Source organism: Spinacia oleracea, chromosome 4, assembly GCF_020520425.1.
Source record: "Spinacia oleracea cultivar Varoflay chromosome 4, BTI_SOV_V1, whole genome shotgun sequence".
NCBI lineage: Eukaryota > Viridiplantae > Streptophyta > Magnoliopsida > Caryophyllales > Amaranthaceae > Spinacia > Spinacia oleracea.
This window is the reverse complement of record NC_079490.1, coordinates 110,031,642-110,103,730: the sequence shown is the minus strand read 5'-3', so window position 1 is coordinate 110,103,730 and position 72,089 is coordinate 110,031,642. Positions and strand designations below refer to the sequence as shown.

The window sequence follows — 72,089 nt, the reverse complement described above, 5'->3', positions numbered from 1 at the left end:
CCAGTTCTCCATGATCACTGGTCTCCCGTTTTCTGAGAGGGAGTGTTTTTCGACTCCGACCTAAGATGGAATTCGGAGGGTGTCAGGGACTGGATCCGCCTTGAGATAGCACCTCTGCTTCCGTGGAGTTGATTATGACTGGGCTTCGTATGTAAGGCATGACAATGAAGCAGAGGGTTCGGCTATTCCTTCTAGCTCTTGTAGGTCAAGTAGTTGCCCCTGGTAGGAATAGCCACGTGCTAGTGGGCTTTTGAAGTCTCTAAGCGACTTGAGGGATGTTTCAGGCCTCAACTGGGGTGGCTTGGCATATGGCCACCTCTTGTATGAGATGAAGAATGCTTCCCGGACTCCCCAGGATATCTCGGCGAGCGTAGCTGCCTTGTGGAAGGTGTTGGAGGTATTTGAGACTCCTTGTATTTTTTATTTTGTACTAGCATGTTTTAATGTATAATCTTGTATGCATGAGACTGACTGATGTCTTGCTTTCTTTTGAAGATTAGGGCGTATGAGCATTTTTCGGGCTTGGCGCCAAATTGCCCCAGGGTTGCGGCTTATCCGTTTGCTGCCTCTTGGGAAGGAGCGGTGCGCAAGAGTGTGACTTTAGCGACCTTTTGAAAGGCTTTGCGGGTTTTGCCTTCTAGAGAGGTGCATTTTGTATTGTGTGGGATCTTATCCCCTTTGTACTTTGTATATTGACAGAGCAATCTGTCTTGTAGGTGGTTTGGTGCCCTTTTGCTGCTGTGCCCACACCTGCTTCGGCCATGCGAGCCTATTACTTGTCCGGACGGCAGGTGCTGTTCCCGGGGATTTATCGCCCCATGTGGTACCTGGGTGAGCGGGTGACTCCTCAGCATAGTGCAGGAGGCAGGTTTGTCCCTTTGGATCCTCCGGAGTCCATGTTGGCGAAGACTGTTGATGTAGCTCGGATCTATGCGGAGCCAGGTGGCGAGTCCATTTACCTCCCGTGGGAGAATTTTGTAGATAAAAGGAAACGCTATGAATACCTCTTGTTGAGACTTGCTCCACCTGTTCGCTTTGTGCCGCCAGTAAGTTTTTGGATTTTGTATTCTTGTATTCTTGCATTCTTGTATTTTTGTATTCTTGAATTTTGTGTAACTGGGTCTTTGTATGTTTTGCTTGTAGGACGAGGAGATCGACCCGGAGGATGTTCCTTATGCTAACAGGGTTCTTAGCTATGTGTACTCAGATGGGGAGCATGTGGAGGTTACTGTTCCGATGGCCTCTCCTCCAGATCGGAAGGCGACCGATGCCCTTCCAGAGTACTATGCAGATATATGTGCCTTTATATTTTCTTGAAAGTATTCTTACAACAATCATCATTCAAATCTTCAAAAAGCTTTAACTTTATGCAAGTTCAAGGATGTGTGTAAAAGTGCAAACCCTTTTCCAAACTAGAACATATGAACATCCAAATTTCTATGTTCAATATACAAGTTATATATTCAATATTTAATGATGTACGTTTAAAAGGGATCAACTTTTCTTTAAACTAGAATCAATCTCAAGTCATGAAGCTTATTAAAGATGATAATTTTAGCGTAAAAAGTTATAATCTTTAACCTGGGATAGCCTAGGCGTTTTTGTAGAATTCGAATACCTGCTTCGGCATGGATAACCTAGGCATTGGTGTAGAACTTGAATACCTGATTTGGCACGGATAGCCTAGGCGTTGGTGTAGAATTTGAATACTTGCTTTGGCACGGATAGCCTAGGTGTTGGTGTAGAACTTTTAATATTCTTTTGAAATGGAGGTCCCTGGCTAATCTTGCATTGCCACTGGCGATTTTTAGACTCTTAATTTTTGTGCGGGCTAGTATAAGATAGCCCCCGGGCTTGGATGTTGATTTTTTGTGTTTTGAATGTTTAAGTTTTCCACGTCACACTCGGAGGAAACTTTACGAACGTTCGACCATTCGAGTGGCTATGGAGGACGCTTCGGACAATGAAGCGGCTGAGGCGGATCTACTGCCTGCTGGTATGGTACCGAGGGGAAGACCCGTTTTTGAGGGGGACGGTTGGTAGTCCTCAGACCTTGTATTCCACCCAGAGTTTCACTTGTCTAAGCGGCCACGCGCTGGCTTGGTATGCCTTGTACTGTGCTTTGGACTTGCTATTTGAACTTGTATAGGTTTGTATGGATCCACCCTTTTTGTAGACTGATAGGGAAGGGATGGGAACTTTTTGGTGTCTGAAGGAGCTTTGGACCATTTCTCCGACCATTCTTAACGTCGAGGAGACTCGGGCGATATGGGAGGAGCTTTGGACCAGTTCTCCATGATCACTGGTCTCCCGTTTTCTGAGAGGGAGTGTTTTTCGACTCCGACCTAAGATGGAATTCGGAGGGTGTCAGGGACTGGATCCGCCTTGAGATAGCACCTCTGCTTCCGTGGAGTTGATTATGACTGGGCTTCGTATGCAAGGCATGACAATGAAGCAGAGGGTTCGGCTATTCCTTCTAGCTCTTGTAGGTCAAGTAGTTGCCCCTGGTAGGAATAGCCACGTGCTAGTGGGCTTTTGAAGTCTCTAAGCGACTTGAGGGATGTTTCAGGCCTCAACTGGGGTGGCTTGGCATATGGCCACCTCTTGTATGAGATGAAGAATGCTTCCCGGACTCCCCAGGATATCTCGGCGAGCGTAGCTGCCTTGTGGAAGGTGTTGGAGGTATTTGAGACTCCTTGTATTTTTTATTTTGTACTAGCATGTTTTAATGTATAATCTTGTATGCATGAGACTGACTGATGTCTTGCTTTCTTTTGAAGATTAGGGCGTATGAGCATTTTTCGGGCTTGGCGCCAAATTGCCCCAGGGTTGCGGCTTATCCGTTTGCTGCCTCTTGGGAAGGAGCGGTGCGCAAGAGTGTGACTTTAGCGACCTTTTGAAAGGCTTTGCGGGTTTTGCCTTCTAGAGAGGTGCATTTTGTATTGTGTGGGATCTTATCCCCTTTGTACTTTGTATATTGACAGAGCAATCTGTCTTGTAGGTGGTTTGGTGCCCTTTTGCTGCTGTGCCCACACCTGCTTCGGCCATGCGAGCCTATTACTTGTCCGGACGGCAGGTGCTGTTCCCGGGGATTTATCGCCCCATGTGGTACCTGGGTGAGCGGGTGACTCCTCAGCATAGTGCAGGAGGCAGGTTTGTCCCTTTGGATCCTCCGGAGTCCATGTTGGCGAAGACTGTTGATGTAGCTCGGATCTATGCGGAGCCAGGTGGCGAGTCCATTTACCTCCCGTGGGAGAATTTTGTAGATAAAAGGAAACGCTATGAATACCTCTTGTTGAGACTTGCTCCACCTGTTCGCTTTGTGCCGCCAGTAAGTTTTTGGATTTTGTATTCTTGTATTCTTGCATTCTTGTATTTTTGTATTCTTGAATTTTGTGTAACTGGGTCTTTGTATGTTTTGCTTGTAGGACGAGGAGATCGACCCGGAGGATGTTCCTTATGCTAACAGGGTTCTTAGCTATGTGTACTCAGATGGGGAGCATGTGGAGGTTACTGTTCCGATGGCCTCTCCTCCAGATCGGAAGGCGACCGATGCCCTTCCAGAGTACTATGCAGATATATGTGCCTTTATATTTTCTTGAAAGTATTCTTACAACAATCATCATTCAAATCTTCAAAAAGCTTTAACTTTATGCAAGTTCAAGGATGTGTGTAAAAGTGCAAACCCTTTTCCAAACTAGAACATATGAACATCCAAATTTCTATGTTCAATATACAAGTTATATATTCAATATTTAATGATGTACGTTTAAAAGGGATCAACTTTTCTTTAAACTAGAATCAATCTCAAGTCATGAAGCTTATTAAAGATGATAATTTTAGCGTAAAAAGTTATAATCTTTAACCTGGGATAGCCTAGGCGTTTTTGTAGAATTCGAATACCTTCTTCGGCATGGATAACCTAGGCATTGGTGTAGAACTTGAATACCTGATTTGGCACGGATAGCCTAGGCGTTGGTGTAGAATTTGAATACTTGCTTTGGCACGGATAGCCTAGGTGTTGGTGTAGAACTTTTAATATTCTTTTGAAATGGAGGTCCCTGGCTAATCTTGCATTGCCACTGGCGATTTTTAGACTCTTAATTTTTGTGCGGGCTAGTATAAGATAGCCCCCGGGCTTGGATGTTGATTTTTTGTGTTTTGAATGTTTAAGTTTTCCACGTCACACTCGGAGGAAACTTTACGAACGTTCGACCATTCGAGTGGCTATGGAGGACGCTTCGGACAATGAAGCGGCTGAGGCGGATCTACTGCCTGCTGGTATGGTACCGAGGGGAAGACCCGTTTTTGAGGGGGACGGTTGGTAGTCCTCAGACCTTGTATTCCACCCAGAGTTTCACTTGTCTAAGCGGCCACGCGCTGGCTTGGTATGCCTTGTACTGTGCTTTGGACTTGCTATTTGAACTTGTATAGGTTTGTATGGATCCACCCTTTTTGTAGACTGATAGGGAAGGGATGGGAACTTTTTGGTGTCTGAAGGAGCTTTGGACCATTTCTCCGACCATTCTTAACGTCGAGGAGACTCGGGCGATATGGGAGGAGCTTTGGACCAGTTCTCCATGATCACTGGTCTCCCGTTTTCTGAGAGGGAGTGTTTTTCGACTCCGACCTAAGATGGAATTCGGAGGGTGTCAGGGACTGGATCCGCCTTGAGATAGCACCTCTGCTTCCGTGGAGTTGATTATGACTGGGCTTCGTATGCAAGGCATGACAATGAAGCAGAGGGTTCGGCTATTCCTTCTAGCTCTTGTAGGTCAAGTAGTTGCCCCTGGTAGGAATAGCCACGTGCTAGTGGGCTTTTGAAGTCTCTAAGCGACTTGAGGGATGTTTCAGGCCTCAACTGGGGTGGCTTGGCATATGGCCACCTCTTGTATGAGATGAAGAATGCTTCCCGGACTCCCCAGGATATCTCGGCGAGCGTAGCTGCCTTGTGGAAGGTGTTGGAGGTATTTGAGACTCCTTGTATTTTTTATTTTGTACTAGCATGTTTTAATGTATAATCTTGTATGCATGAGACTGACTGATGTCTTGCTTTCTTTTGAAGATTAGGGCGTATGAGCATTTTTCGGGCTTGGCGCCAAATTGCCCCAGGGTTGCGGCTTATCCGTTTGCTGCCTCTTGGGAAGGAGCGGTGCGCAAGAGTGTGACTTTAGCGACCTTTTGCAAGGCTTTGCGGGTTTTGCCTTCTAGAGAGGTGCATTTTGTATTGTGTGGGATCTTATCCCCTTTGTACTTTGTATATTGACAGAGCAATCTGTCTTGTAGGTGGTTTGGTGCCCTTTTGCTGCTGTGCCCACACCTGCTTCGGCCATGCGAGCCTATTACTTGTCCGGACGGCAGGTGCTGTTCCCGGGGATTTATCGCCCCATGTGGTACCTGGGTGAGCGGGTGACTCCTCAGCATAGTGCAGGAGGCAGGTTTGTCCCTTTGGATCCTCCGGAGTCCATGTTGGCGAAGACTGTTGATGTAGCTCGGATCTATGCGGAGCCAGGTGGCGAGTCCATTTACCTCCCGTGGGAGAATTTTGTAGATAAAAGGAAACGCTATGAATACCTCTTGTTGAGACTTGCTCCACCTGTTCGCTTTGTGCCGCCAGTAAGTTTTTGGATTTTGTATTCTTGTATTCTTGCATTCTTGAATTTTTGTATTCTTGAATTTTGTGTAACTGGGTCTTTGTATGTTTTGCTTGTAGGACGAGGAGATCGACCCGGAGGATGTTCCTTATGCTAACAGGGTTCTTAGCTATGTGTACTCAGATGGGGAGCATGTGGAGGTTACTGTTCCGATGGCCTCTCCTCCAGATCGGAAGGCGACCGATGCCCTTCCAGAGTACTATGCAGATATATGTGCCTTTATATTTTCTTGAAAGTATTCTTACAACAATCATCATTCAAATCTTCAAAAAGCTTTAACTTTATGCAAGTTCAAGGATGTGTGTAAAAGTGCAAACCCTTTTCCAAACTAGAACATATGAACATCCAAATTTCTATGTTCAATATACAAGTTATATATTCAATATTTAATGATGTACGTTTAAAAGGGATCAACTTTTCTTTAAACTAGAATCAATCTCAAGTCATGAAGCTTATTAAAGATGATAATTTTAGCGTAAAAAGTTATAATCTTTAACCTGGGATAGCCTAGGCGTTTTTGTAGAATTCGAATACCTGCTTCGGCATGGATAACCTAGGCATTGGTGTAGAACTTGAATACCTGATTTGGCACGGATAGCCTAGGCGTTGGTGTAGAATTTGAATACTTGCTTTGGCACGGATAGCCTAGGTGTTGGTGTAGAACTTTTAATATTCTTTTGAAATGGAGGTCCCTGGCTAATCTTGCATTGCCACTGGCGATTTTTAGACTCTTAATTTTTGTGCGGGCTAGTATAAGATAGCCCCCGGGCTTGGATGTTGATTTTTTGTGTTTTGAATGTTTAAGTTTGCCACGTCACACTCGGAGGAAACTTTACGAACGTTCGACCATTCGAGTGGCTATGGAGGACGCTTCGGACAATGAAGCGGCTCAGGCGGATCTACTGCCTGCTGGTATGGTACCGAGGGGAAGACCCGTTTTTGAGGGGGACGGTTGGTAGTCCTCAGACCTTGTATTCCACCCAGAGTTTCACTTGTCTAAGCGGCCACGCGCTGGCTTGGTATGCCTTGTACTGTGCTTTGGACTTGCTATTTGAACTTGTATAGGTTTGTATGGATCCACCCTTTTTGTAGACTGATAGGGAAGGGATGGGAACTTTTTGGTGTCTGAAGGAGCTTTGGACCATTTCTCCGACCATTCTTAACGTCGAGGAGACTCGGGCGATATGGGAGGAGCTTTGGACCAGTTCTCCATGATCACTGGTCTCCCGTTTTCTGAGAGGGAGTGTTTTTCGACTCCGACCTAAGATGGAATTCGGAGGGTGTCAGGGACTGGATCCGCCTTGAGATAGCACCTCTGCTTCCGTGGAGTTGATTATGACTGGGCTTCGTATGCAAGGCATGACAATGAAGCAGAGGGTTCGGCTATTCCTTCTAGCTCTTGTAGGTCAAGTAGTTGCCCCTGGTAGGAATAGCCACGTGCTAGTGGGCTTTTGAAGTCTCTAAGCGACTTGAGGGATGTTTCAGGCCTCAACTGGGGTGGCTTGGCATATGGCCACCTCTTGTATGAGATGAAGAATGCTTCCCGGACTCCCCAGGATATCTCGGCGAGCGTAGCTGCCTTGTGGAAGGTGTTGGAGGTATTTGAGACTCCTTGTATTTTTTATTTTGTACTAGCATGTTTTAATGTATAATCTTGTATGCATGAGACTGACTGATGTCTTGCTTTCTTTTGAAGATTAGGGCGTATGAGCATTTTTCGGGCTTGGCGCCAAATTGCCCCAGGGTTGCGGCTTATCCGTTTGCTGCCTCTTGGGAAGGAGCGGTGCGCAAGAGTGTGACTTTAGCGACCTTTTGAAAGGCTTTGCGGGTTTTGCCTTCTAGAGAGGTGCATTTTGTATTGTGTGGGATCCTATCCCCTTTGTACTTTGTATATTGACAGAGCAATCTGTCTTGTAGGTGGTTTGGTGCCCTTTTGCTGCTGTGCCCACACCTGCTTCGGCCATGCGAGCCTATTACTTGTCCGGACGGCAGGTGCTGTTCCCGGGGATTTATCGCCCCATGTGGTACCTGGGTGAGCGGGTGACTCCTCAGCATAGTGCAGGAGGCAGGTTTGTCCCTTTGGATCCTCCGGAGTCCATGTTGGCGAAGACTGTTGATGTAGCTCGGATCTATGCGGAGCCAGGTGGCGAGTCCATTTACCTCCCGTGGGAGAATTTTGTAGATAAAAGGAAACGCTATGAATACCTCTTGTTGAGACTTGCTCCACCTGTTCGCTTTGTGCCGCCAGTAAGTTTTTGGATTTTGTATTCTTGTATTCTTGCATTCTTGTATTTTTGTATTCTTGAATTTTGTGTAACTGGGTCTTTGTATGTTTTGCTTGTAGGACGAGGAGATCGACCCGGAGGATGTTCCTTATGCTAACAGGGTTCTTAGCTATGTGTACTCAGATGGGGAGCATGTGGAGGTTACTGTTCCGATGGCCTCTCCTCCAGATCGGAAGGCGACCGATGCCCTTCCAGAGTACTATGCAGATATATGTGCCTTTATATTTTCTTGAAAGTATTCTTACAACAATCATCATTCAAATCTTCAAAAAGCTTTAACTTTATGCAAGTTCAAGGATGTGTGTAAAAGTGCAAACCCTTTTCCAAACTAGAACATATGAACATCCAAATTTCTATGTTCAATATACAAGTTATATATTCAATATTTAATGATGTACGTTTAAAAGGGATCAACTTTTCTTTAAACTAGAATCAATCTCAAGTCATGAAGCTTATTAAAGATGATAATTTTAGCGTAAAAAGTTATAATCTTTAACCTGGGATAGCCTAGGCGTTTTTGTAGAATTCGAATACCTGCTTCGGCATGGATAACCTAGGCATTGGTGTAGAACTTGAATACCTGATTTGGCACGGATAGCCTAGGCGTTGGTGTAGAATTTGAATACTTGCTTTGGCACGGATAGCCTAGGTGTTGGTGTAGAACTTTTAATATTCTTTTGAAATGGAGGTCCCTGGCTAATCTTGCATTGCCACTGGCGATTTTTAGACTCTTAATTTTTGTGCGGGCTAGTATAAGATAGCCCCCGGGCTTGGATGTTGATTTTTTGTGTTTTGAATGTTTAAGTTTGCCACGTCACACTCGGAGGAAACTTTACGAACGTTCGACCATTCGAGTGGCTATGGAGGACGCTTCGGACAATGAAGCGGCTGAGGCGGATCTACTGCCTGCTGGTATGGTACCGAGGGGAAGACCCGTTTTTGAGGGGGACGGTTGGTAGTCCTCAGACCTTGTATTCCACCCAGAGTTTCACTTGTCTAAGCGGCCACGCGCTGGCTTGGTATGCCTTGTACTGTGCTTTGGACTTGCTATTTGAACTTGTATAGGTTTGTATGGATCCACCCTTTTTGTAGACTGATAGGGAAGGGATGGGAACTTTTTGGTGTCTGAAGGAGCTTTGGACCATTTCTCCGACCATTCTTAACGTCGAGGAGACTCGGGCGATGTGGGAGGAGCTTTGGACCAGTTCTCCATGATCACTGGTCTCCCGTTTTCTGAGAGGGAGTGTTTTTCGACTCCGACCTAAGATGGAATTCGGAGGGTGTCAGGGACTGGATCCGCCTTGAGATAGCACCTCTGCTTCCGTGGAGTTGATTATGACTGGGCTTCGTATGCAAGGCATGACAATGAAGCAGAGGGTTCGGCTATTCCTTCTAGCTCTTGTAGGTCAAGTAGTTGCCCCTGGTAGGAATAGCCACGTGCTAGTGGGCTTTTGAAGTCTCTAAGCGACTTGAGGGATGTTTCAGGCCTCAACTGGGGTGGCTTGGCATATGGCCACCTCTTGTATGAGATGAAGAATGCTTCCCGGACTCCCCAGGATATCTCGGCGAGCGTAGCTGCCTTGTGGAAGGTGTTGGAGGTATTTGAGACTCCTTGTATTTTTTATTTTGTACTAGCATGTTTTAATGTATAATCTTGTATGCATGAGACTGACTGATGTCTTGCTTTCTTTTGAAGATTAGGGCGTATGAGCATTTTTCGGGCTTGGCGCCAAATTGCCCCAGGGTTGCGGCTTATCCGTTTGCTGCCTCTTGGGAAGGAGCGGTGCGCAAGAGTGTGACTTTAGCGACCTTTTGCAAGGCTTTGCGGGTTTTGCCTTCTAGAGAGGTGCATTTTGTATTGTGTGGGATCTTATCCCCTTTGTACTTTGTATATTGACAGAGCAATCTGTCTTGTAGGTGGTTTGGTGCCCTTTTGCTGCTGTGCCCACACCTGCTTCGGCCATGCGAGCCTATTACTTGTCCGGACGGCAGGTGCTGTTCCCGGGGATTTATCGCCCCATGTGGTACCTGGGTGAGCGGGTGACTCCTCAGCATAGTGCAGGAGGCAGGTTTGTCCCTTTGGATCCTCCGGAGTCCATGTTGGCGAAGACTGTTGATGTAGCTCGGATCTATGCGGAGCCAGGTGGCGAGTCCATTTACCTCCCGTGGGAGAATTTTGTAGATAAAAGGAAACGCTATGAATACCTCTTGTTGAGACTTGCTCCACCTGTTCGCTTTGTGCCGCCAGTGAGTTTTTGGATTTTGTATTCTTGTATTCTTGCATTCTTGTATTTTTGTATTCTTGAATTTTGTGTAACTGGGTCTTTGTATGTTTTGCTTGTAGGACGAGGAGATCGACCCGGAGGATGTTCCCTATGCTAACAGGGTTCTTAGCTATGTGTACTCAGATGGGGAGCATGTGGAGGTTACTGTTCCGATGGCCTCTCCTCCAGATCGGAAGGCGATCGATGCCCTTCCAGAGTACTATGCAGATATATGTGCCTTTATATTTTCTTGAAATTGGTTGTAATCTTGTATCTGGAAATTAATTTTTAATTTTGTATGTAGGCGCCTCGGGCAAGAGTGCGTCGTTGGATGCTCTTGATTGACTCTTAGAAGAAGCATTGTGTCAATCTGACCAAGAAGCTTGCTGTCCAGGGAAGAGAAGTGAGTTTATTGATTCTGAGGTGTTTGTACTCTTGAAACTTGTAAATGGATATCTAATGCTTGAACTTTGAATCTTGTATAGGAGCGCCGTCGAGGTCGCAGGGAATCCGAGGACAAGGGTCTTGAGGTTGGTACTTCGAGGGAGAAGATCGGGCAGAGCTTAGGCCCGGGTCCCAGTAATGTCACTTGCCAGAGGCACTCGAATGTTTGTTGGGGAGATAACCCCTGTACTTCTGCTCAGCCTAGCATGCATTCGTACTCTTTTGGGGGTACAGGAGGCCAGATGCCTTTCACGCCTTCCCCTGGTGTCCATTTAGGAGCGAGCAGTTCTCATCCTTTGGGTGCAAAGTCTTGGGCTCAGTGGTATGAGATGGAGGGGTGGCGCCAGGCTCCGGATTTGGAGATGCAGCGTCGGTTTATGATGACCCAACAGTCTTATCAGTTTCCTCCCTATCAGCACGGACCTCAGCGGCCTTCCGTTACCCTTCGTATTTCAGAGCAGGAGCCAGTTACCCCCGGGACAGAGCTAGACCAGGAGTTGGAGCGGTACATGAGCCGAAACAGGAACAAGGAGCCTGTGATTGAGATTGTAGCTGAGGATGACTCGGACTGATCTTGCATAGTAGCGAGTCCTAGCTTTGCCTCGGTTGGGCTTTTGTATGAGGATTTTCGTATGGATATTTGTAGTTTGTTTCTTGTACTTGGATTTGTGTGGTTTGAATTTTGGATTTTGTATGGTTTTTGTATTTGAATCTTGAATTTTGTATTTTGAGTTTGTATGATTGTTTTCTTGCAAGGTTTTAAATTGAATTTCGTATGCGTTGTGTGTGCATTTTGAAATTTGTGTCTATATGTATGCATGCAAAATGAAAAAAAAAATTGCCCATTTTTTTGGATGTATATACCCACTATAAGCCCCCACTTTGACTGAGGTTTTTTTGTCAGAAAAAGCGCAAGTCAAAGTATATTCAACTTTTGCTCATGCACATGATGACTCTAAAAAAAATGTGCCCATTTTTTTGGGTGTATATTCCAACTATAAGCCCCCACTTTGACTGAGGTTTTTTGGTTAGCAAAAGCGCAAGTCAAAGTATATTCATCTTTTGTTCATCCACATGCTGACTTTAAAAAACATTTGCCCATTTTTTCTGGTGTATATACCCACTATAATCCCCCACTTTGACTGAGGTTTTTTTGGTTAGAGAAAGCGGAAGTCAAAGTATATTCAACTTTTGCTCATGCATATGCTGACTCGCCTTAGGACGCCGATCTAGGACTAGAATGCTTTGAATTTTGAACAAATTGACCCGAAATTGACCCGTGCTGTTTCGGACTGCTTGAAATTGCGCAGCTTGCGACTTCTGGAATACTCGGCATAAATCACTGGAGCTGATTTGTTTTTACAATGCCATGAAGAGTGTGTACTTGGAGTCATAAAGCAGACGTTGGGCTATTCCTTCTTGTAGGACCCGCGCCTGACGCAGTCTTGGGCGCCCAACACAGGTGGCCCTTTCGAGTACCTCTATAAGTGCTGGTTTTTGTATAAATAAGGAGCATTCCAGATCATATTCCTTGCACCAATCCTTCTCTGCTCTTCTTCACCTTTACTTCTTCACAAAAAGGAAGCAAATGGGTGTATCTTTTGAAAGTGCCTTGAACTCTTGTCTTGGTTCGCTAGGCAAACTGGAGAAAAAGGAGCTAGATGGCATGCATCTTGGGGTGCTCGTCTCCTTCCGGTTCGTAAAGCTTGACATGTATTTCATTCATGCTACCTTGGAGGTTTGAGATCCGATTCACCACGTTTTCCGCTTTGGTATCAACGAGGTATGTCCCCTCCCTGAAGAGTTTAGTGCTATATTGGGATGGCCCCTTATGATAGAGCCTTGCATGCCTAGTGTTGAGGAACACTTTTTTTTCTGGCTTTCGAGAGGTATTTGGGCCTGAAGCCCCCACTTTTGAGTATTGTTGTATATGGCCGAGGGGTGGATTTGTCCCTCTTTATCGCCTATTTTGCTGGTCCTGATGTCCCCAAGGTCTACCGCTTAAGGGCTTTGAGTTTTTGTATCTTTGCTTGCTTCCTCTTTTCGAAGAAGGGGTTTGGCAATGGAGATGCCTCCCTAATAGAGATTGTTGAGCGGTTTTCTTGTAGTAGGGACCCAATGCCGCTTGCGATTGGCGAGACATTGTTAGGCCTTGATATGCTGAAACCGGACCCCTCTTTTATGCCACCGGGAAGCCCTGTGCTACTCCAAGTAAGGATCTGGGTTTTCTTGTATATTGAAATTTGTACTTGTATTTAGAACTTTGAATTTTGAATTGCTTTCATGTATTTTCCCCAAGGTCTGGCTTATGGAGAGACTCATGTTGCTGGCACCACCAGAGAACATGGCAAGCTATTATAGGAAGGGATTCAACGTGCGGCCATTGATGCATGGCCGGCTTTCATTGGATGAGTGGGGATGTTCGCTTTCGGAGATTGGATCTTGTATCAGGTGGGTAATTCCGTGCTGGGAAATCGCTGCTATGAGATATGCACTTGGCTCTGCTGTTTTAAGGTTTCCTAGCCTTTTAATGTTAGTCTTCTACTCTCCTGCTCGAGTGATGAGACAGTATAACTTAAGGCAAGAGATCCCGGATTGCGCTGAGGAACATCCGAAACCTGTTGTACTGAATGCTGATCGCCTTAAGATTTGGAGGCGGTATTGGGTTGCCAAACCATTCTTGAACATTCGATTCCCACCCGAGCCTGCTACTCTGTCTACGGGGTATATTGTATGGATGGTCCAAGCCAAAGGGACATTTCTCTCACTGGGCCAGTGGGAGCCCGAGGTTCTAGAGCTGACGCCCTGCATCAATTGATTATGAAGAAGGTGATGGGAGTGTGGCCCGTCCGGTGCTTGACCGTTCTCGGTCCAAAGGAGGTTTGTCGTCCTCCCATTTTAGAAGACTAGGAAGTTCCTTCTCCCGCCGCTTGGGCAAGGGGAAGATTGATGAATGATTGTAAGGAAGGGCCAGGGGATAGTACTCAAGGTGCCAAGACTCAAGAGCATAGTCGCCCAACCCCAGATCTATGTAGGATTGATGTGTTTTGAAATTGTATTTCTAGGAAATGTGTTTCTGAGTGTGTTTTGAAATGTGTTTAGGAAGTGTGTTTAGTGGAAGTGAAAAGGCTTTGAACTTTGCTTCACTTGATTCCAACCTTGTAATAGAATTCGCTTCGATAAAGTTATTTGATGGTTATGCTCTGCACAATAATTGAATTTTGAATTTTGATTTTTAGGTTTCCCTTAATTGAGAAAATTTTGAATTTTTTTGTATTAAGGTGGCCGGGCCTCAGAATGAGGTTGCCTACGTGTCCAGTTAAGGAATCAGGCCAATCATAGTTCTAACATACAAAACTTTTTGAATTTGAATTTTGAATTTTGAATTTAGACATAGAACTTCTTGAGCTGATCCAGGTTCGTCAAACAACGGAACTCAGTCTCATCGACATCTGTTAATTCGACTGCTCCCCCGGAAAGGATTTTCTTGAAAATGTATGGCCAGGCCCAGTTGGGTCTAAAATTTCCCCTTGGGTCCATGACGCTCTTGCGAAGGACTTTGGAGACAAGCTCGCCTTCCTTGATGTTTCGGGTTCTGACCCTCTTGTTGAAATGTCCGGCCGCTCGGCGCTGATAGACTTGTACATGGTGAGCGGCTTGAAGTCGGCGCTCGTCGAGCATGACTAGCTCATCATACCTTGATTGTACCCATGCAGCTTCTAGGATTTCGTTTTCGAGGACTATCCTTAGAGAAGGTATTTCCAGCTCAATTGGTTGTACTGCTTCCATTCAATAGACATGAAAATGGAGTTGCACCAGTTGAAGTGCGAATTGAAGTTCTATACCCCCACAATGCAAAGTGCAGCTTCTGGCGTCAGTCTTTGTAATTTGTTATCATTTTCATGATGATGGATTTGACGTTCTTATTGGCTGCTTCGACTTCCCCATTAGATTGCGGGCGGTAAGGCAAAGTACGGTGATGTTGAATTTTGTACTCGGTGAATAGATATTCACACTCTCTTGGAAATGGGTTCCCTGGTTACTAATGAACTCGTGAGGAACTCCGATCTGCATATCACGTTTTCCTGTATGAACTTGGCCATTGGCTTGGAACCCAAACTTTGAATGACCTGGCGTCGACCCACTTTGTGAAATAATCGATTGCAACCAGTATGAACTCATGACCCCCGGTGGCTGTTGGAGTGACTTTACCAATGACGTCGATACCCCAAGCTGAGAATGGCCATGGTGATGATTGAGAATATAGCAAGGATCGGGGAATGTGCTTCAGGTTCGCACACTTTTGACAGATAGGACGTTTCTTGACAAAGAAGTAGCAGCCCGGCTCGAGGGTAGTCTAGTAATACCGAGCTCTAATGACTTTGAGAGCCAACATCTTCCTATTCATGTGAGTACCACAAACCCCGGCATGTACAATGTCCATGACTTTTTTGAAGGAAATAATGCCCTTGTCCCAAGTATGCATTTAATGTTAAAGTCTAATAAATGCGGTTCAGTATTAATTAACAAGTTAATAATTTAGTGAGATCAAGTGAGCTGAATGCCTAGCTAGAGGCCGCTTCAGTTCAAGTGGAATTAATGATATTAATCCACATCTTACTCTTGACTGAACCCGTAGGGTCACACAAATAGTACGTAAACGGATCAAGTATTTAATGGCATTAAATACTCCATCTATGGATATTCAGAACCGACAGATCTTGGTTTCGGTGGGAGCTAAGATCGTCAAAGGCAAGTAAATGAATACTCCGGAAACGATGATATTGCCGGAAACGGAAATATGGATCGTATCGGAAATATAAATATTATCCAAGTCGTAGATGTTGCCGGAAACAGAAACATGGTACGTATCTCAAAATATTATCGGAAATGGAAATATTGGCGAAATCGGAAATATTGCCGGAAACGGAAATATTGTCAGAATCGGAAATATTATCGGAATCGAAAAATAATTCCGGAAACAGAAATATTAAATATTTGTTCGAAACGGAAATTAATTCCGGAATTGGAAATGTTAAATATTGTTCGTATCGGAAATGAATTCCGGAATCGGGAATTTAATCGGAAGCGTATCGTACGAATTAGCATCGGACGAGACTTGCTAGACGAAGGCCCAGCACGAAGCCAGGCCGTCGCCCAGCAAGCCATACGCATCAAAACCACACGCAAAAGCCTCGCCAGGCCCAGCGTAAGGCCTGGCCCAGCTAGGCGTGGCGCGCGCACGGATCAGGTGGGCTGCGAGCATTGGGCCAAGGCGCCGTGCAGTTCGCGTGGGCCGCGAGGCATGTGCGGGGGCTGTGCGGTGCTCGTGCTCGTGCTTGTGTGCGTGCTATACGAATCCTAAAGCTATCGGAATTCGTGCTATGATTAAATCCCTATCCTAGAAGATAGAAATTAATTATTTAAGAGTTCTAAAAGGATTCCAATTAATTAATTAGTATTCTAACAGGATTCGAAATCCTTTTCCATGATTCTATAAATATATGCCTAGGGTCATAAATTTATAAAAAGAGTTTTTAACAAGTATTCATACAATAAAAGCTGTGATTTTTGAGCAGAAAAATTAGTCACATTACTTGCCCATTTAGCCGAAAATAATGATACCTTAGGGGCGATTCTAGTTGGTCAATCTTAAGGCGGATCCGGACGTGCTTTGGACTATCTACGGAGGGACGAAACTTGGAGTCCTAAAGACTTGTTCTTGTTCGGTTCGGGCGCAGCTAGGGAGGGCACGCTACAAAGTGTATGCATCTAATGCTAATTGATTATGTGTAAATAATATGTTTCCTGGCATTAAGGTTTTTCCGCATGATTTATGTTTTTCATATATATCATAACCTAACAGTGGTATCACGAGCCTCTTATTATTTTCATAATCTAAATTGAATAACATGGTTAAATTTTACAAATTTGCAAAGAATTAAAAGGGGTGATTAATTTTCGTAATTTTTAATTAATTGCAAATTGCGTTTATTTAATTATATGTACTTAAGTTTTCGACAGTTTATTCGTTAATCAACCAAATCGAGTGATTTTTGTGTCAATTCCGCATGTAAAAGGCATTCTAAAATTTTGACAAAATTCTAATTTTCGGCCGAACCAAGAATTCCCAAATTCGAAGCCTAACTATGACTTTTCGGAGGTTTTAGTTTTTCGAACGTAAAAGTTTGTAAATTTAAGATGTTAAATTGAATATTTGCGATCCTTGATGTTAAATCTTGAATCTTTGATTGACCTACTGTATATGTTTAACAATTTTGAATGCCAAAGCTTGTTAATTATACAACCTAATTTGTAATTGTAATTAATTTGTTGAAATTCGAATAATTTAGAATTTGATTTGATTTTCATAAGTAATTGACAATTTAATTAGGTATCCATGATTAAAAACCACCATAAAAATTGTTAATTTGTGAAAAATTTTAAATTTTATGACCTAGATTTGAATCCATGTTAATCAGAAATTAATTGATTAATAATTTTTCGATTTTCCGCCATAAAATTATGAAATTAATATGATTTATTAATTTGTCGATAATTTTAAATTAAAAATTTAAAAATTTTATGAAAAACGCTCATAAACGTTGCACGCACAAAGCAAAGGACGCTACGTGTTACCCTTAAGGGGTGTTGTATAGTGCGGGCACGCGACGACGAGCAAGGGAGCTCGTCGCCCGTGCGGTACGAATGCAGCGAGCAACATAGCATGGTGCACGCGCCAGGCAATGGTGCTGGCCGTGTGTGCTATGCGATGGGCGATGAGCGATGGGCGGCGTGTGGGAAGCAATCGTGCTGCGCCACATCGCGCACAGCCTCGCGCCAGCGAGCGCTGGCTCGCGCAGCGAGCGATGCCTCGCGAGGGAGAACTGCTGCGATGTGATGCGGGCGAGCAGGCTGCGCGCAAGCGTGGCTTGGCTTGCTGCGTTTGCGCGTGGCTGCTGCTAGTCGTACCTTGTGCAACGGTCAGTCGAGGGGCGATGCGGCCTCGTGGCTCGATGGGGCTTGGGCGCAAGCCCAAGTGCCTCGTCTTGCGACGATTGACACGTTTTGGTTTTAATTTGAATTTCCAGTTCCGAAATAATTTTAATTAATTTTAAAATTAATAATTTAAATTGTTTTCTCGGATTTTAATTTTGAATATTATAATTATTATAAATTTTTATTTATGCTAATTATTTTACTAAAATTAAACCTTGAATTAATTTAAATTCTTAAATTCAACTGAAAATAAATTAAATGGATTCGATTAAAAAAACTTTTCTTCTCTCTCAAGAAATGCTCTAGGCGCACGTTTAGGGTTTTAAGCTATCGTGCACCCGACCGCCATTAATGGGGGGAAGGAAGAAATCTCACCCTAAAACTCCTCAGGGAGATGCGCAATCTTCAACAGACAAGCAACATGGAACAAATGAAGCTACGAGAGGTGATGGTGTTGGAAACTTCGATCTTACGCAAGGTTCTGGGTTTCCTCCTACCACTGGTTTTCAAGCTGCGGCTTCGATGGAGAATCTTGGTGAGACTACAGCGGCACGTATTAGGAGAGTGGCTCTTTCTCTTGGGCGAACTATTGAGTGGTCCTCACATGGTGGAGACATTGTTGACACTACTGGTATGGATCCTAAATTGCTTCCTCATCCTAGTACTGGCCCTGTTACGAGAGAATTATAGGAGGTGATTGCTGAGTATAGGCGTGCTTCTATGGGTGAACCAGTTAGTAGAAGGTTGGACATGGAGAGGCCGGTGCCGACAACCTCATGGTCTGCAGTGGTTGCAGGGTCTCAACTTGCAGGTAAAGGTGCTCAACTCTCTTTTGTTGCTCCTTTAATTCAGAATGGTAGGAAGGTGGTTCAATTGCAAGCTTCTGAAATTGAGACTATGAATATTAAATGGAACAATGCTATTATACTGTATGTTGTTGGCTATTCCCCCACTATTGCTTCCTTGTTGAAATACATAGCTACAAATTGGAACTATGTGTCTCGACCTAGGATTTTCTTACATGATGATGGATATTTTGTCATCCAATTTCAATCAGTGGAAGATAAGAATGTTGTATTGGCTGATGGACCACACCTTTTCTTTGGAAAACCCATGATTATCAAACCATGGAAGGCTTCTTTTGATTTCTGTGAGGAGATCCTTAGGGTGATTCCCATTTGGGTGAAGTTTCCTAACTTGCCCTTGAACTGCTGGAGTACTGACTCCCTTATCTGGATTGGAAGTAGTCTGGGTGTGCCTCTCTTTGCTGATGCTTGTACCTCTAAACAGGACAGGATTTCTTTTGCTAGATTGTTAATTGAGATGGATGTTACCATCCCTTTACCTGACTGTGTCTGGATTGAAGATGATCTTGGGAAGGTTGTTCAACATAAGGTGTTGTATGACTGGACCCCCACCCTTTTGTAAATCTTGTAACAAAGTGGGTCATGACTGTATTAGGAAACCTTCTAACCAGTCTAAACCAATTGTGAAGACAAAGAAGGTTTGGGTGCCTAAGAAGACTCAGGCTGCTCCTGTTGTTCCTACCAATCATGTCAAGACTCCTAATAACCAAGGCCTTCCACTCCTGATTCTAATGCAGGGTGGAAAGTGGTCACCAGAAAGACAAAGAGTAAGAGTGCTGGGGTTGGGGTTGATAATGCTTTTGCAGTTTTGGAACAGATGTCAGAAAGTGAGGGCTCATCTGATGATGATGAGATCTCTTATGCTGATGATGCTGGGGGTGGGTTTGGTTCTGGTAAGGATCCTCCATGCCCATGAATATTTGCACCTGGAATATTAGAGGGCTCAATGAGCCTCAGAAAGCTGTAGAGATTAGGAGGTTTTGAATAAACAAAGTATCAATGTAGTTGCTTTGCTTGAGACTAGAGTTAGAATTGGCAATAAAGAGAAAGTACAGAAGAGGTTTGGGGCTCACTGGCACTGGTTTTGCTCTTATTCTCACTCTCCTAAAGGGAGAATCTGGATTGGATGGCAATCTACTGATGTTGATCTATAAGTTGTGTCTTCTTCTGAGCAATTTGTTCATTGCTGGGTGGCCACTAAGGACCACAAATTTGAGACTTTCTTCACTGCTGTGTTTGGTCTTCACACAGTTGGTCATAGGCAGTGTTTATGGAATGATTTGGTTTTGTTAAGTCAGAGTTCTCAACTCAAGCCATGGATAGTTGTAGGAGATTTTAATTCTGTTCTTTACTCAGGAGATAGAATTAATGGCAATGCAGTTAGCCATTATGAAACAAAGGATTTCTTGCAGTGTGTAGCTGATTGTGATCTACATGAGCTGCATAGCTCTGGCCGGTTCTTCTCTTGGTCTAGTAAAGGCTCTGATGATCCTAGAGTTTGGAGTAGAATTGATAGGGTATTTGGGAATTTGAAGTGGATGGATTCCTTTCCTGATATTTCCACCAAGTATATGAACCCTTCTATCTCAGATCACTCTCCTATTGTTATCCCCTGTGTAAAGAGTGAGCTTCATGGGGGGAGACCTTTTAGGTTTATGAACTATTTGGCTGACCACACTACCTTTGTTAGTTTGGTAACTGATAGTTGGAACATGGAGGATAGGGGACACCTTATTGAGCAGATATGGTGCAAACTGGTAAGGATTAAAAACAAATTAAAATCCCTACACAAGGAGGAGTTTGCTCATGCTGCTGAGAAGATTGAACACTATAGAGGAGAATTGGATTCTGTGCAAACTCAGCTTAGAGTTTGTGTTTCTTCTCATCTATTAGCTGCTGAGATTGATCTGGTTTGCAAACTTAAAAAATGGCTTGAAATTGAGGAGCAAGCTTTAAAGCAGAAATCTAGAGTGCAATAGCTAAAGGTGGGTGACACAAATCACCACTACTTCTATGCTGCAATGAAGGAGAGACATTCTCTAAATAAGATACATATGCTACTGGATGATGATGGTAAGGAGATTACTGACTCAGCAACTATCAAAGCAAAAATTGGAGTTTTCTACATGAAACTCTTGGGGTCAGCTGTTGTTTCACTCCCTAGCATTGACTTGCCTACTATCAGAAATGGTGTTCTGCTCTCTCCTGAGGCAAGAGCTTCCTTGTGTATGCCTATCACTACAACAGAAATAGATGAGGCAATTGCTGGCATTGATTCCTCTAAGGCACCTGGTATTGATGGTTTCAACTCTTTCTTTTTTAAGAAGACTTGGTCAATTCTGAAAGAAGATATCTATGCTGCGGTTTTTGATTTCTTTAATGCTGGTGGGGTGTTGGGGAAGTTTAATTGCACTTCTGTCACTTTGGTCCCTAAAATCCCTTCTCCCACTTCTGTCTCTCACTTCAGACCTATTGCTTGTTGCACTACTGTATACAAAATAGTGTCTAAAGTTCTCACTGCTAGACTACAGAAAGTAGTTGCTGAGGTTGTTTCTGAATATCAAGCTGGCTTTGTTCCTGGTAGAAGTATTTCAGATAACATTATTGTGGCCACTGAGTTAATTAAAGGATACAATAGAGCTCATATGTCTCCTAGGTGTATGGTTAAAGTTGATCTGAGGAAGGCTTATGACTTAGTGGAATGGCCTTTCCTCTTCATGATTCTGCAGGAGTTGGTTTTCCCTCCATTGTTCATTCACTGGATAAAAGGGTGTGTGACTACTGTTTCTTAATCCATTCTTGTTAATGATAATCCTATGCCACCTTTTGCTGCTAAGAAGGGTCTTAGACAAGGAGATCCACTGTCTTCTTTCCTTTTTGCCATCTGTATGGAATATCTGAGCAGATGTATGAAATCACTAGTGTCAAATCCAGATTTCAACTTTCATCCTAAATGTGAAAAACTGCAGTTGACTCACTTGATGTTTGCTGATGATCTCTTGCTTTTTGCTAGAGGTGATTTGATTTCCTTGCAACTAATCTTTAAATCTTTCACTTGCTTCTCCAAAGCTTCTGGTTTGGAAGCTAACATGGATAAGACAGAAGTGTATTTTTCTGGTGTGCACCCAATGGAACAACATGCAATTATGGAGGCACTTGGGATTACTAAAGGGTCCTTGCCTTTCAGATACCTAGGAGTTCCCTTGTCTAGTTCTAAACTGACTATTGGTAAGTGTAAGCCACTCATTGATAAATTCTATACCAGGGTTACAAGTTGGGTATCAAAGAAGCTCTCCTATGCTGGTAGACTTCAGCTTGTTAAAGTAATTTTGTTTAGCTTGCAAACTTACTGGAGCCAAATTTTCATGTTGCCAAAGAAAGTTGTGAGAGAGATTGAAAGGATTTGCAGAACTTATCTATGGACTGGAGATACTAAAACATCTAAGAAATCCCCAATTGCTTGGGATTCAGTTTGCAAACCTAAAGTAGCTGGTGGTCAAAATGTGAAGAATTTCCATTTATGGAATAAAGCAGCTATTCTGAAACTTCTTTGGGCTCTTGCTTTCAAACTTGATTCCTTATGGGTAAAGTGGGTTAATGCTTACTATGTCAAAGGTAAGGATATATATACTATGCCTATTCCTGCTTCTGCTTCTTGGATGATTAAGAAAATTTGGTCTTCCAGAGATCTTTTGGATACTCATGGTGACTGCAAACAAGTATTTCTTGCTGCTGGAAAGTTCTCAATTAGGAAAATGTATTCAGCTTTGACTGGTAATTTCCCTAAGGTTGCTTGGAGAAGATTGATTTGTAACAACAGGGCTAGCCCTAAGAGCTTGTTCATTCTCTGGTTAGCTGTTCAAAGCAGACTGCCTACCAAAGATAGACTGCAAAATTGGGGTATTACTACTGATGGTTTGTGTCCTCTATGTAACACTGATCTTGAAACTGTGCAGCACTTATTCTTTCAATGCTCTTACTCTCAGCAAGTGTGGCAGCAAGTGTTACAGGTGCTTAAAATTCAGAGACCAAGCTTTGGTTTTGATCAAGAGATTCAGAATGCAATTAGAATGTGTAAGAGATCCTCTGGTACTAGTAAGTTGTTCATTGCTGTGTTTGCAGAAGTGGTGTATGGTCTGTGGATTCAAAGGAACCAAAGAGTCTTTGCTGGCCACTCTCAAGTCCCTGATCAAATTGTTAGAGCAGCTATTTTTAGAGTAGCTTGTAGATGTAAAGAGTCTGATTTGCATATGTTGCTGTATTGATGTCTTTAGCCTAGTTTTCTAGGTTTTGTTTGGCTTGTTGGGCCTTGGTGTTCTGGTGTTTGGTTGTAACTGAGCTTTTTGGCTCTTTCCCCTTTTGGTAATATATTCCCCTATTTGCCAAAAAAAAAATATGGATTCGATTATAATTTTATAAGAGCTTTAAATTTTAATTAAACTTGTATGTTTCCGGTTAGACTAGAAATACATCTTTATGTTTAAAATTAGTAGAGCATATAAAGTTATTGGTTTAAGTGGGAGCCTTTAGTCATAAACTCTTGATTAGGTCTACAAATCCTTTAAGGTTAAACAACTTGATTAGAATTAATAAGGACTGAATAATTGGTAGATTATTGGTGCCCTTGATTAATTGCTGCAAATATTTATGTGATGCATAACAATGTGTTTTACTAACCAGCTATGTGGGCCATTCATGATAATGAATGGGTGAATGGTATATATTGTATATGTACTGTTTTGCAGGTTATGAATTGACTAGTATGGCCCAAATAGGATAGAAAATATGGTGTGCGTACCATTAATTTGAATGTAATTGGTCTAATGCACCAAAGTTTGTTTTTTCAATTCAAATATGGTCTGCGTACCATCAAATAGTTGTAATTAGTTTAATTATAGCTGATCCTATTTGAAGAAAATGGTGCCTCCCACGGTGAAATTCAAGACGGAGTTTCCAATCCATTTTCAAGACAAACTTTGAAGTTGAAGCTTCAAGATGAAGTCGGGCCATACTAGATCACATTTATCTTATGCATGCTTTAAGTTATTTATTGCTTTTAAATATGTCTTAAATATGCATGAGATTGTGGCTTGATTATGTTGCATGATTAAGGATTTTAGTTCACTTAAAATCTAACCAACATAGTAAGAGCCTTAAGTTCCAAACTTAAAAATTGAGTTAAAAGGTGCTATGCCAAAATAACACTTACTTGGATAACCTTTACATCAATCTTAGTAATAGTTTTCCGCCATAGCGAGGTGTTACTTATTGATTCTAAAGGGGTAAGGTACACAAACAATTGTGAGTACATGTTAGTTTTGGTGAAACTCAACGATATAAGTAAGGAGTCCTTTTATGTTGTGGCAAAATCGATAGGTTTACCTAATAAGTTCTTAGACGTACCTATCAACTAAGAGTAGTTTCTAGACTATTAGCAAAAGGATTTTGCTTACCTAAAAGATTTTAGAATTGAGTCAAAATACATTATGTGCTTAATTCTTCAATGGTTTTTGGGGTCTTGGAATCATTTTATTCACACCTGCCGGAACACACAACTTAAATAAAATGCTGAATGAACATTAAATTATGCATGTATGCTAGAATTTAAGTTTATTAAGAGAAACTGTGAATGATTATTTATTTGTTTATTCTTTTTCTATTGTAGTTTTACTACGGCAAACAACAATTCATTCAACATTCGATCAATTCTCGAAAAGGAGAAGTTGAACGGGAAAAACTTCCTTGACTAGCAAAGGAACTTGCAAATAGTTCTTATGCAGGAAGAAAAGGAGTATGTCCTGGAAGAGGCGATGCCCGAAGCCGCGGGCGACGGGGTCACTCAGGCAGCCCTCAATCGTTGGATTGATGCCAACAAGGATGTGAAATGTCTAATGCTTGCAACCATGAGTGCAGATCTACAGAAAACGTTCATCAACTCAGATGCTTTCATGATCATTAGTGAGTTAAAGAACATGTTCCAAGATCTGGCTCGGGTCGAAAGATTCGAGACTCATAGGCAAATTCTTGAGACCAAGCTTAAGAAAGGAGAGCCCGTAAGTCCACACATTCTCAAAATGATTGGACTCATTGAGAATATGAGTCGGCTGGATCAACAATTCTCTGGTAAGAAGAGGAATGCTAAGAAAGGTGGCAAGAAGGCCAGCCCGACTAAGGAAATTGGCGCCAAGTCTGAAAAGAGGAAGGTCAGTCAACCCACTTCTGAATCTGAATGCTTCTACTGCAAGAAGAAGGGGCATTGGAAGAGAGATTGCTTGAAGCTAAAGGAAGATCAGAAGAACGGAACAGTCGTTCCATCTTCAGGCATTTTCGTTATAGACTGTATACTTGCTAATTCAACTTCTTGGGTATTAGATATAGGTCGTGGCTCACACTTTGTTCCAATTCACAGGGACTAAGAAGAAGTAGAAGGTTAAGCAAGGGTGAAGTCGACCTACGAGTGGGAAATGGAGCAAGGATTTCTGCATTAGCTGTAAGAACTTATTATTTGTCGTTGCCCTTTGGGCTAGTTTTGGAACTGGAAGAGTGTTTCCATGTTCCAAGTCTTACTAAAAACATCATTTCCGTTTCTTGCGTAGATGCTAAGGGATTTTCCTTTTTAATAAAAGACAATAGTTGTTCGTGTTATTTCAAAGAGATGTTTTATGGATCTGCTAGATTAGTCAATGGACTTTATTTATTAGATCACGACAAACAAGTTTATAACATAAATACCAAAAAGGCAAAAAATGATGATTCAGATCTCACCTATCTGTGGCATTGTCGATTAGGCCATATTAACTTGAAACGCATGGAAAGACTTCAAAAGGAAGGAATTCTAGAACCATTTGACGTAGAGGATTATGGTAAGTGCGAATCATGTTTACTTGGCAAAATGACAAAGCAACCTTTCTCTAAAGTTGGAGAAGAGCAACTGAACTATTGGGTTTAATCCATACAGATGTATGTGGACCAATGAGTACAAATGATAGAGGTGGTTTAAGCTACTTTATCACTTTCACTGATGACTTCAGTAGATATGGTTATGTCTACCTAATGAAGCATAAGTCTGAATCCTTTGACAAATTCAAGGAATTTCAGAGTGAAGTAGAGAATCAATTAGGCAAGAAAATTAAGGCACTGCGGTATGATAGAGGCGGTGAATATCTGAGCTATGAATTTGATGACCATCTGAAAGAATGTGGAATTCTATCAGAATTGACTCCTCCTGGAAAACCACAATGGAACGGTGTGTCAGAACGGAGGAACAGAACCTTGCTAGACATGGTTAGATCAAAGATGGGTCAGGCCGAACTTCCAATAGAATTTTGGGGACATGCACTAAATACAGCTGCACTCACTATAAATAGAGCTCCGTCTAAAGCTGTTGAAAAGACTCCATATGAGTTATGGTTTGGAAAGCCTCCAAAAGTGTCTTTTCTTAAGATTTGGAGATGTGAAGTATACGTCAAACGATTAATTTCAGACAAACTTCATCCAAAATATGACAAATGTATCCTTGTGGGCTACCCACAGGAAACAAAGGGGTATTACTTCTACAATACATCTGAGAACAAGGTGTTTTTTGCTCGAGATGGTATCTTTTTGGAAAAGGATAGCATTTCCAAAATGACAAGTGGGAGAAAAGTAGACCTCGAAGAAATTCGAGTCGAACAACAAACTCTAGAGAATGCTCAAGATGACATTCAGGATGAAACTCAGAGATCTTTAGAAGTATCTGGTGAGAATCATGGACAATCTAGAAATGTAACCCCGCGTAGATCGCAAAGATATAGATCTCAACCGGAAAGGTACTTAGGTACTTTGACGAACGAGAGCTATGACGTTCTATTACTTGAAAGTGATGAACCTGCGACTTACAAACAAGCTATGACGAGCCCTAGCTCCAAGCAATGGCAAGAAGCCATGCAATCTGAATTAGACTCCATGTCAGAAAACCAAGTATGGGATTTGGTCGATTTGCCAGATGGCTACCAAGCCATAGGAAGCAAATGGGTTTTCAAACTGAAAAAGGACAAGGATGGGAAACTTGAAGTTTTCAAAGCTAGATTGGTTGCAAAAGGTTACAAGCAAGTCCACGGTGTGGATTACAATGAAACCTTTTCACCAGTTGCAATGCTAAAGTCTATTCGAATAATTTTAGCAATCGCTGCATATTACGATTACGAAATATGGCAGATGGATGTCAAAACCGCTTTCTTAAACGACGTTTTAACAGAAACTATGTTTATGACACATCCTGATGGTTTTGAGGATCCAAAGAATGCTAAAAAGGTATGCAAGCTTAAGAAATCAATCTACGGATTGAAGCAGGCATCAAGGAGCTGGAATATACGTTTTGATGAAGCAGTCAGTGACTTTGGTTTCATCAAGAACGCAGGCGAATTTTGTGTATACAAGAATGTCAGTGGGAGCAAAATTTCTTTTCTAGTATTATATGTCGACGACATATTACTTATCGGAAATGACATTCCTATGTTGAACTCTGTCAAGATTTGGCTTGGGAAATGTTTTTCGATGAAGGATCTAGGAGAAGCACAGTACATACCGGGCATCAAGATTTACAGAGATAGATCTAAGAAGATGATTGGACTTAGTCAAAGCACTTATATCAATAAGGTGCTTGAAAGGTTAAAGATGGCAGACTCCAAGCGAGGCTACCTACCCATGTCTCATGGAATGACTCTAAGCAAGACTTAGTGCCCAAAAACACATGATGAGCGTAGACGAATGAATGGGATTCCATATGCATCATTGATTGGTTCAATAATGTATTGCTATGATATGTACACGCCCGGATGTTGCGTACGCACTCAGTGCTACGAGCAGATACGAGTCAGACCCAGGAGAGGCACATTGGACTGCTGCCAAAAATATTCTGAAGTACCTGAAAAGTTACAAAGATGATTTCCTGGTCTATGGTGGAGATGATGAATTAATTGTAAAAGGCTATACGGACGCAAGTTTCCAAACCAACAAAGATGATTTCAGATCACAGTCCGTGTTTGTCTTCTGCCTCAACGGAGGTGCAGTAAGCTGGAAAAGTGCTAAGCAAAGCACCATTGGGGATTCTACAACTGAAGCGGAGTACATTGCTGCACATGAAGCAGCAAAGGAAGTTATATGGATAAGGAAGTTCATAGGTGAACTTGGTGTAGTCCCCTCCATTAAAGGACCTATAGCTCTATATTGTGATAATAATGGAGCTATTGCACAGGCAAAGGAGCCTAAACACCACCAAAGAGTAAAGCATGTACTTCTTAGATTTCACCTTCTACAAGAGTTCGTTGAAAGAAAAGAAGTCGAGATAAGAAAGATTGGAACTAATGATAACATCTCAGATCCATTGACTAAACCTCTGCCGCAAGCGATACACAACTTGCACACTGCAGCTATGGGAATCAAGCATATTGGAGAATGGCTTTGATGTCCTTGTTTAATGTTTTAAAGTTTTAGAGTTTAATACTTTGTAAAACATTATTGGTTAATCATTCACAATAAATAAATAGAATTCATTTTTCCATTTAATTTGTGGTTTATTAAATGATGAGTCCCTTCAATTTGACGAAATATTCAAGATAGACTGTCAGGACTAGTCATGTGACTAAGAAATGTCTATCAAGTGAACTTGAATGTCAAAAATTAAAAATGGTCCCTAGTCGGAGTTTTCTATAAAGATGGACGCATAGAAAACGTTAGACGACTAGAATGCAAGATGACTAGTAGTTCCGTTTCTTGAACTATGTGGACATGGCAATGTCATAATCATTTGCATAGATACTTAATTTGGGAAGACTAGTATCGGACAACCTATGAAACTTTACTGTAAGAGATGAAAATCTGTCATAAGTAAATTTCATTAAAATTATTAGACACTAATCCTCAATACCTGAGTGATTTGAGATTACTTGTTTGAGAACTGCTTACTTTGACATTGTCCTCCCATAAATCGGGATGTGATGCTGAAAGTAGTACAAGGCCACTCGGAGAGCTAGAAACTGTAAAATGCATGGCCGTGCTCAGATGAATCATAGGCTATGATTATCTGTTTATTTGATCAGTTGAACTCTGAAACCGAGAAACACCTATGGACATAATAAGGATGAAAACTCTTACCTTATGTTCAAGAGAAAGCATCGAGCGACAAAGGAATTAGGAAATGCACACTTGTCCCTAAGGACAAGTGGGAGACTAAAGGAAACAATGCCCTTGTTCCAAGTATGCATTTAATGTTAAAGTCTAATAAATGCGGTTCACTATTAAATAACAAGTTAATAATTCAGTGAGATCAAGTGAGCTGAATGCCTAGCTAGAGGCTGCTTCAGTTCAAGTAGAATTAATGATATTAATCCACAGCTTACTCTTGACTGAACTCGTAGGGTCACACAAATAGTACGTAAGCGGATCAAGTATTTAATGGCATTAAATACTCTATCTATGGATATTCGGAATCGACGGATCTTGGTTTCAGTGGGAGCTAAGATCGTCAAAGGCAAGTGAATGAATACTCCGGAAACGATGATATTGCCGGAAACAGAAATATGGATCGTATCGGAAATATAAATATTATCCAAGTCGTAGATGTTGCCGGAAACGGAAACATGGTACGTATCGGAAAATATTATCGGAAATGGAAATATTGCCGGAATCGGAAATATTGCCGGAAACGGAAATATTGTCAGAATCGCAAATATTATCGGAATCGGAAAATAATTCCGGAAACGGAAATATTAAATATTTGTTCGAATCGGAAATTAATTCCGGAATCCGAAATGTTAAATATTGTTCGTATTGGAAATGAATTCCGGAATCGAGAATTTAACCGGAAGCATATCTTACGAATTAGCATCGGACGAGACTTGCTAGACGAAGGCCCAGCACGAAGCCAGGTCGTCGCCCAGCAAGCCATACGCATCAAAACCACACGCCAAAGCCTCGCCAGGCCCAGCTAAAAGTGGCGCGCGCACGGATCAGGTGGGCTGCGAGCATTGGGCCCAGGCGCCGTGCAGTTCGCGTGGGCCGCGAGGCATGTGCGCGGGCTGTGCGGTGCTCGTGCTCGTGCTCGTGTGCGTGCTATACGAATCCTAAAGCTATCGGAATTCGTGCTATGATTAAATCCTAATCCTAGAAGAAAGAAATTAATTATTTCAGAGTTCTAAAAGGATTCCAATTAATTAATTAGTATTCTAACAGGATTCGAAATCCTTTTCCATGATTCTATAAATATATGCCTAGGGTCATAAACTTATAAAAAGAGTTTTTAACAAGTATTCATACAATAAAAGTTGTGATTTTTGAGCAGAAAAATCAGTCACATTACTTGCCCATTTAGCCGAAAATAATAGTACCTTAGGGGCGATTCTAGTTGGTCAATCTTAAGGCGGATCCGGACGTGCTGTGGACTATCTACGGAGGGACGACACTTGGAGTCCTAAAGACTTGTTCTTGTTCGGTTCGGGTGCAGCTAGGGAGGGCACGCTACAAAGTGTATGCATCTAAATTATGCTAACTGATTATGTGTAAATAATATGTTTCCTGGCATTAAGGTTTTTCCGCATGATTTATGTTTTTCATATGTATCATAACCTAACATTTTTTTGCTTTGTGCTTGTTAACACATCGGAGATTGGGGCCGTTAGAGGACCTCTTGTATAGAAATCCTCCTTCTAGAACGAAGTTGGCTCATTGTAGGCGTAAAGCCCTTTGACCTTTGCTTGAAAAATACGGTGCATATTCGGAATTTTGTAGATACCTTTGAATTTCTGTAAACCAAGGCTCGTCTTCGTTAGGCTCGACGTCGTCAATAGCATGGACATATGCTGCTTCTTGACGTGTTCCAATTGTAAGGGGCATTTCAGCAATACCATTTGGAATGTTGATCATTGATGCCGGTTTTTCTAGTGCGTCGGCGAACTGATTTTCCTTTCTTGGGAGGTATGTGTAACGAAGCTCCTCCACTTGCTCGGACAGCTTCTCGAGATAGGACTGGTATGGGGCTAAGCTTTCGCTTCTGACTTTCCATTTGCCGGAAATTTGATTGGTGATCAGGGAGGAATCCCCATATACTCAAAGTTTCCGTACACACAATGTTATGGCGGCTTCTAGGCCCATAATGCATGCTTCTGTAGGGGAATACAATTAAATACATATTAACGCAGCGGAATAATCCCAAAAGCCAGGAAGCATGTATAAAGTACAGATTAAGCAAACTTACATTCGTAGCGTGTTTTCCCTAGTTCAACGAATCACGAACAAGAACACCAAATGTCGTTCCTCTACTTGGTTCACCGACACGTTCATATACATCTTGATATTCGCAGCTTAGATGTCACTCAAGATATTTTAGCTTTTAGGGAAAAACAGTTTGAACGAGGCAAAGAGAGAATTAGGGGTTCTCTTTGATTAGGTTAAAACTAAAGTACGTAGAAATAGTTGTGTTGTATGTTGGAAAAACATTAGGAGAGGTGGAGTGCTGTCCGTGCGCGCCCAGCCGCAGCCTTGCGGGCTTGCTCTTGCTGCTGGCGAGCTACTGGCTCGTTGGGCCTTGCGCACTTTGCTTGATGGGCCGACAGCCTAGTCTTGCTCGTATCCGCGACCAATGCCTTACGGCTATTGTTTATCCTATAGTACTTGACGAATCACCGTCGTACGATACAATTATTCGATTCGCCTAGCTTACGAATATTTGCGATACGATATACGATTTCGATCCAATGTAATATCGTATATTTATGTTTTTCCGAACTAATTCCCGAAAAGCTATTAAATGAATTTCCGATTCATTTAATCCGATGATCTGTTACATGCCAATGGTGTGACCTTATAGGTTCAGTCAAGAGTAAGCTATGAGCGTAATATAGATTAGAACTCACTGATGGAAAGCATTGCTCTTGCTAGCTGTTCGGATCAATTGATCTTACTGAATTAATTGTTCGTAATTAATCTGAACCTTGGTATTAGACTAATGCACCTTGGGTGACGGATATATTTCCTTTAGTCTCCCACTTGTCATTCAGACAAGTGTGCATTCGCATTTCTTTGTCGCTTAGTGTTACTTGCTGAACATTAGGTAAGATCCAAGCCATCCTTATTAGGTGCAGAAGTGTTTCTCGGATTACTGAGTTTAACTGTTAAACTTTTACAGAAGGTTAAGCCTTAACCATTCTGAGAACGGCCATGCATTTTCACAGTATTTAACTCTCCGAGAGGCCTTGTTACACAACAACACCATATCCTATAAAAGATAGGAGGACAATCCATTCTTACAATCTATGAACACTCACTTTGATTCATAGTACGCCAAATAACTGCTGTTATAGCCTCCTTTTACGGTGCGACGTTTTGCTAGCATTAGAGCGAAATAATCTTCAAACGAGCAATCGTAATTACTCATGTTCTGAGGAATGGTTCTAATCACCATTTATGAGAACTGCTTATGACATGACTTTAATCTCTTAAAGTCTTCTCATGGTCAATCCGATACAAGATCCAATAAGTATCTATGCAAAATATTTTAACATCCAGTCAATCTAGTTCCAGAAACCGAACTACAAATCTACCTGCAATCTAATCTTCATTAGTCATTGTTCTTCCACCTTTCAATGACCTGGATTAGGGATCCTTTGTGAGTTTAATATTCAAGTTCATTTATGGGTGTTTCTTCGTCGAAGAATCCATATTGACATCCCATTTGAATGTTTTGAATCACTTGGACTTTGCATTTAATACTAAACCAAAATTAAATGAATATGAAATAAAGAATTTCATAAATATGAAATGGTTAAACCAATTGTTTTAAACACAGATCTAACAGATGTTCTAAAACAAAACTTCAAAAATCAAGGCCATTCTCCAACATGCTTGATTCCCATGGTTGCTACATGTGCGTTGTGCTTCACTAGTGCCAACGGTTTAGTCAATGGATCCGCGACCTTGTCGTCAGTTCCAACCTTGTAAAACTTGATTTCTTTCCTTTCAACGATTTCTCGAAGTAAGTGAAATTGCCGCAGTAAGTGCTTGGCCTTCTGGTGGCTCCTTTTCCTGGGCAATGGCTCCGCTATTGTCGCAATACAAAGCCATTGGTCCTTTAATGGAGGGGACAACCCCAAATTCTTCGATGAACTTCCGAATCCAAACAGCTTCCTTTCCTGCTTCTGAGGCAACAATGTACTCGACTTCAGTTGTAGAATCTGCAATAGTGCTTTGCTTAGCACTTTTGCAGCTTACTGCTCCGTCATTGAGGCAAAAAATAAAACCAGAATGTAATCTGAAATCATCTCTGTCGGTTTGAAAGCTTGCGTTTGTATAGCCTCTAACAATCAACTAATATGTACCACCATAAACCAGAAACTGATCCTTTGTCCTTTTCAGGTACTTTAGGATATTCTTGGCAGCAGTCCAATGCGCCTCACCTGGGTCTGACTGGTACCTGCTCTTTGCACTGAGTACGAATGAAACATCTGAACTTGTACAAATCATAGCATACATGATTGATCCAATAGACGAAGAGTATGGAATTTCACTCATCCTTTTACGCTCATCAGATGTCTTGGGACACTGGGTCTTGCTTAGATATGTGCCATGCGACATGGGTAGATGGCCTCTCTTGGTTCCCATCATATAGAACCTAGCTAGCACTTTGTCAATGTAAGTGCTCTGGCTTAGTCCAATCATCCTCTTAGATCTATCACTATAGATCTTCATGCGCAATATGTATTGTGCCTCTCCTATGTCTTTCATCACTAGTAGAAAAAACCCCTGTTGTAGCCCCCTTGTTGCAGCGTACATGTATTAATACGCTTCAACAACCAGTCGGTCAACGCGGGTCAAACCCTTTAAAGGGTTGTTGCAGCGTACAATTTAATTGTTCCCTGCGAAAAAGTTTATTGCAGCGTACATTTTAAAAGCCCCCTGCAATAGCTCGTTTTTGTTGCAGCGTACATTTTAAAGCCCCCTGCAATAACCCGGGTAAAAACAAATTTTGCTGCAATATTCGTTGAATAACTAATTCAAAACAAATTAAGCATCTCTCGCGCTCAACTCCCTTCTTCTCCCTTAACTTTCCCTGCGAAGTCCCCTCAAAAAAAAAACCTTTCCCTTCATCGTCAATCTAGCTTCTTCGTCGGTGGTTCTGGCCTCCTCGCTAGTCGCCACCTATTAGCTTGCTCGGCCGGTGGTTCCAAGGAAAAACTTAGCTTGCTCGCGCCGGTGGTTTCAAGAAAGAAAGTTGCTCGCGTCCTATTTTCCGTCAACCTCTTCGCCGCGGCTAGTAATCTTCCCTGTCCCCTCTTTTAAGTTTGCTCAATTCGTTTATCTGATTTTCGTTTTAAGAATTAGGGTTTGTTCAATTCGCTTTTAGGGTTTTGTGCGTTTTTTCAATTCTTTTTTAGGGTTTGTTCAATTCGTTTTTAGGGTTCAATTCGTTTGTTCAATTTGTTTTTAGGGTTTTTTCAATTCGTTGTTCAATTTGTTTTTAGGGTTTGTTCATTGGCCCAAATTGTGTTATTTATTGGACATGTTTAATATTGTGTTATTTCTCTAATTTGTCGGACTGTTATTGTTGATTCTTAACCATCTTTTACAGTTTGAAGATGAATGAGATGCTAAAGATGTTGTGCACGGTCGAAATGGTTATGATTTTGATGGACATCCTTTGCGGGTAGGTATTCTTGGAACCTTGTTTCTACTTCTTGTCTACATGTGCTTCTTTTTCTGTCTGATAACTCTTGCATCATTTACATTGGTGTTTTTATACTTTCAGGTGGAATTCGCTCATGGTGGACGAGAATCATCATCATCAGACCATCGCAGCAGTTACAGTGCTAGTAGTTATAGAGATGGAGCACCTAAGCACAGAGGTTAGTCTTGCTTCTCTGTTGGCATCTTGTTGGTAATTTCACTGCTATATGAAATTCTAGTGTTGGTATTTCTTATAGATTTTGAATACTATGAGCTAATTATTTTTCCCGAAAGTATTGTTTTAACCTTGTCCTTTTTTACCTTGAATTATTGTGTTGTCATCAGTAGTTGTTGTTTTATTAAGATAACCAGTGTTGGTGTGTTCAAAGAAAAACTATTGATTACCTTCTTCAAGGCTGTCTATTGTATTTTCTGAAAGAGTTGCATTATTTTGAAGAACTGTTAGTTTAGATGTGGCTTTGTTTGATGAACTGGAATTTCTTCTTTTTATGTAGGCTGAAAGTTGAAAATCAAACTAAGGATGATCAACCTGCAAAAAGAAACAACACATCTGCCGATTCTTCAAGATTTTTAGATGTATGAATCCACTACTCAGATGGTTAAATATGCGTCACAAGACTTACAACCTCTCATGTATATTTAATGACTTATTTTATTTTATTTTATTCAGTTTGGACCTTCAGTAATGGATGATGAATTCGGGAGTAGTATACATGATACTATCCCTGAGAATCTGAGATAACACCAGGACATTCCAGCAATCCAGTACATGATTTGATTTCTGCAAGCAAAGCTGACGAGGACAACAAGATCAAGGCTTTAGTTGAAAATTCTGGTTTAGACTGGCAGAAGTGAGACTTTATTTCTATTTGTACTATGGTTGTTATTTTATGTCTAGCCATGAGTAAAAATATGTATGTACTAATTGGAATGTTATGTAAACTATGCAGTTCGCATACTTATGGTTTTGGCCAAGGGAGAGGTTTAGGAAGAGGTGGACAGGGTGGCCGGGGATTTGGTATGTCTCTAAATTGCTTTCTATTTCCTAATATAATTAGCTTATTGTTTTAGGGCGTATGTCCGTTTTTTGATGAACTGTTGGATAAATGATAATATAAAGGGAAATCATGGTTCCCATAAACGCTTGTCTGAGGCAAGCTTTAATATACAAGGTGATGTTTAAATGTTTAATGGGTCATTTATTAATTTCTCTTGATCTCTGATCAGGATGTCCATGTATCTGTTCCTACTTTTGAGGAAACTGAATATTGGAATAATTTCATGCTGTACTTGCAGGCCCTAGGGTATCCTATGCCTAACTTTGCACACGTCTCTTTGATTCTTGCACCTGATCGAAGCAAGCTGTCAAAGCGTCATGGTGCAACTTCAGTGGGTCAGGTTTGTGGTGAATAAAATAGTTTTATAATGCTAGCATATTGTCTGGATTGATACAGTCATTAAAATCCCATTCTTGCATGTATCAAACGAGAGATGGGATATCTGCCACAGGCAATGGTAAACTACTTATCACTATTGGGCTGGGGGGATGGTACAGATAATGAATTTTTCACTATTGAACAACTTGGTAAGTTACTCTTGGTCTTTCCCCATATTAGTTTGCTGGACTGCTGCTATAGATGCCTTTTTTCTGTAAACTACTGTTGAGTGATTACATTTTTGTGTGGTTGCAGTTGAAAAGTTCACTATAGAACGTGCAAATAAGAGTGGGGCTATATTTGATTCTACTAAATTTAGGTAAATATTAAGCTAGTTTTCATTTTGTTGGCTATGTGCACTGGATCTTCCATTTTGATCTAATTTCTTCAGTTTCTAGTTTATTTATATAAGTCACATGGACTCTATAGCAGAATAAAGATGTTGTGATGAACTGTTGCATTTAAATTCTAGATTTGTTTAATACTTATTTTTTCTTCGATGTTGCCAAGTATCAGAGATTATATCTTTTCAAAATCAATGTGTGTCTGTGGGACAAAAGATGTACTTGTAGATGATCTTGTGCCAAAAAATACCCCTGTTTTTGGAGGGGGGTTCTGAAAGGCAGATGATCAACAACTAATTTCTTGAACTTGGGTTCAATACTAAAATATATGACAGGTTGACAATCTAAAAGGGGAGATGGGAACAACACAGACATGTGGCACTAGCTGGGCAGTATTTGCAGTTCTGTTGATGATCATTAGCTCAAAGTTGGATGTTTCTGAAGGAGAACTCTTACCATACGATGATGAAACATGTAAATTCTGCAGGTAAGTTACTAGTTTTGCCTTGTCTTAACAATATGCAAAAACTTAGCCACTTAGGCAAAACATGTTAGAATTTACAAATTCCTTCTGCACTTTCATCAGCAATGATCTAGAGGAAATAAATATAGAACATGTATCACTGTATGGTTAGATCGTGTATAGAATATGATGGTACAATTTGATTCTGCAAGTTAATTAAGATCATCTCAGAGCAAAGAAATTAGTCAACAAGCCAAGTCAACCACCTAGTCAACATCCAACAATGTTATGTGGCCTACCAGAAATACTTGTAAAGTCTAGAACGAGCTTGAAATAAGAGTTTTCAGTGAATCTGGTTTTGGAATTTTGATACTTTGGCCCTTCGTTTTTTGTTTCTTGATTTCCATTTTTTGAAAAACCAAAAAACAAAATATGAAAATCACAAAAAGTCAATTTTCGAAATCAACATGATTATTATAAGTTATAACTATTTTTCAGTTCATGATCAAATCATATCATATGGCTTTCAAAACAAAAAAAAAACTGAAAACTAACCGTGATTTGGTTGGCAATAATTTATAACACAAACGTTGTTTTTATTTTTTATTTGTATGGTTGACCTCAAATCATCATAGATATCGGTATCAAAACAGTATCACGTAAAATCTTGTAAGATACAAATTGCATTTTAAGAGATAGTCACGTTACAACATGACTATGAAGGCCGGCTAGATGAGGTAATTAAGTAACTAATTGATTCGTATTATAGACTATTAATACATTGTCATTAGTTGCTTGAATGTTAAAATGTGACATTTCATTTGCATTTAATCGATCTAATATATGCTCCATCAATTTTTTGTTTTTGTAAGGTCTATACTCCGAGGACTGCGCCTTATGCTAGTGAGGAAATTGATGTGGTTCGTGAGCAATGGGCGAAGTTTTTTACCACCAAGTATTTATTATTGACCTGATGGCGCTTGATCGTGTTGGTTTAGATGTTATAGAACAATCTTTTATGTTAAAATGTATGCGTACGTTGAAATTGGAACGTAAATGTATTTAAATGTATCGGTATGTGCACTTTTGGTTTTGGGATATATACAAAACTCCAGTTGTTGTTTTTATATTTGTTATACAGGTTGCGTTATTCTATTATTGTTTTGACAGGTTTCTATATTTGGTGCAAGGCACTCTAGGTATCCCTAAACAAAATTAGAATTTTCCCGCCAAAAGTGCTTTTTTGCAGCGTACATATATGTTGTACGCTGCAACAAGGGAAAAAAAATTCGCAAAAATTCAGACTTGTTGCAGCGTACAAATAAATGTACGCTGCAAAAAATTGAGTAATTCAGACTTGTTGCAGCGTACAAATAAATGTACGCTGCAAAAAGTTGGGTCTGTTGCAGCGGGCTTTTATATGTACGCTGCAACAAGTCCAAAATTTTGCCAATTTTTTGGCACTTGTTGCAGCGTACATCTAAAAGCCCGCTGCAACAAATCACTTTTTGCAGCGAACATGTACGCTGCAACAAGTTCAGACTTGTTGCAGGCCCCCCAGTTGCAGCATACGATGTACGCTGCAACAGGGGTCTAAAAGCCCGCTGCAATAAGGGTTTTTTCTACTAGTGCATTGAGAAACACTTTCCAATCCAAGTCTTTACAGACTCCAACATAGGAATGTCGTTTGCAATAAGCAGTATGTCCTCTACATACAAGACTAGGAATGCCATTTTACTCCCACTGAATTTCTTTTATACACAAGATTCATCCTGATTCTTGATGAATCCAAACTTATTGACTGCTTCATCAAATCGTATATTCCAGATCCTTGATGCCTGCTTTAACCATAAATGGATTTCTTAAGCTTGCATACCTTTCCTTCATTCTTTTGACCGACAAAACTCTCCGGTAACATAGTCTCTTCAAGAACACCATTCAAGAAGGCAGTTTTGACATCCATTAGCCATATTTAATAATCATGAAACGCGGAAATCGCAAGGATTATCCGAATATACTTAAGCATAGAGAATGGAGAAAAGGTTTCATCGTAGTCAATGCCGTGAACTTGCCTGTAACCTTTTGCTACCAATCTAGCCTTGTATATGTATACAACTTCATCCTTGTCTTTCTTCAATAAGAAGACCAATTTGCATCCGATAGGTGTAAACCCATCCGATCCCAGACTTGATTTTTAGACATGCAGTCTATCTCATATTTCATAGCCTCTAACCATTTAGTTGAGCTTGGGCTCGACAAAGCTTTCTTGTAGGTCATAGGTTAATCACTATCTAATATGAGAACTTCTAAGTTTTCAGTTAAGAGGACGCCTGTCCATTTGTCCGGCTGAACCTTACTTCTATGTGACCTACGAGGGGCAACAACGTCTTGAGGAACTACTCCCACTGGCTCTTCTAAAGGCCTTGGAGGTTCTTCACCTTGAACTGATTCTAAAGAGTTCTTGGTTCGTTGTTCGTCTCGAATCTCTTCGAGGCCTATTATTCTACCACTTGTCATTTTGGAATTGAAATGTCATTCTTTGCAAAAAGACACCGTCACGAGCAACGAATACCTTGTTCTCTGACTTGTTGTAGAAGTAAGAACTCTTGGTTTCTTTTGGATACCCAACGAAGAAATATTTTTTAGATTTTGGTTCAAGCTTGTCCAAAATTAATTGCTTGACATATGCTTCGCAACCCCAAATCTTTAGAAAAGACAACTTTGGAAGTTTCACAGTCCATAATTCATATGGAGTCTTTTCAACAGCTTTTGACGGAGCACGATTCAGTGTGAGTACTGCTGTTTGTAACGCATGTCCCCAAAATTTTAAAGAAGGTTCGGCTTGACCCCTCATTGACCTAACCATATCGAGTAAGGTCCTGTTTCTCTGTTCCGACACTCCATTCCATTGAGGTGTCCCCAGAGCAGTCAATTCAGAAAAGAATACCACATTCTTTTAGATGGTCATCAAACTCGTGGCTAAGATATTCACCTCCTCGATCTGATCTTAGAGCTTTTATTTTCTTACCATGTTGATTCTCTACTTCATTTTGAAATTCTCGGAATTTCTCAAACGATTCCGACTTGTGTTTTATTAAGTAAATATAGCCATATCTACTGAAATCGTCCGTGAACGTTATAAAATAGCTGATATCACCTCTAGCATCTCATAGGCCCACATACGTCCGTATGTATTAGCCCTAGTAGTTTGCTTTCTCTTTCTCCCACTTTTGTGAAATGTCTCTTTTTCATTTTTCCAAGTAAACAAGATTCGCATTGATTAATCTTCTCTAAGTCGAATGATTCTAGAATGCCCTTCCTTTGAAGTCTTTCCATGCGCTTTGTGTTTATATGGCCTAATCGACAAAGCCACAGATATGTGAGATCTGAATCACCAGTTTAGCCTTTTTGGTATTTCTGTTATAAATGTGTTTGCTTGTATCTAGCACATATAGACCATTTTCTTGTTGTGCTGAACCATAAAACATTCCATTCAAAGAAAAAGAACAACTATTGTCTTTAAATTGAAAACTAAAACCTTTAGAATCCAAACATGAAACGTAAATAATGTTTCTGGTGATACTGGGAACATAGTAACAGTTTTCTAGTTCCAAAACAAAACCACTAGGCAAAGATATAAAATAAGATCCTACGGCTAATGCAGCAATCCGTGCTCCATTTCCCACGTGTAGATCCATCTCGCCTTTGTCAAGCTTTCTACTTCTCCTTAGTCCCTGCAAATTGGAACATAAGTGTGAGCCACAACCAGTATCTAATAACCAAGAAGTAGAATTTGCAAGATTACAATGTATAAGATACATACTTGAAGGAGAAGAAACGTTTCCGTCCGTCTTTCCTTCCTTTAGTTGGGGGCAATCTCTTTTGTAATGACCAATTTCATTAAAATTGAAGCATTGCGATGTAGATGGAGAACGATCCTTCTTGATTTTCCTCTTGGAGGGCGCCACTTGCCCTCGTGGAGTAGATGGAGATGCACCCTTGCTTTGGATCTTCCCCGGAACCTTTTTCTTGATTTTCTTACTCTTTACTTTTAGTGACGCTTGCTTATCATTTACAAAGTCCAATTCATATTTATTAAGAAAATAGACTAGCTCACTAAGAGTGTTTTCCTTTTCTTAGAGAAATAGAGTAGTTTGAATTTCTTATAACCAGGGTGAAGAGAATTTAAAAGTATTCCCGCAGCTGCGGAATCTGGGAACGGCTCACCAACAAGCTCAAGGTGGTTGAGAATCTAAACCATTTTCTTTGTATGAGCCTTAATTGGTGTTCCATTTGTGATTTTAAGATCAATGACCCTTTCCTTTGCTTTTTGTCTTTCGACGTCAAAGCAACAACCCAGTGGAGCATTAAGCTTTAGACCCCTAAATGAATGTACCAATTCAAAGACATTTTGGTCGACATGTTGACCACCATGTTGAAATCTACCATGACATAAATCCCTAAGATGCCTTAGAAGTGCCCATGGCTAATATGCAATGAAACTTGCACTCCAATCCTTGGGGATTGAGCCAAGAATAAGATCCATCACTAGCGACATGTGGTTCGCCCACGCATAGTGCTTTTCTGGAGTCATATCCTTTGAGTAATAGCTGGGGATGGGATTGTCAACAACATATTCAATATTGTTCCACCTGAGGACTTGCCGAAGCTTCCTCTCCCAATCAAGAAAGTTTGATAGGTTCAATTTTACATCCAGGATTTCTGTTACGTTGAGTGTTGTTTTTGACATTCTATATTTGAAAAGAATTCGCAATCAGTAACCATTCATAATCTTTAATAACTTTGAAACAAATGCGATCATCCAATCATTAAAGCTATTAAACATTTCATTCATGCAAAAGCAAAACATGGTCCAAATATGAATGAAAGGATTCCAAGACCATAATTTAAAGTCCTAAATCCTTAAGAAGCTTTGGCATGTCTTAAGTCTTTTAAGATTCTGGGTAAGCAAAACCTATTGATAGTAATCTCCAAATTACTCTTGGTTAATAATTAATTCCATAATTTATTCCTTTGCCACAACATATGCCATTGTTGTTTGAGTTAAAACCACAATCAACGTGTTCATTTGGGATACCTTACCATCTAAGTCAACTAAAATAGCACCTCACTTTGGCGGAAACCTACTACCTTAGATCCTTAGATTTTTGTAAGTTCTTGATTTGGAAGGCAATTTTAAACTCAATATTACTTTGGACCTAGTTGTTTCTATGTTGGTTCGATTATTTAGTGAACTAAATCTAATCGAGCATACAAACAACATTCATGGATAATATACATTCATTCACAATATATATAGTGCATAAATTAATTTTGGTGAACTAGTATGGCCAAAAACTTTGTCTTGAAGCATCCAATCTTCTTCACCTTGTTATCTTGGCATCGTCTTGAACTTCATTCAATAAGCTAACTTAAAGTTCTAAATTTCCTAGAAATACTTGAAATAATCAAATAATTACATCAAAATTTCAATGTTACGCAAACCATTTTAAAACTTTACATTCAAAGATAAAACGGTACGCAGACTGTATTTAACTATCCTAGATTGGCCATACTAGTTACCTTGAATACCTGCAATACATAAAATATGTTCTATGCATTCGTCCATTCCTGTCCTAAAACGAATAGCCCAAATAAATATGCAAGTATTTACATGATTTATTTAAAAATCACGTTCACATAAAACGCGTCCTAAAAGATTAATCAATTCCAAATTATTAATCCTTAAAATTATTCTAACCAAAATTTAATTTAATTAAAATAATGGTGCCCTAAGAAAGTAATTAAAATTAATTATTTCATTTAATTTCATTAAATGGCTCCCACTTAAACCAATATTTTAATTTGGATAATTTAACTTTAATATTTAATTAAACTCAAGGCCCGGCCCAAGTTAAATAAAATAAATAAAAAAATAAAAAATCCACCATTAGCCATTTCATGCAAAAATTAAATTTAAAGCCCAAACGAAGCAAAATAGCCAATTTGTGCAACAAAGGTTAGGCTTGCTCCCAGCCCAACATCTCCTAGTGCATTGCGTGCCATACAAGGCCTCAAAGAGCATCGCCCCTGCCTCACAAAGCACAGCGGACAACCCGCAGCTATGATGTTGTTGTTGCTGCTTTGCTAGTCGCTGCTCGCAAGCCAAGGCCAGCGCTGCTGCCTTGCTTGCTCGCTGCTTCGTCGCTGAGCCAAGGCACAGCTGCTACCTTTCTCGATGCTTCGGCTAGCCCGCGTTGGCACGCCTAGCTCGCTTGCTGGCTGCCTCGCGTTGCTGCGCCAAGCTACCGGGGGGGGGGGGGGGGGGGGGGGGGGCAGCGCGCAAGGGCTACGCCTAGCCACACTCACCGCACACCCATGTTCCGCGCCTTTCGCTCGTGCCACACGGGCCAATTAATCAAAAACAAATAATTTTTAATTTCACGAAACTTTATTTCCATGAGGTTATTTTCCTTTGAAAATAACAAAATTAATCGTTTTATTTTTTAAAAAATAACAAAGTGGGTGATTTAATTAATTTTCCAACAATCCAATTTTGAGAAAATTATTAAATCTTGGCAAACAACATTCAAATTTAACGAACGAACTATATCAACAAAAATTTGAATATATTTGATAATCCAATCCAAAATTTTAAATCTTTCTAAACATTTAAATTTAAGATTTTTATCAATTTGGTTTAAGCGATGATTAAAATTAACCAATCTAATCAAAATTTTAATCCAATAATTTTAAAAAACTGCCACTTATCATGAAATTATATTTCCTTTCCCAATAATTTTTTTTTCCAGATCTACATTTTTTTAAAAATTCAATTTACGATCTAAAAATCACCAACTTAGGGAAAAATAAAATTAGGGTTTATACTTAACATTTATTGCCGAAAATTTTACCAAAATTTTAAAATACACCCAAGAACAGTAGAGTAAAATTTTAATTAATTCCTAATATTTTAGGTTGAGCAATTAATTGAAAAACTTTCCAAAATTGTAAATTTAATTCATTAATTAACAAAAATGCCCAAAAACTCAAATTCCAGGGCCTGTTTTTGCGATTCTATTCTCATGAGTTGATCTTAAAACGCCGTTTTCAATCACATTAGCGTCAGAAAAATCGAATTTCCGACAATTTTTTAAATAAGAACATATTCTACGATGTATCCAATAATCCAAAAATATTTCGTAAATTCATGTAAAAATTCAGAAAAATTCGACAACATCAAAAACATATTAACATGCCAAATAATACTTTAAATACATGTTGCTCATGATACCACTGTAGGGGAATACAATTAAGTACATATTAACGCAGCGGAATAATCCCCAAAGCTAGGAAGCATGTATAAAGTACAAATTAAGCAAATTTACATTCGTTGCGTTAGTTCGACGAATAACGAACACGAACAAGAACTCCAAATGTTGTTCCTCTACATGGTTCACCGACACGTTCATATCTGTCTTGAGATTCGCAGTTTAGACGACACTCGAGATATTTTAGCTTTTAGGGAAGAACAGTTTGAACGGAGGAAAAGAGAGAATTAGGGTTTCTCTCTGATTAGGTTAAAACTGAAGTACGTAGAATTAGTTGTGTTGTATGTTGGAAAAACGTTAGGAGAGGTGGAGTGTTATAACCCTAAGGTTATAACATGACCGGCCAAGGCGTAAGGACTCAACCGGCCAGCTACATGCACAAGCCCACGAAGCAGCGCGCACAAGGCAACGCAGCCGTGGGCCTTGGGCCTCGCTGCTTGGTTGCTGGCAGCGCTGCTGTCCGCGCGGGCCCAGCTGCAGCGCCTTGCGGGCTTGCTCTCGCTGCTGGCTCACTAGGCCTTGCGCGCTTGCCTTGATAGACCGACAGCCTCGTCTTGCTCGTATCCGCGACCAATGCCTAACGGCTATTGTTTATCGTATAGTACTTGATGAATCACCGTCGTACGATACGATTATTCGTTTTGCCTAGCTTACGGATATTCGCTATACAATATACGGTTCTGATCCAACGTCATATCGTATATTTATGTTATTCCGAACTAATTCCCGAAAAGCTATTAAATGAATTTCCGATTTATTTAATCCGATGATCTGTTACATGCCAATGGTGTGACCTTAACGGTTCAGTCAAGAGTAAGCTCTGAGCCTAATATAGATTAGAACTCACTGATCGAAATCATTGCTCCAGCTAGCTGTTCCGATCACTTGATTTTACTGAATTAATTGTTCGTAATTAATTTGAACCTTGGTATTAGACTAATGCACCTTGGGTGAAGGTCACATTTCCTTCAGCTTCATATTCTGCCGCATTGTTTGTAACATTTAATTAACTTTCCTGATATGGGGATGTGACAGCCGTCGGGAGCTACTAGGATTACCCCGACACCACATTCGCTTTGATTAGAGGCACCATCAAAGTGCATCGACCAACTGTCATCGCTTGTCATTAGAATTAGCTCATCGGGTAGGTCGATCGTAATCCTCCTGTTTGGCCTCGATGGGACAGTCGGTTAGGAAATCTAGACCGCTGAACCTTTGATAGATTTTTTAGGAATGTATTTCAGATCAAATTCTGCCAACATAACCAACCATCTGAACAGCCGTCCATTGAGAGCCGTTTTTTCGAATACGTACTTGAGAGGATCTGCTTTGCAAACCACGTGTACTGTGTGGGAGAGCATGTAGTGTCGGAGTTTCTTTGTGGCCCAAAATAAGGCGATGCTGAGTATTTCGAGTTGACTATATCTGGTTTCGTACTCTAGTAGCTTCTTTCTTAAATAGTACACAATATTTTCTTTGCTTTCGATCTCTTGGGCAAGCGTGGCTCCTACCGCTGAAATAGTTGTTGTAAGGTAAAGCCTGAGTGGAGCACCCGGTTTTGCTGGCTTTAACACTGGTGGATTTGAAAGATAGTCCTTGATGGTGTCAAATGCATATTGACAGTCTTCGTCCCATGCCTTGGCCTCACTTTTGCGCAGTTTTTGAAACACTGGCTCACAAATCATTGTGAGTTTTGAAATAAACCTGCTGATGTATTGTAACTTGCCAAGGAACCCCCGAATTTCTTTCTCATTCGTCGGCGGTTTCATGTCTAGAATGGCCTTGATTTTTGAAGGATCAGCCCCGAGGCCCCGAGAACGGATGACATACCCGAGTAACTTGCCTGACGTCACTCCGAATGCACTTTTTTTAGGATTGAGCCTCATATTGTATTGTCTGAGCCTGTCGAAGAATTTTTGAAGTATTGCTGTATGCTCATGTTGCTCTTTGGATTTGACGATCATGTCGTCGACATGTACCTCAATTTCTCTGCGAATCATGTGGCTCATGATGGTTGTGGCTGTTCTTTGATACGTAGCCCCCGCGTTCTTCAGTCCGAATGGAAAATATGTACCCCACTGAGTGATGAAGGTTGTCTTCTCCATGTCGTCCTCTGCCATAGGAATCTGATTGTAGCGTGCATACTCGTCCATAAAAGAGAGTAAGGCATGATTGGCTGTGTTGTCGACCAGAATATCGATGTGTGGCGGTAGAAACCCGTTTTTAGAGCTAGCCTTGTTAATATCTTTGTAATCAACGCACATTCAAACTTTGCTATCCTTCTTCGGAAAGGGGATGACATTTTCAATCCATTCTGGATATTTGGATTCTCGAATAAACTCGACCTCTAGTTGCTTGGGGACCTCTTCTTGAATTTTAAGGGAAACATCTGGTTTCATACGACGGAGTTTCTGCTTAATAGGCTTTGAACCTGGGATGAGGGGAATTGTATACTGACCGATGCTTGTGTTAACCCCTGACATATCATGATAGGACCATGCGAAGACGTCTATGTACTCTGAAAGTAGCGTGATAAGATCATCCCGCTCTGCTTGAGATAGAGTCAAACCAATATTAAATAGTTTTGGATCACTGTTGTTAGAAAGGTTAACTTTTTATGTTTACTCAGTTATGGGCGTCCTATTTTCATGATTTTCGATAGCTTTTAAGATTTCAAGGTTTGTTCCTTGAGAAGCAATGTTGTTTGGATTAGGAATGTGTTTTGAATTTGGACTAGAAGAGTAGGAGGAAATTGAAGTATTATTGAAATTATCAATTATTACATCGACAGCTTTAACTTGAAGTTCGGCCTTTAGAGGCTCTTGATGCAAGACTCTAGCCCTAGACTCTTAGACTCATTAGTAGACTCGAAAATTGAAAGACAGACTCTGGACTTGAACATAAGAGATTAAGCATAGAAATAGTTCTCGGGGTATTCCCAGACGTCCTCATCATCATCATCAGAGAGAAGGTCATATCCACAGATTCTTGAAGCTTGATCCCAGACTTGATTCCAGGTACTGTATCGAAAAAGCGGCTCTTGTACTGATCATTGAGGCCTAGGAGAAACATCCTCACCATCTTCCCTTCTGGTAGCTCAGGTTGAACTTCATGAGCAGAGGTGTTCCACCTATAGTAGTATTCTTGAACGGGCAAAAATAGCCTAAGAAACTGGGTAAAACATGGCAAAGAAACCTCACTTTATACGGTGCCTAGGTAGTAGGTCTCTTAGCATAAGAGACAGGAGTTTTGGACTAGTTTCTTTGATATATCTAAGGAACCGATTTTGGCAGAAAACTGGTTTCTTAGGTCATTTCCTATGAATTTAAATACAAAGAAAAAGAGACCGAATTGAGGAAATATGCGGTTACTTTGACTGTACTAGGAAACCACTTTATTACAAAATGCGGTTCCTTTGATGTTGTTTTAAAGAGACTGCATTTTCAGATCTACGGTTTCTTTGATGCTCCTCTGTTATAAACGTGCAACCTAAGAAACCAGAATTAATAAATCTGGTTTCTTTTATATTTTTTTTTATAATTATTATTAAATTTTAAATGGCTGCTACAACCAATAAATTAGTGACAGATAATATATTTTCAAATTACATGCTACCTATTAGATTCCATTCACTATACAAATTGGCTCAATTTAATGGTAAAAATCCATTAACTCTATATTATATATATGCATAAAAATACTCCAAACCGACCAATGTACCTTCTTGTTCTCCAAAACAATAAATTAAATAAAACTAATGTAATATATAAAATTCTCCAAACTCCAATCACAGGCTTAAATCCAAAAGAATACTTCAAATGTATGAACTTGCTATGAGATTCGCAAAACATTTGTTAAAAAGTGTCAATATGCACTAGCTACAAAGATCATTCATGATCAACGTCCAAAATATCATTTTCTTCATCTTCATCAATCTGATCATTGATAACTTGTTTTTGCTTGAAAAAATATGTAACCAAAGTATCCCGTATCTCATCAATCATCGCTTGAGAATAAGTGGCAGGAACTTGAGGAAAGTACTGCATACAAGACATAAAAACGATTAGAATAAAAGATATAAAGCCAAATGGAAGTAAACCCATCAGTAAAATAGAAGTTGAAATTTGTGATGGTGAATTAGCAATGATAAATTTATTTTCCCTTATTTATTTTTCAAAAAATTAAACATAAAAATTTTTTACTGAAGCAAGAAAAAGAATAGTACTCTGCTAAAGTAGAGGGAGAAATAATGTAGAGGAATTTAAAGCACTGCATCAGTGTGTACTCAACCTAACTATTTCACATTTGTATCTTAAACTCTTAATCTGATGCAGGATCAAGTTTGAGCATATCACTTGGCAGCAGAAATTTTCAATTGACTTGGATAATCAAGGGAATATCTCCTGTGTCAAACAGGTCATTGTTACTGTCAATATATCTTATAATTATAACGTGCTTCCATATCTAAATGTAGTACGTATAGCGGCAGTTGTCTAAAATGATTAGTGCCTGTATTTCTTTTTTGTGATGCTTTATTCCCTAATTTAAAAATAGATCACGAGTTATAATCCTGTCAAAAATGAACTTAAACCAACTAGAACAAGTAGCTAGTGTTGGTTCTCAAATGAAACTAGCTAGTGTTCAACTGCAATGTTCATCTCTTGATTTGGAACTGGTTATGAGAAAGTTGCTCATTTTACATTACAGGAATATTGATGACGTGGACCAGACAATGGATGAGATCAACAAGCAGACCGATAATTTAAGACAGACACAGGAGGCACTAGCTTCTCCTATTGGTGGTGCAGCTGATTTTGATGAGGTATGTAAGGGTTTTAGTCACAAATACTAGGAAAAAAAATGTAGCTCTACAAAGGCATCACTTTTGTACTAAATTTTTTCTCTGTTGATTGTTCGTATAAAAGGATGAATTGGAAGCCAAGCTTGAAGAACTTGAAGGAGTTGAGTTGGAAGAACAACTTCTGCAACCAGCTATCACTGCCCCTATAGCACCAATTAAGGCCATCCGAACTTAATTTCACTTACCTGAATTTACTAAACTTATTTTGTATGAAGTAAGTCAACAAAACAGGGCCTTAGAAAGGTTTGACATTTTCTTTGTACAGTCGTCTTAACTTTCAATTTACTGCCAAGTTATCCTAGAGGTACCTCGGAATTTATAACATGGCCTTGTCTGTTGGCTGAAAATGAAATAGGGATAGATTTTATAATGAACATCTTTTCTAGTGTTTGGTTTGTCATCCCAAGAGTTATCTTACAAGACTAGAGTAGCTGCGTATTAGTGGGTGTGACTAGGTGATTGTATTAACTGTTCTTAAGGGTTTTACGATTAAATTGGAATAGAGGTAGTATTGAATTTATGTTGAGTAGAAAGCTAGGACGAAGGATGGAGGGGCCAAACCAGTCTAATACAAAGCTGCTGGAAAAATGTGTATTTTCAATTGAAATCCCAAACAACTATAGCAACACACTCCTACTTTGAGCTTTTTGATAATGATTCTTCCAGTAGCGAGGAGGCTTAAGCAAAAAAGTCATTTCTGCCAACCCTACTTGGTCTGCAGATTCTAAGATGAATAAAACCACAACCTTCAATGACTAATGCTAGTTCCTTTAAACAAAATTGCACTTAGTATGCTACCATAAAAGCATTTCAGATGCTGCTGGTAGAAAATCAGAATAAAGGATATATATTCGTTAATTGATTAGACTGGATACCTCATTAATCTGAAATTTAGCAAGAACCCTAAAACCGAGTTCTTACACAAAACAATCAGCTGCCTATAGAGAAGTTTATTGTTCACTAGACATCAGCAACCTAGTTCCATATAGGCAAACAGATTAGGATATTGGTTGCAGGGAAGTCGGTTGTCTAAGAGCCTGCTTACTCAATTGAAAAGTGTATATTATACCTAAACAATAACAACCAACAGAACAATGTCTTAAACTCATCTCTTCTAAACTAAAAAACTTCCAAGTTCCTATATGAGGCATCAATCAAGACATGCAAGAAAGTAGCAAAGTTTCACCAATAAGCAGTGACTGTTTTTGAGGAAGCACAGAGCCACAGAATGAAAATTTTGAATTACAATGCCAAGTTCTCATCATGATAAAAAAAATTGTGCAAAAGAGTTTTGGGGAAGTACTGAAAACTTGGAAGTGAATGGAAACAAAAAGAAACATATATAACTAAGAAAAAACACATCAATCTTAAACCAAAGTGAGATATATCTTTATTTGGCAAAAAATGACGGTTACCTTTGGAGGAACCGGTTGTTGTTTCTTTGATATTGTCTCTTGCATGTAACGACATACATAATATCCAGAATCATTGGTTCCTTGAGCTTGACGAGGACACTATTTCATAATGAATTTCAAATCAATAATTTAGAAAATATTTGACTGTTTTAAGGAAAATATATCATATTGTATTAAGAAGAACTAAGTTTAAGGTATGAATTGCATACTTGTGGTTGAGTCCACATAATTGCTGGATTTTTTTTCACTTTGATATCCTTTCGATGAACAACGGAAAGTTTTAACTTTCCCCTGCAGAATTTGACAAGTTAGATACAAAAAGTATGAGCAAGTATTATTTATAATTGGAATAATGAAAGATACATACGCCAAAATGATCCATTGGACGAATTCTGGAATTTCATTTTCTTGTCCTGTTGGATCAAGCCAAAACACTGTTCCTTTCCACGGACTAATGACAGCTAACATCCAATGTCGTCTATATAAAATGTATTAGTGAAACCAACAACAAACAAAAAAGTATTACGAAAGTTCATGAAGTGAACATAACTAACCTTTCAATGTACGGAGCAAAAAATATTTGATTTATATTTTTGCCTCCATTGCACCCAAAAACATTACTCAAATAGTCAGATCGATCTTTCTCTTCTGCCAGGGTTAACGGAGAAAGAATACACTACTACAAAAACACCTTTGGGAGTCGCCTCTAAATGGCTTTTAGTGTCGCCTATTGGGCGACTCTGAAGTTAGGGACTCTAAAAGTATTTGGCCTTTTAGAGTCACCCTTTTGAGGCGACACCAATACTACTATACAAGTCGCCTGTTATGGAATAGGCGACACTAAAGATTTATTTTTCAAAAAAATTATTAATTAATTAATCATTTCGAGTCGCCTATTATACTAAGAGGCGACACGAAATGTACTTTTTAATTATCTTAAAATAATTAATTAACCTTTAATGTCGCCTCTAATCTATTTAGGCAACACGAAAATTATTTTCCGGAATTATTTTTAATTATACGAGTCGCCTCTAAAGTTTATAGCCGACACGAAAAAATATTTTCCGGACATTTTTATTAAATTTATTAATAATCGAGGCGACACGAAAGATGTTTTGTAAAATTATTTTTATTAAACTAATTACCTTTAAAGTCGCCTTTTAAGTTTATAGGCGACACAAAAAATATTGTCTGAATTATTTTTTAAAACCTTTTTACCCATTTTGAGTCGCCTATAATACCAAAAGGCGAGACGAAAAGTTTTTTTTTTTTATTTATAATATTATTAATTAATTAATAGGAATTGCATGTAATTATAGGAGGCGACACCCAAAGTGTGTGTTATTTTTATTTTTTTGGTAAAATAGAGAAAATATATTACCAAAAGAAAGTAATTAATACACGTAATATATATCCAAACCAAAGAAACAAACTGACAAATTACAACTTGCATCCCAAACTGAAAAATTACACACCCAGCAAAAAGATACAGCTACAACATAGAAGTTACGTATAATACAAGGAGCAAAAAAAAGCAGAACAAAAGCTACAACATGTACAAGCAGCCCCAGCAGCACCAGCAGGGAAACAGAACGCAGCAACACTACACGAAACAGCTGCAAAGCCCAAGCAGCAGCAGGGCACAGAACATCAGTGCAGAAACAATAGTGCAGCAAAATTACACCAGAAGCTGCAGCCACACCAGTGCACCACACCTGCAAGCCACAGCAAGCACCTGTAACAACAACAGAGAGCGCAAAATATGTCAAGTTAGACTTGGCATTCTGAAGTTAGTTTTTACAGGGGAAGAGAGTTATCAAAGCTCTTCAAGAGACTACATAAGCAACAATAGATTACAGAAGAAGCCAAAATCATAAAATAAACTATACTACACACAATATGCTACGCCGTTTTAAAAGCCTCCCAATCCAAATTTGAATTTGAGTCCTCAAATGTATAACATGAGCCACTAGCGCCCTAAGGATACAACTTTCATATGAATGCAGAATGTTGACACAATGGTTTGTTGCATGCTCCCTGACTTGTGAGAGGCAAAGTAAGTTTATTTAATCAAACACAGCAAAAATCCAAAAGGAACAGTATCATACTAATCTACGATCAGCCAATATAAAATGCATTACCTTGCTTTAAGAAACATATGAATTGAGCATCCAAGTCAGCTGAGTGGAATATATTAGGAAGCGTGCTTGTACATGAGAGAGAGAGATTCATGACTCTGATTCTTCTTTGACCATACACAGTGGTGAAAGAATGGCGCACTGAATAAGGAGAGGAATTAGTTGAAGTCAGCAAGCAATTATTACTAACACGAGATATCTTTACACCATTTGATAGGGAGATGTTAGTTATGCAAACAAGAGTAAAATGATTTCGAACTGTAAACAAAAATTTTGAGGATGTTATTACATGATAAGAGTCCCTGGATTTTACCAGAAAAGCACATTCTGCGCCATCTTGAAGTTTATAATCATGTTGTACAGTCACTGTTATAGTCTTATCACAGTCAATCTGCATTCAATAGCCCAGTTAGAACAGTAGCCAAAAAGTTACCAGCAACTGCATTCCAAAATAAGTAGCACACAAAAGAAGAATAAAACCAACACAGACAAAATGCCTCGGAATACATTATACTAAGTTCCAAACTGTCTGTTTCCTTCATTTTTATCAGTACGGTTTATTTTATTTTGTAATACACGAAGTATACTTCTACATTGCACTACAGAGTATTATACATTTCTCTTCTATTTGATTATTCCAGATTTCCAGTGTTTAACTCAAAATTGCTCAGCAGCCATGATCAAATCGTGTGCTAATTATTGGTGCAGTGGTACAAAACTAGGTAACAAACTGTCATCCTGACCTGATAAAGTATTTAAACCTTAAAATTTACATAGATATATGTCCTTTCACTTGCACGCTATCTAATCCACCTCCTGCTGAAGCGTATGTACTGATACATCTCCTTTGCCATCAAACCAAATTATTTTATGATGCAGGTGAATCCTTGGTCTATGCCAGTTCCGCCCCTGACCATGCTGGAAACCTAGTATTCCCCTAATGCAGCAGTAACCCACCCAAACCACATAACCTCAGGCACACTACATATGAAGAGGAAAACTAAGCATCTAACAAGAGCCAACATAGGTCATGTTGTCCCATAAACGCCCCCTCCCCCCGCGCCACACACAAACACACTAAGAACGTGTACTAGACTAATTCCTGACTTTATCGATTAAAAACAACAGAGGAAATATTTTTGATGAAAAAAAGGCCCAATTTAAAAGACTACATAATAATCCTATCAATTCAATAATTCTTTAAGGAAATCAGGCACACTATTGAACTGTACAAGAACATCCTTCTTATATCAGAGCAATCCTATTAAAATTATAGCTTTTTGAGCGGAGAGGAGTAGAATTCACATATTCAGTAGACTTGTCTTGATAAGGAAAGCAGTAAAACTGCACTTAAGGATAGTGCTAGAATAATGAATGTACGAGAATTGAGAATACATAAAAGACTGAACTGGTGATCTCTCTCCCTAAAGGTGGGTCATCCACTAAGGCTTTCTCCGCTTCTTTTTGGTTGCCAGAATACATAGAATCAGAACAGAAGCAACACATAGCAGCAGGGGAAAATATATATATATATATATACATACATATATATATATATATATATATATATATATATAGTTGCAGAAGCCTATCTGAACTGGAGACTTAGTCTACTCTCTTAACTATCACGTATGAGAAAGACTTACTATAGCCCTCATGCAGGAAAGGTAAGCCATCAGAAAAATAACAACAATTTCACGATCACTGGAGTGCCTGATGTTTAGCCAATTATCACGAGTTTAGCAGTTCATATACAAGAAAATGAAGTCAGAAGATTGACAACTGACAAGCAAAATTAATTTCTTTTATTTAGTATGAAACAGGGCCCTATATATGACTCTATGAGCATACTAGATTTCGATGCAGGGAAAAGTAGTACTGATACCAGCCACAAACATTTAAGTTTCAGTCTCCACTCTACAAATTATTTGGACTTGTTTATTAGGAAGATAATCCAACAAAGTCAACTTACAGTCAAAATCAAACTGGCCGCTATGTGCACGAGAAAATCCGGCAGTGCATCACCTTCAGCAATATATGTATCCCAAAGCCGGTTGACGAGGGAGAATGGGATCTAACAACAAATGTATTCCGTTAATTCACACCAGAAAGCCAGGACAGTGTCAAGATTAAGGTTAGATTACTTAGTTAACATGATTTTGGACAGTGTCAAGATTAAGGTTAGATTACTCAGACAACATGATTTCTGAAATACAACTCTACCTTTGTCTCCTTCAAACTTAATCCAGAAGAAAATGGTATTATCAGACTCAACTCTTTAACCGCATATGTTCATATCAAAAGCAGCTTTACAATCTACCTTTTTAGTAGCTGAAAAACAACAACACAGTAAATCCATTTATTTCCCTAGCATAAACCATTCAGTGATTGTGGTTAAGTAGGAGACTCGGGCATTACTACAACATCTGAAAGTTTTGATGGAAATATTATTACTCTTTCCATCCAGAATTAGTTGTCACCAACGCTTTTTCAAGGTGTCCAAGACACAAACTTTGGGCATTAACTATAGAACAAATCAATGTTATACAAACTTCCACAGGATCAATTGAATCAACAACAAAACAGTCGTATAAAACGATTTCGTACGAATTTTAAGAAAAATAAAAAATTAAATTAAGGAGAACTATTTTGTATGAATTTTAAGAAAAATAAAAAATTAAATTAAGGAGGGATAGGTGTCGCCTGTTTCAATGTGAGACACCAACACTTTTAGAGTTCCATTTTATATCACATGCGACACTAGAAGTATTTCATTTCATTTTTAAAAAATAAATAGGTGTCGCCTGTTATAAATGTGCGACATCAAAACTTTTATAGTCTAATTTTTGAACACAGGCGACACTGGAAGTATTTAATTTTATTTTAGAAAAAATGTTGAAAAGAAAATTTTGAAGAAATAGGTGTCGCCTGTTACTAATGTGCGACACCAGAGAATTTAGAGTCCCATTTTAAAACACGAGCGACACGCTAGTCTCTTTGGAATATCTCCTAGCAACTTTATGTGTCGCCTGTTATATTAAATGGGACTCTAAATGTTTTGGTGTCGCACATTAATTTGAGGCGACTTTAAAAGGGCGACTTATAAAGGTGTTTTTGTAGTAGTGATATTAACATCGCAAAAGCCATACATTCCCGATACACTCTCCTTTCTACACCCCTTGCTCAAGTACCTTACACATCAAAGTATATATATTAAGTGTTGGTTCTTAGTTTCAAGACAAGATATATTTTACACGGTGGTGCCTATGTGCTTTCAGGATTTAAGGTCAAGTCGGATATATGCACTCATAATTTTCTATATACTAGTCATTATAAGTTCATACTGCATAAACCAAGTACATGAGATGGACCAAATGGCAGCAACAAAAATAGCAGATACAACAACAGCAACAACAATCGAAATGGCAGCAACACACCAAAAGCAGAACCAGCAGATCAGAAGCATTAGAAGCAAACCAGTAGCATCAGACGCATATCAGAAGAAGCAGATCAGAACCTTGAAGAATATTCGTGACTTACAGATAGAATCAGACGCATATCATAAGCATTAGAAGCAGACCAGTAGCAACACACATTAATCAATTTGTGACTTACTAATAACATAGGTACAAGTGAAATTTAGTTAAAGAAATACAGAGTATGTAGCATGATACATACCGCATGAAAAGCGACATGTGAGATGCTCTGACATCTCTTTGGAAGCACCAATCAAAAATAGCTTCATAATCAAACGTAGCTTCTATCTCCTTGCTTGCACAAAAAATGGTATTGGTAATGCGATGGTCTCATTCTTCTTTCTCATTCCCATAGCTTCATTCTTGAAAACTTCTAATAGACCGGAGGTCACCTTGGCACGATCCTCATCAGTTATCTTATACTTTTTTGTGGATGTAGCTTGTGATGATGATGGCGATTGCGAGAAGGGGTTGCTTTCTTTTTCTTTTAGTTTCTCAAAAAACAAATAATATAAATTATTAGTGGAATACACATAGAAAATAATATAAATTATTAGTAGAACAAGTGCGAATACCTTTTTCTTTGGAACTAACACACTGGAGTTCACTTTGGCACGATTCTCATCAGTGACCTTATACTTTTTTGTGGATGCTGCTTGTGATGATGATGGCAATTGCGAGAAAGGGATGGCCTCTTTTTCTTTTGGTTGCTTTAAAAAAGATATAAAAACTATAAGTGGAATGCACATAGAAACTTATAAACACTTTATTAGGAGAATAAGTGAGGATACCTTCTTCTTTGGAAAAATTAAGTGAGTCGGCCATGGAACAAAACTATCCTTTGCTTGACAAACGAAACTGAATTGTTCAGTAGGACACGGTAGTAGTGCAGTAGACACAATATCTTCCTTTATAGAGACTCGGCGATTATTAGGGGACACATCAAAAAAATGATTCTTAACCACTAATGATTCCCCTGGTATGTACACTTGTTCCGTTGCAATAATCTGGATTACTTTGTGTTCCTCAATTGCCAAACAACAGTCATGCATACCCTTGTTATATTAAATACATAAGAAATGCAGTTAGTGTTAAGATCAGTAGAGTAGAGTAGCAATGCAGTTAGTGTTAAGATCAGTAGAGTAGAGTAGAAATGCGTTCTTGTTTAAACTTAATGAAGTCAGGAGTTGGGTTATGGGAGCTAGCTTGGTAGGGCTTAGACTCGCATAGGCATACACGGATGAGGAGATCACATGTGGTGGTCACAGGCTAGTCCTGTACTCGTGTCTAATGGAGAACTAGTTATGGACCGGTCCTAGGTCTTGCACTTAACTACGCCAGTCCATGTTGATCTCATCGTTTTCTATTTATTGGGATTTTTGTTGTAGGAAGACAGAAGCCTTCTGTTATGTCAAGCCATGTTCTGTACATTTTTTGTGGTCTTGCTTGTTGGATTTAGAAGACAACATGAATATAAATTTCTCTAGTATTCTTCTTGTTTTCCTACCTTATGGAGTTATGGGTAATATGGTTGGAGAGGAGAGAGGATTTTTAGAATCAAAATTCATCACTGAGTTTCTTTGTTGCCCTTGTTGGATAGGGTTGTGTTGTTAACCTACTGGTTCTGTAATTAGAAATAATTGTAGACTTGGAAAAACATCTGATTTAAGCTCTTATTAACTAAAGTTTTGTTGGAGTCTTTTTACATACCGTTTCCACTTAAGGTTTTCCGTGTTCCCCAAACATTGAGCATATCTTTGTACTACAGTTATTCTAAATAATCTGTATTTCAGAGTTGGGGAGAGAACTTAAATAAGTACAGCTTGTTTTATAATTAGACTTAGAGTAAACTCTAAAAGAGAGAAAAGAATAATTCAACATAAGTACGGGTGCAATTGTTAGAAGTAATAGTTGTGTTGAATAAAGATTTCTAGTAGTTTTCTAAAGTTTCATTGAATCAGTGTCACTTAATTCAGCATTTATAAGCTTGATTTGAAGATCAATAATTATTCTTCTGATCAATTTGTGCACTTACAGGTTTATGAAGAGTCTTTGCCAACATTTCATTAGATTTTTTGGGAGGATTTTTGGGACTATAGTTTCTATGCAATTAATAAAATATGCATTCAATACTTTCTATAGATAAAGCTGGTCTTAATACCTCAGGATGGTCAGCAATAATCGGTTGAGTGTCGTATGTTTCGGGCCAAGGAATACCACCGTTCTCGTGTTGCGGAGAGTAAAGCTGATGGTCTTCATGCTCAAAGGACTGTTCTGAGTGTGATAATGAAACATGGTAGGGCTGAAGTTCTTTCTCTTGCTCTTAAGCTTGAATTCGAGTGTCTGGAATAGGACTTATGACACCTTGACATCCCTGATGAGTACCTCCACCAAGTAATTGGGTAAAAGAGCCAATAGGTTGGGCACCACTCGACCATTGAGTTCCAAGCTCAAGGGAATGTTCTGATTGCGGCCATGAAACATGGAAGGGTTGTTCTGACTGCGGTAATGAAACATTATCATCAGGAAGCATGTCTTTAAAAACTTCAAGTACTTTATCAAAACATTGATCCGTTAAACCATGACCTGCCTTCACATTATATAATCTAAGTATACTAGATAATCTTGTATACTTGTTGCAACCTGGATATAAGGGTGTTTCAGAAACTTTTAACACCCCCTCAAATGTGGCAGGATTTTCAGCGAACTTATCTTGAGCTGCACGTATCATGTCTCCTAACCTATCACCCTCATTAGCATTAGGGATGTCATTAACATCAGGACCTTCATGAACATCATAAACATCATTCCCAGAATCACTTGTACGAGTTCCTTCAAAGTTTTCCCCATGCAAAACCCAACGGGTATATGTTCTATCAAAAGCATTCTTGCTCAAATGACAGAGAATTTCATCTATCCGTCTATACAAAAAATTATGGCATTTGAAACAAGGGCATGGTAACCTAGAACGATCTCCGGCATTCTGAACCGCAAAATTAACGAAATCCCTTATTCCAGCTTCATATTGTGGGTCACCCGGTTTTGAATTTGATATCCAACTTCGATCCATCTCTAAGTATTCAAAATATTAAAAAAATATTTTTAAAAAAAAAACATTAGATGCACACATTCTTGCGAATATACAAGCAGCAAGCAATTTATGCTAGTAAAAATAATTCATCAAGTTATTAATTGTTAAATGATTAAAATAAAAAGGAGGAGACTAAGGGATAAGGAATTATATATACTCACCTAATTGAAGCGCGGACACCAGTGAAACGAGGAACCAAACCAATTAGCAACAAAAGGCTCCTAAAATTGAAAAGAACAAAAAAACGCAAGGTTAAATTTCTAATATTAACGTATGGCCAACCTATAAAAACCTGAATTACTTAACACTAAAAGTTATGAGCATGGGAACAGTCTTTTTAACTAGCTTCTGCACAAACTAAAATTCATTACTTATTACTAGAGTGCTTCCTAGATAACCCGCAAAACTGGCCAACTGAATTGTGTTGTCACAATCAGAATACTTGGTCAACAGATACTTGATCTGAATTTTACATACTAGTATACTACTCTCAGCCGCATGAGGATCCCATAATATAAGTTTACTTGGACTGCCCAGAGTTCAACCTGGTCTCGAAACCTATGACAATAGCTAAAATAACCCGACACATGCTACGAATTGGAGATCACCTTTGGAAAAATAAAACATATAATAAGCCCTCTACGCGAAAATACTCCAACTTTAATTTATAACTCTGCTCTATTTGAAAAAACATGATACTAATGACATGATGGTAGCTGACAGCAACTTATGGTAAGAGAAAATCCATAATTTAAGCAAATAAGATGGTCAATTATTATTCCTTCAGCAAGACTGGTAATGGAGGAATGGAGGGAAACTACTGCGCACAGGTACAAACGAGTGCTGCCAAGTGCTAGTAAGATGGTACTAGGGCCTGCTCATAGAAAATGACACTTGTAAGAATGCACACTGTTGACTGAGTCAGTGACATCAGATCAAAGTAGCAGACAGAAGTAGTACGACATCAAACAAACATGACCGAGAGTAAACTAGCTGGTAGCACTTTCAAATGGTATAAGGCTGCCGACAGAGGTGTTAAGACTAAGTGTGTATACTGACAGAGAATGATCGGGCTGGTATGACACTTAAATCGCAGCCTACCACATAAAAAGAATTACCAATGAAGCATATTTCAAGAATCAGCAAATCCATTAATAGAGCATATCTAGAGGGTATAGCTAATATAGCATAATAGGTTATATGAGGTTATAAGGCAAGTTATTGAGCTTATAAGACATATTAGGTTATAAGACATACAAAGGCTATTTAAAGGCTATATCAATTATATGAACAAACCGTAGGAGTCAAGGGCGGACCTACATAGATTTATAGGGGCCCAAAGGGACCCCCTTTTTTCTAGAAAAAGAAAAACTGATAAATAAGTGACATTAACAATGGCACAGTGGAGCTTCGAACTGTGCGTGAAACTTTACCACGACTTTGAGGTCTTGAGTTCGAATATGACCTTCGGTATGTTTTTCATTCTTTTTATTTCTCATTTGGCGTGATCTCCTCTTTCTTTCTTGTTTTTTTTTTCTTTGTTTTGATTTGATTTTTAACTATAACAATTTTATCACTTCCTTAATTATATACATAATGGAAATTTAGTACTAGTAGTGGGTTCCTTAACTTTTTTACTTGCCAAATTTGATGCATAAAAATTAGATAGTGCTTAATTGAGTAGGCTTTTAAACGGTATTGGTACAATATTTTTATTTAATAGTTTCTTTGAAAATTTCCAGGACCTAATAAAATAATTCTCCGTAACACAAATGCACAATGCCTCGTAATCGTTGAAAAAAAATTGACATCATTTTACCAGTGTCGTGTATTACATTTTTGGACCCCCTTTAATAAGTTCCTGGATCCGCCACTGGTAGGAGTTGTATTGTGTATACTCAAGTCTAAGTGAAGTTAGGTTAAGGAACTCGCTAACGCGAAGCTATTCTATTGATAGGCTAAGCTACAAAGGCAGACTGACTAACTGATCCTTCTTACTAATTGACTGACTGATTTACAGACTAACTGCTCCTTCTTACTAACTGACTGACTTACTGACTGCTGATAGCAAATGACACTGGTAAGAGTGCACACTGCTGACCGCATTACACGATGACAGAGTCACTGACATCAGACAAAGTAGCCGCCAGAAGTAGTACGACAGCAAACAAACATGACCGACAGTAAACTAGCTGGTAGCACTTTCAAACGGTATAAGGTTGTCGACAGAGGTGTTTAGACTAAGTGTGTATACTGGCAGAGAATGATCGGGCTGGTATGACACTTAAATCGCATCCTACCACATAAAAAGAATTACCAATGAAGCATATTTCAAGAATCTGCAAATCCATTAATTGAGCATATCTGGAGGGTATAGCTAATATAGCACAATAGGTTATAGGAGGTTATAAGGCAAGTTATTGAGCTTATAAGGCATATTAGGTTATAAGACATACAAAGGCTATTTAAAGGTTATTTAAAGGCTATATCAGTTATATGAACAAACCGTAGGAGTTGTATTGTGTATATTCAAGACTAAGTTAAGTTAGGTTAAGGAATTCGCTAACGCGAAGCTATTCTATTGATAGGCTGAGCTACAAAGGCAGACTGACTGACTGACCGACCTACTAGTTGATCCTTCTTACTAACTGACTGACTGATTTACAGACTAATTGCTCCTTCTTACTAATTGACTGACTGACCGACCTACTGATTGATCCTTCTCACTAACTGACTGATTGATTTACAAATTGCTTCTTCTTACTAACTGACTGACTTACTGACTGCTCCTTCTTACTAACTGACTTACTGCTCCTTCTTACAGACTGACTCACTTACTGACTTATAAAATCAACCAGACGTAAACGGGCATTCGATCACAACCATCATAAACATACATATAACCACAGGGAGACACAAACAAGAGTGATGTTGAAGGAAATAATGCCCTTGGTCCAAGAATGCATTCTATGATAAGTCTAATAAATGCGGTTCAGTATTAATTAACAAGTTAATAATTCAGTGAGATCAAGTGAGCTGAATGCCTAGCTAGAGGCCGCTTCAGTTCAAGTGGAATTAATGATATTAATCCACAGCTTACTCTTGACTGAACCCGTAGGGTCACACAAATAGTATGTAAACGGATCAAGTATTTAATGGCATTAAATACTCCATCTATGGATATTCGGAATCGACGGATCTTGGTTTCAGTGGGAGCTGAGATCGTCACAGGCAAGAAATGAATACTCCGGAAACGATGATATTGCCGGAATCGGAAATATGGATCGTATCGGAAATATAAATATTATCCAAGTCGTAGATGTTGCCGGAAACGGAAACATGGTACGTATCGGAAAATATTATCGGAAATGGAAATATTGCCGGAATCGGAAATATTGCCGGAAACGGAAATATTGTCAGAATCGGAAATATTATCGGAATCGGAAAATAATTCCGGAAACGGAAATATTAAATATTTGTTCGAAACGGAAATTGATTCCGGAATCGGAAATGTTAAATATTGTTCGTATCGGAAATGAATTCCGGAACCGGGAATTTAATCGGAAGCGTATCGTACGAATAAGCATCAGACGAGGTCTGCCGGACGAGGGCCCAGCATGAAGCCAGGCCATCGCCCAGCAAGCCACACGCATCCAACAACACGCCAATGCCTCGACTAGGCCCAGCGCAAGGCCAGTCCCAGCCAAGGCTGGCGCGCGCGCACAAGTGGGCTGCGGGCAGTGGGCCTGTGCGCCGTGCGCACAGCGTGGGCTGCAAGGCTTGCGCATGGGCGTGCGATGCTCGTGCGGTGCGTGTGTACGTGCTATACGAATCCTAAAGCTATCAGAATTCGTGCATAGATTAAATCCTAATCCTAAAAGATTAAATTAATTATTTAGAGTTCTAATAGGATTCTAATTAATTAATTAGTATTCTAACAGGATTCGAAATCCTTTCCAAGGTTCTATAAATATATGCCTAGGGTCATAAATTTATACACAAGTTTTCAAGTTTTCAAAGCTAGGATTTTTAAGCAGAAAAATCAGCCATAACTCTTGCCCATTTAGCCGAAAATAAGTAGTACCTTAAGGGCGATTCTAGTTGGTCAATCTTAAGACGGATCCGGACGTGCTGTGGACTATCTACGGAGGGACGACACTTGGAGTCCTAAAGACTTGTTCTTGTTCGGTTCTGGCGCAGCTAGGGAAGGCACGCAACAAAGAGTATGCATCTAAACTATGCTAAATGATTATGTGTAAATAATATGTTTTCCTGGTTTTATGGTTTTTCCGCATGATTTATGAATTGTCATATGTATCATAACCTAACAGTGGTATCACGAGCCTCTTATTATTTTCATAATCTAAATTGCATGAACATGGTTAAATATTACAAATTTGCAAGAATTAAAGGGGGTGATTAATTTTCGTAATTGTTAATTAATTGCAAATTGCGTTTATTTAATTATACGTACGCAGTTTTTCGGCAGTTTCTTCGTTCCTCATCCAAATCGAGTGATTTTTGTGTCAATTCCGCATGTAAAAGGCATTCTAAAATTTTGACAAAAAGACTTTTCGGAGCCTAACTATGACTTTTCGGAGGTTTTAGTTTTTCGAATGCAAAATTTCGTAAATTTAAGATGTTAAATTAAATATATGCGATTCTTGTTGATAAATCTTGAATTTTTGATTGACCTACTGTATATGTTTAACAAGTTTGAATGCCTAGCCTTGTTAATTATGCAATCTAATTTGTAATTATGATTAATTTGTTGAAAATTGGAATAATTTAGAATTAATTTGATTTTCATAATTAGTTATAATTTAATTAGATACCTATGATTAAAAACCACCATAAAAATTGTAAATTTATGTTAAATTTTAAATTTTTATGACCTAGACTTGAATCCATGTTAATCGGAAATCAATTGAATAATAAATTTTTGATTTTTCGCCCTAAAATTATGAAATTAATATTATTTATTAATTTGTCATTAATTTTGAATATAAATTTTATATTTTTATGCGATTCGCTCATATAACTTGCACGCACAAAGCCATGGAAGCTACGTGTTACCCTTAAAGGGTGTTGTATAGTGCGGGCATGTGACGACGAGCAAGGGAGCTCGTCGCCCATGCGGCACGAATGCAATGAGCAAGGCCATGGTGCACGAGCACAAGGCAGCAGCCATGCCTTGTGTCGTGGGCTGTGTGCAATGGGCGAATGGGCGAGGGCGAGAGCAAGGCACGAGCAGTCGCGTGTGGGCAGCACACGAGCTGCGCCACAACGTGCACTGCCTCGCGCAAGCGTGCGGAGCCTCGCGCGCAGCGAGCGCAAGCTCGCGTGCCACGAGTGCTGCGCCAAGCATCGATCGCTCGCGCGCAGCGAGCGCTGTTGTGCGTACGACAAGCGCTGCGCCCAGCGATGGCGTGCGAGTGCTTGTTGCGCGTGCGACGAGCGCTGCGCCCAGCGATGGCGTGCGAGTGCGAGTTGCGACGTGCGATGAGTGCTGCGCCCAGCGATGGGCTGCGGCAGCATGCTCGTGCGTCGAGCGCTGGCGCGCGCAGCGAGCACCATGCGTGATGCCTTGCGATGTTGAGCAGCAGCAATGCGACACAGCGCATGGGCTGCGTGCACATGGCCACCAATGGCTGTGTGCGTGTGGCCCATGGGCGTGCGATGCGTGAGGTTGTTGCGTTGCGATTAGATCGTTTTGAAATTTTAATTTGAAATTTTCAGTTTACGTAATTTTAATTAATTTTAAAATTAATAATTTAAATTATTTTCTTGGATTTTAATTTTGAATATTGTAATTATAATAAATTTTATTTATTCTAATTATTTTACTAAAATTAAAATCATGAATTAATTTAAATACCACTGAAATTAAATTAAACTTTATGGATTCAATTATAAATTTATATGAGCTTTAAATTTTAATTAAATTTGTATGTTTCCGGTTAGACTAGAAATACATTTTTATGTTTAAAATTAGTAAAGCATATGAATTTATTGGTTTAAGTGGGAGCCCTTTTTTAGTCATAAACTCTTGATTAGGTCTACAAATCCTTAAGGTTAAAACAAATTGATTAGAATTAATAAGGACTGAATAATTTGTAGATTATTGGTGCCCTTGATTAATTGCTGCAAATGTTTATGTGATGCATAATGTGTTTTACTAACCAGCTATGTGGGCCATTCATGATAATGAATGGGTGAATGTTATATATTGTATATGTACTGTTTTGCAGGTTATGAAGTGACTAGTATGGCCCAAATAGGATAGAAAATATAGTCTACGTACCATTAATTTGAATGTAATTGGTCTAAGGTACCAAAGTTGTTTTTCAATTCAAATATGGTCTGCGTACCATCAAATAGTTGTAATTAGTTTTAATTATAGCTTATCCTATTTGAAGAAAATGGTGCCTCCCACGGAGATTTTCAAGACGGACTTTGAAGTTAAAGCTTCAAGATGAAGTCGGGCCATACTAGATCACATTTATCTTATGCATGTTTTAAGTTATTTATTGCTTTTAAATATGTCTTAAAATGCATGAGATCAAAAGCTTGATTATGTTGCATGATTAAGGATTTTAGTTCACTTAAAATCTAACCAACATAGTAAGAGCCTTAAGTTCCAAACTTAAAAATTGAGTTAAAAGGTGCCATGCCAAAATATACACTTGCTTGGATATCCTTTACATCAATCTAGTAATAGTTTTCGCTCAGCGAGGTGTTACTTATTGGTCCTAAAGGGGCAAGGTACACAAATAATTGTGAGTACATGTTAGTTTTGGTGAAACTCAACGATATAAGTAAGGAGTCCTTTTATGTCGTGGAAAAATCGATAGGTTTACCTAATAAGTTCTTAGACGTACCTATCAACCAAGAATAGTTTCTAGACTATTAGCAAAAGGCTTTTGCTTACCTAAGATGTTTTAGGATTAAGTCGAGAAACTGTGCTTAGTTCTTCAATGATTTTAGGATCTTGGAATCATTTTATTCACACCTGCCGGAACACATAACTTGAATAAAATGCTTAATGAACATTGAATTAAGCATGAAATGCTAGAATTTAAGTTTATTAAGAGAAACTGTGAATGGTTATTTATTTGTTTATTCTTTTCAATTGTAGTTTTAACTATGGAAAACAACAATCAAAACATCATCATGGGTTCTGAGCTTATGGTCAAGCTGAACCTGGCAAATTTTCTTGAATGGGAAGCTAAGCTAGTTGAAATAGTCAGACTCAATGGACTTGAGTATGTACTGACCAATCCCATGCCAAGCTACTATGCCAGAGACATGACCCCTGAGAGATTTTACGCCTGGGATGCGGATCTCAAAAAGGTTATGAGTCTCATGCTGAACAATATCCCTGATGATTGGGCTAGAAGGTTTGTAGCCTATGAACCTTTTACGCTCATCAAGAATCTGAGGGATATCTGTCGTGGAAGCACGGAGGACAGGGACCTGAACGTCCATGAGTTGATTGAATCAATGTCTGGTCTAAAGGTTAGTTCTCCCAACAGGTGTTATAGGATGGAAGTCCAAGAAACACATGTTCAGCTCTTTCGCACTAAACAGAGGGTAGGCGTCCCACTGAGGTTCCATGTGGATCTTATGCGTTCATACTTTGATCGCCTAAGTCTACTAGGAACACCTATAAGCGAAAGGATGGCAGTCTCTATCTTGCTCAATTCACTACACAGTGGGTTTGGTCGCTTCAAGCAACTATACCTAAGTGAACCAAGAGAAGAAACAGTTGCAGAATTTGTTCACCTTGTCAGAAAGGCTAAAATAATATTGGACTGTGAAGCCAAAGATTTACTCAAGGCTAGAAGGAGACCGTTCAAGAAAAGTGGAAAGTCCAAGGGCGATGCTAAATCAAAGCAGGACAAGTCCACATCAAGCTGTCTTTATTGTGATGGAATAGGCCATTACAAAAGAGAATGTCCAAAGCTAAAGGAAGATCAGAAGAACGGAACAGTCGTTCCATCTTCAGGTATTTTCGTTATAGACTGTATACTTGCTAATTCAACTTCTTGGGTATTAGATACAGGTTGTGGCTCACACTTATGTTCCAATCCACAGGGACTAAGAAGAAGTAGAAAGTTAAGCAAGGGTGAAGTCGACCTACGAGTGGGAAATGGAGCACGGATTGCTGCATTAGCTGTAGGAACTTATTATTTGTCGTTGCCCTCAGGGCTAGTTTTGGAACTGGAAGAATGTTTCCATGTTCCAAGTCTTACTAAAAACATCATTTCAGTTTCTTGCTTAGATGCAAAGGGATTTTCCTTTTTAATAAAAGACAATAGTTGTTCGTTTTATTTTAAAGAGATGTTTTATGGATCTGCTAGATTAGTCAATGGACTTTATTTATTAGATCACGACAAACAAGTATATAACATAAATACCAAAAAGGCCAAAAAGGATGATTCAGATCTCACCTATCTGTGGCATTGTCGATTAGGCCATATAAACTTGAAACGCTTAGAAAGACTTCAAAAGGAAGGAATTCTAGAACCATTTGACTTAGAGGATTATGGTAAATGCGAATCATGTTTACTTGGCAAAATGACAAAGCAACCTTTCTCTAAAGTTGGAGAAAGAGCAAATGAACTATTGGGTTTAATCCATACAGATGTATGTGGACCAATGAGTACAAATGCTAGAGGTGGTTTCAGCTACTTTATCACTTTCACTGATGACTTCAGTAGATATGGTTATGTCTACCTAATGAAGCATAAGTCTGAATCCTTTGACAAATTCAAGGAATTTCAGAGTGAAGTATAGAATCAATTAGGCAAGAAGATTAAGGCACTGCGGTCTGATAGAGGCGGTGAATATCTGAGCTATGAATTTGATGACCATCTGAAAGAATGTGGAATTCTATCAGAATTGACTCCTCCTGGAACACCACAATGGAACGGTGTGTCGGAACGGAGGAACAGAACCTTGCTAGACATGGTCAGGTCAATGATGGGTCAGGCCAAACTTCCATTAGAATTTTGGGGACATGCACTAAATACAGCTGCACTCACTATAAATAGAGCTCCGTCTAAAGCTGTCGAAAAGACTTCATATTAATTATGGTTTGGAAAGCCTCCAAATGTGTCTTTTCTTAAGATTTGGGGATGTGAAGTATACGTCAAACGGTTAATTTCAGACAAACTTCATCCAAAATCTGACAAATGTATCCTTGTGGGCTATCCAAAGGAAACAAAGGGGTATTACTTCTACAATACATCTGAGAACAAGGTGTTTGTTGCTCGAGATGGTGTCTTTTTGGAGAAAGATCACATTTCCAAAATGACAAGTGGGAGAAAAGTAGACCTGGAAGAAATTCGAGTCGAACAACAAACTCTAGAGAATGCTCAAGATGACATTCAGGATGAAACTCAGAGATCTTTAGAAGAATCTGGTGAGAATCATGGTCAATCTAGAAATGTTACCCCGCGTAGATCGCAAAGATATAGATCTCAACCGGAAAGGTACTTAGGTATTTTGACGAACGAGAGCTATGACGTTCTATTACTTGAAAGTGATGAACCTGCGACTTACAAACAAGCTATGACGAGCCCTAGCTCCAAACAATGGCAAGAAGCCATGCAATCTGAATTAGACTCCATGTCTGAAAACCAAGTATGGGATTTGGTCGATTTGCCAGATGGCTACCAAGCCATTGGAAGCAAATGGGTTTTCAAACTGAAAAAGGACAAGGATGGGAAACTTGAAGTTTTCAAAGCTAGATTGGTTGCAAAAGGTTACAGGCAAGTCCACAGTGTGGATTACGATGAAACCTTTTCACTAGTTGCAATGCTAAAGTCTATTCGGATAATGTTAGCAATCGCTGCATATTACGATCACGAAATATGGCAGATGGATGTCAAAACTGCTTTCTTAAACGGCGTTTTAACAGAAACTGTGTTTATGACACAGCCTGAAGGTTTTGAGGATCCAAAGAATGCTAAAAAGGTATGCAAGCTAAAGAAGTCAATCTACGGATTGAAGCAAGCATCCAGGAGCTGGAATATACGTTTTGATGAAGCAGTAAGTGACTTTGGTTTCATCAAGAACGCAGACGAATCTTGTGTATACAAGAAGGTCAGTGGGAGCAAAATTGCTTTCCTAGTATTATATGTCGACGACATATTACTTATCGGAAATGACATTCCTATGTTAAACTCTGTCAAGATTTGGCTTGGGAAATGTTTTTCGATGAAAGATCTAGGAGAAGAACAGTACATATTGGGCATCAAGATTTACAGAGATAGATCTAAAAAGATGATTGGACTTAGTCAAAGCACTTATATCAATAAGGTGCTTGATAGGTTCAAGATGGCGGACTCCAAGCGAGGCTACCTACCCATGTCTCATGGAATGACTCTAAGCAAGACTCAGTGCCCAAAAACACTTGATAAGCGTAGACGAATGAATGGGATTCCATATGCATCATTGATTGGTTCAATAATGTATGCTATGATATGTACACGCCCGGATGTTGCGTACGCACTCAGTGCTACGAGCAGATACCAGTCAGACCCAGGAGAGGCGCATTGGACTGCTGCCAAGAATATTCTGAAGTACCTGAAAAGGCACAAAGATAACTTTCTAGTCTATGGTGGAGATGATGAATTAATTGTTAAAGGTTATACGGACGCAAGTTTCTAAACCGACAAAGATGATTTCAGATCACAGTCTGGGTTTGTCTTCTGCCTCAACGGGGGTGCAGTAAGCTGGAAAAGTGCTAAGCAAAGCACCATTGCGGATTCTACAACTGAAGCGGAGTACATTGCTGCACATGAAGCAGCAAAGGAAGCTATATAGCTAAGGAAGTTCATAGGTGAACTTGGTGTAGTCCCCTCCATTAAAGGACCAATAGCCCTGTATTGTGATAATAACGGAGCTATTGCACAGGCAAAGGAGCCTAGACACCACCAGAGAGTCAATCATGTACTTCATAGATTTCACCTTCTACGAGAGTTCGTTGAAAGAAAAGAAGTCGGGATAAACAAGATTGGAACTGATGACAACATATCAGATCCATTAATTAAACCTCTGCCGCAGGCGAAGCACAACTCGCACACTGCAGCTATGGGAATCAAGCATATTGGAGAATGGCTTTGATGTCCCTGTTTAATGTTTTAAAGTTTTAGAGTTTAAATCTTTGTAAAACACTATTGGTTAATCATTCACAATAAATGAAAAGAATTCATTTTTCCATTTAATTTGTGGTTTATTAAATGATGAGTCCCTTCAATTTGACAATATATTCAAGATAGACTGTCAGGACAAGTCCTGTGACTAAGAAATGTCTATCAAGTGAACTTGAATGTCAAAGGTTGAAAATGGTCCCTAGTCTGAGTTTTCTATAAAATTGGACGCATAGAAAACGTTAGACGATTAGAATGCAAGATGACTAGTAGTTCTGTTTCTTGAACTATGTGGACATGGCAATGTCATAATCATTTGCATAGATACTTACTTTGGGAAGACTAGTATCGGACAAGACCTATGAAACTTTACTGTAAGAGATGAAAATCTGTCATAAGTAAATTTCATTAAAATTATTAGACACTAAATCCTCAATACCTGAGTGATTTGAGATTACTTGTTTGAGAACTGGTTGCTTTGACGTTGACCAACCGTCGCACCGTAAAAGGAGGCTATAAAGGCAACGCTCAGGTAATCACCTATCAAACGAAGTATAATCTCAAGATCGCAATATTAGGATTGTCCTCCCATAAATCGGGATGAGATGCTTAAAAGTTGTACAAGGCCACTCGGAGAGCTAGAAACTGTGAAATGCATGGCCGTGCTCGGATGAATCATAGGCTATGATTATCTGTTTATTTGATCAGTTGAACTCTGAAACCGAGGAACACCTCTGGACATAATAAGGATGACAAATCTTACCTTATGTTCAAGAGCAAGCATCGAGCGACAAAGGAATTAGGAAATGCACACTTGTCCCTAAGGACAAGTGGGAGACTGAAGGAAATAATGCCCTTGGTCCAAGTATGCATTCTATGATAAGTCTAATAAATGCGGTTCAGTATTAATTAACAAGTTAATAATTCAGTGAGATCAAGTGAGCTGAATGCCTAGCTAGAGGCCGCTTCAGTTCAAGTGGAATTAATGATATTAATCCACAGCTTACTCTTGACTGAACCCGTAGGGTCACACAAATAGTACGTAAACGGACCAAGTATTTAATGGCATTAAATACTCCATCTATGGATATTCGGAATCGACGGATCTTGGTTTCAGTGGGAGCTGAGATCGTCACAGGCAAGAAATGAATACTCCGGAAACGATGATATTGCCGGAATCGGAAATATGGATCGTATCGGAAATATAAATATTATCCAAGTCGTAGATGTTGCCGGAAACGGAAACATGGTACGTATCGGAAAATATTATCGGAAATGGAAATATTGCCGGAATCGGAAATATTGCCGGAAACGGAAATATTGTCAGAATCGGAAATATTATCGGAATCGGAAAATAATTCCGGAAACGGAAATGTTAAATATTTGTTTGAAACGGAAATTGATTCCGGAATCGGAAATGTTAAATATTGTTCGTATCGGAAATGAATTCCGGAACCGGGAATTTAATCGGAAGCGTATCGTACGAATAAGCATCGGACGAGGCCTTCCGGACGAGGGCCCAGCACGAAGCCAGGCCATCGCCCAGCAAGCCACACGCATCCAACAACACGCCAATGCCTCGACCAGGCCCAACGCAAGGCCAGTCCCAGCCAAGGCTGGCGCGCGCGCACAAGTGGGCTGCGGGCAGTGGGCCTGTGCGCCGTGCGCATAGCGTGGGCCGCAAGGCTTGCGCATGGGCGTGCATTGCTCGTGCGGTGCGTGTGTACGTGCTATACGAATCCTAAAGCTATCAGAATTCGTGCATAGATTAAATCCTAATCCTAAAAGATTAAATTAATTATTTAGAGTTCTAATAGGATTCTAATTAATTAATTAGTATTCTAACAGGATTCGAAATCCTTTCCAAGGTTCTATAAATATATGCCTAGGGTCATAAATTTATACACAAGTTTTCAAGTATTCAAAGCTAGGATTTTTAAGCAGAAAAATCAGCCATAACTCTTGCCCATTTAGCCGAAAATAAGTAGTACCTTAAGGGCGATTCTAGTTGGTCAATCTTAAGGCGGATCCGGACGTGCTGTGGACTATCTACGGAGGGACGACACTTGGAGTCCTAAAGACTTGTTCTTGTTCGGTTCGGGCGCAGCTAGGGAAGGCACGCAATAAAGAGTATGCATCTAAACTA

General features: G+C 39.6%; 1 protein-coding gene and 1 long non-coding RNA gene across 2 annotated transcripts; both read left to right on the top strand.

Annotated features, from left to right (window-relative positions):
• The first annotated feature begins 33,408 nt into the window (after window positions 1-33,408).
• LOC130459600 (uncharacterized) lies at window positions 33,409-37,602 on the top strand. Its single transcript, XR_008919115.1, has 9 exons — window positions 33,409-34,188; window positions 34,291-34,387; window positions 34,724-34,805; window positions 34,900-35,080; window positions 35,180-35,247; window positions 35,526-35,814; window positions 35,921-35,984; window positions 36,345-36,496; window positions 37,345-37,602. It is a non-coding gene; the product is annotated as an uncharacterized lncRNA (long non-coding RNA).
• Window positions 37,603-48,382: 10,780 nt separating this feature from the next.
• On the top strand, window positions 48,383-48,839 carry LOC110793980 (vacuolar protein sorting-associated protein 32 homolog 2-like). Its single transcript, XM_021998926.1, has 2 exons — window positions 48,383-48,625; window positions 48,729-48,839. The coding sequence occupies exons 1-2, from the start codon at window positions 48,383-48,385 to the stop codon at window positions 48,837-48,839; spliced, it is 354 nt and encodes a 117-aa protein (XP_021854618.1).
• Window positions 48,840-72,089: the final 23,250 nt, after the last annotated feature.

Excerpts from the sequence above, each read along its gene's own strand:
- LOC110793980 (XM_021998926.1), top strand. The coding sequence starts at position 48,383 with ATGAACTTAAACCAACTAGAACAAGTAGCTAGTGTTGGTTCTCAAATG. Across the intron at positions 48,626-48,728 it reads GTGCAGCTGATTTTGATGAG|GATGAATTGGAAGCCAAGCT; the intron begins GTATGTAAGGGT and ends TTCGTATAAAAG.